Source organism: Rhipicephalus microplus, chromosome 8 (assembly GCF_043290135.1).
Source record: "Rhipicephalus microplus isolate Deutch F79 chromosome 8, USDA_Rmic, whole genome shotgun sequence".
Lineage (NCBI taxonomy): Eukaryota > Metazoa > Arthropoda > Arachnida > Ixodida > Ixodidae > Rhipicephalus > Rhipicephalus microplus.
In genome coordinates this window covers 103,721,932-103,782,879 of record NC_134707.1, presented here as the reverse complement: position 1 = coordinate 103,782,879, position 60,948 = coordinate 103,721,932, and the positions used below count along the sequence as shown (strand labels likewise).

Here is a 60,948-nt window from a genome sequence, read left to right as displayed (position 1 = left end):
AACCCATGATTGTATAAAATTACTATTACTTTCATTGGTAGCCAATTATTTTAATAAATTACTAAGGGTTAACGTTATTACAGAGTATAAAAGCGCACGTAGGAACCTCAATAAAGTGTATATTTATTGTTCAATCTCATGATAGTCTATACAGAATTAGAATCTGTTTTCAGATGCGAAAACATTGTGAAAAGAGAGCAACGGGCATCCTTAATGAGAAGTGGTCAGGAGGCTGCACCTTGAAGCATCTCTTGCAACAGCAGCAGTATCGACCATGGTGGCATTTTCTCATGAGCAACTCAACAGATGGTATTTCTGTTTGTGATTTTTGCCTTTTTCTTGTATTTTTATGTCACTGCGGAAGCGGTATATTGAACCACTGCAGGGAAATAGGTTTAATGATGCATAGCAAGCTGTGACTCAAACAATTGCTGTGACCGTCAGTCATCTCGTATTGTAAAAAACTGCTTCGTGATAGTGTGCAGCTGTTCATTCAAACGCGAACACTTGAAAAAAGACCTTGTTGAGAAATAGGCATCTTGTTTAAAGAAGATGCGTAGTTTTTAAACGAAAGTTCAAGCCTATATTTCCTGCGATCTTATTAAATGATATAGCTGTCTTCTGGGACCATAAAAATGTCCAAAGTAGCAGATCATCCTGAATAACGCTGTTCGGGTTGATAATGCCTAAATAAATTGTCAATCAAGCTATTCAGTGAATCATTAAGACAGGCTCATATGTTTTTAGTGTCAAGTAGTGGTGTCATTTCCAAAGAGAGACAACTCATGGTTCTTATACGGCTTGCGATACGCAACATGCAAAAATGTGTCGGTAAATACACCATAGACACTGTAAATATAATAGTTCATAAGGCAGGAAGCACAATAAGTTTATTGTGATAATCTTTATGAAAATATTTACTTATTGCGGTTATTGTGAATTCACGACGCTGGAAGCTGTTCACAAAATAAGAGTGAGTTTACCATCACTGGCTTGACAGTCCTCATAATTGAATTCTGTGGCGTTGTTACGGTTGCAATATGTCTCAAAATTTGTTTTGCAGAGTTCTTGTTCTTGAGGTTCACTTTTCAAGTACTTGTCGTTCACCCATAGTTCACAGGCGTCGTAGTAATCTGTGGGAATGCACTTGACGATTAGTCTCGCTCTCAAAAAGAAAATACAAAAAGTATTTTTCTGTGCCTCTCGATGTTTTTAATGCCTTGGGAGGTGGTGCGAACGCTGTATATTGTGTTCCATTATTTTGCCGTGTCCCTATAGCTCTCGGGTAATAAAGATTGAAATTATTGAACAAGCGTGCACGTACTATTGTTCAATAGTACGTGCATGCTGTTATTTTCTTGGTCAAATATATGCCTCCAAAACAATAATTGTATTAATAAATGCTAGGGCTTTCCTTTATCGCTTCGTAGTTGTAACGTGTCACTCTACAGGAAGCAACCAGGATCCATCACACTAGCCTGATTTTGATACCACTGGCGCTGTTCTTCGCAGTTCTTTGCAAATCGGCATTGATATATACGTGAGGTCCACGTTCGGCGGCTTAATCTTACGCGTACAGCCACTCTGTACAATAAACGCATCAGATACAATAAACTGATGGCAAGATGGCAAGATAGATTATTGTATCTTTCGAAATGATGACAAGATACAATAAATTTGCCATCAGCGCAACGAAACACATGCAAAGCTAGCTTCTTACAACAGTCTTTTCATAGGGCCACTAGCAAACATACGTCTACGATTTGCGAAAATTTTTGAGACGGCTTTCCATTAGGTTTTTTTTGAAGCCCTTTCGTTCACGAATTCTTTTTTCGCTCGCTATGGTTTAGCAACTTCCGGTTTCAGTAAATGTGCGTAAAATACAGACCAACCATGAGGTGCCACGTTGCTATAAGAATCACTGTAAAAAAATGGCAGCATATCCACGGAGTGAATGATTGATAGTGGGGCGAAGCATCCATTCATCCACTCGTTCTTGCTTCCGCCCATCCAAGCATGCGTCTGTGTGGCCACCCGTGTGTCCATCCGCCCGTCCGTGCGTGTTTTTGTTTGTGCGTCCGCACGTTCATCTGTGCGCCCGTCCCTGCTTTTGTCCATGCATCCGCTCCTGCATCCGTTCATGCGTCTATCCGTCCGTGCAGCCATCCGTGCGTCCGTCCATGCATCTGTCTGTGTGTTCGTTCGTCCCCGTATTCAGCACTCCAAGTACCACCATCTCGCATCTTTTCATCATATATTCCTCATATGGAAGCACCGCCATCCAGCGGAAATTCCAAGGACTGAACGAGAGGAGGCACACGCACACTTTCTTACGGCTTGCGCTTCGTGTCTACTTCCCCCCTTTAACCACCTCGAGTCATGGTATATACTAGTTCACTGTATTCATGGCACTGCGGCCCAACGCTCGCTAAACCTTTCTAAAACTAAGGAGATTATGCCCAGCGAGTATGACGTAGCAACCCTTTCTTGTCAGATAGTGCTCAATGTACATGCCAATGGCCGCTAAAAGGGATGAGACAGGATAATTCGTCTTTTAGTTAACGCGCGCGCTGCTAATGTTTTATTGTTCAACAACGCACAGAATTAATCTCTCACTGGCACCGCATTGGAGGTAATTGTAAGACTGGTTACACACTATGAATACTACTACGACTACGAGGGACAAACGGGTGCCGCTATAAGGAGCTTCGCCCCTAAAAGAGGAACCATCAGTTTTCAGTGTATCGCAACGTCCACGTCTCAGGCTCCAAATGTTTGGAACGTTGCGTTCGTCAGCTAAAATTCTTAACACTCGCTCTTTCAGGGTCATACTTAAGAGATACTTACGATCTGCACTTGACCAAAGTTGTTAAAAAAATGTTCAAATGTCCGGTTTGTCCTCGTGAAAGGGTTTCGGTGCACCACGCGACAAACTTCATTTTATTGCATGAAGCATGCCAGTGTTACGCTATTGAGCTATCAATTGCTATATTATGATTGTCCAACATTACGATGTTGGTGTTTATTAAGGGTCTCACATTTATCAATAGTTTGGAGTTTCCCTGTTCGTGAAGACAGACCTGTTGGTGCGTATATTAAAATCTTGGTGTGTATATTAAAAACAGACCTGTTGGTGTGTATATTAATAAAGTAGAAAAGGTGCCTCAGCTGACAGTAAATTGCACATGTAGCAGCCTGTCAGAAATCTCACATGTGACATTCACTATCCGAAGACTATTGTTTCATAAACGAGTATGTTCTACTGAAATTGTATTCACCATTGAACCACTAAAATACAGAACACTTTCATGATCAAACACGTCTCTGCCACTGAATGCCCTATAAAGAGCGGCCATCATAAAAATTCGCCCCGTATCTGCATATTAATCTGCAAATGTCGTCGAAAGACGAAATTCTTGCGTCTGGAGAGATTAAAAAAACGTTTATTTGATGTTCTGCGCAAAAAAATTGGTGAATAGTATTCTGAAGGCACTGCCTTAGAGTGCCTCGAGCGTGCAGTGGAGGCGAACGAGCGTATCAAGTCACGTCACACATGTGACATGAGCGCCGTCTGGCAGTTTTCTTGGAAAACGGAGCGCTTGGCCCTGAGACGGGCGTGTGCAGCCGTCTCAGAGGTGATATAGTGTAGTACGCAAGGCGATTAGTAGGTGCCACCACCGTGTCGTCGTAGAAAGGCGTTTGAAACACTTCCCTTTGAGTGCAAGCGTTGCATGGACAGCGCCGAGTGATAAACGCTACGGTCCTTAAAATAACTTAGGTTTACCTTTTCTAGTTAAACACGCACATACAGAATATATACGTGTTGTTATGGTGCCTCAGATATGCGTGATAATTGCTCTTTAATTGACAATCGGGCAAGTATGAACGCTGAATCTTGAGCAACATCGATGGGTACTGCGGATTGGATCGGCCGTTTCAATCAACTGGTGCCGTTTGAAATGATAAGTACCGTTAAATGCATGTACTTAGCCTAATGCTAAGTACCCGAGCGTTGTGATTTCCCGAGCGTTGTGATTTCTGCGTCGGTTGCTGCCGTACGCTTTCCGCATCAAAAGACCAGCTTTTCAAGTACTACTTACGCCAATATCCACGTTTCAGAGTGGTGGAGGTGCTGGGTAGATGCTTCAGCCATGTCTTGGATGGCAGGTAGTTTCTTTTTGTGGAGTTCTAGGTTGAGTTAGGACGTTAGGGACGTCAAGGTCTGTGGTTTGTGTTTGCCATGCAATCATGCCATACCATGCCAGTTTTGCAAATTGCCATGTGAACGAACCCACCGCAACAGCTGCAGGACCATGAAATGTGAATCATGACAGTCATGACATACATGTCACAATTTTTATGTTATAACTAGTCAAATATGTTCTTCTTACAGTCATGTTATGCCCTGCGAATATTGGTATCGATACCGTTATTTAAACGGCCAGGAGAGCTAAAATTCGTAGGGCGGATAGATAGATAGATAGGTAGATAGATAGATAGATAGATAGATAGATAGATAGAGAGAGAGATAGATAGATAGATAGATAGGATGGAAAGATAGATAGAAAGATAGATAGATAAATAGATAGATAGATAGATAGATAGATAGATAGATAGATAGATAGATAGATAGATAGATAGATAGATAGATAGATAGATAGATAGATAGATAGATAGATAGATAGATAGATAGATAGATAGATAGATAGAAGTACTGGCAGTTTGCTAAGGAATTCTCCTTATTAAATATCGAATGAAAGTGATTACTCACCTCCACCTGTCTCATTTTGCTTCTTTATAATTGCGCAGTACTCTGACGTATAATTAAATGTAACTCTATAACTTGTGGATCCACCTATTACAGAAATGCAAATAGAAAGTGAAATTTCTGTTGTTGGCCTGTTCCACAATGTTTCAATGCAAAGTTGCGATTCCTGGCAAATAGTTAGGAAAAAAAATAGTGGTGGTTATATGTCATTGGCCCCATTCTTTTTCTTCATTGTGTCGACTGAGTACAATACCACACGTCTCTCCACACAAAGTTGCTTATCTATCGAAAGTGAACTTTTGTAGTACGTTGTGGCTGTAGTGGTAAAAATTCGCATCAATCAGCTCAGTATGACAGTGTCAACTAGAATAAATATAATATAGATAAAATGAGCACCGACTACAATACGATTGTTCAAGACTTCTTCGCCAGATGTGGTGTCTTGCACGTAGTAGTTCGTTACCTTGCACGAAGAAAATCATAATAAAGACGTCAAATTGCAATATATGCGTGGTATATAAAATGTGTTGTTCCTATTCGATGCGCACCAGTAAGGTATGTCGACGGCATGCATCCGCAAGCAGCAATTTTGCTCAATATTCATTGCTACCTGGTGTCACTATCTTTGCTTTCGACATATAACTTGCCAGCGCCAGTCTATATTCAGTGACGAAACAATATGTTCTGAGTTCTTGATGGCGGTAGAGAGATTTTCGCGACAATACTCAAAGCCTCATAAATGTACTTCGTCTTTGATATCAATTATTTTTGTCAAAAGCAATCGCTAATGCTTTTAGCAGCTATACCTACTGCTTTACTTGGAGCTAATGGCGCCTTTCAACAGCTGTCCCGTGACTCTGCGTCGTTCAATTTTATTGCGTTTGGCTAGAGGAATCATTACTTTAGGTAGGACTTTCACCAACCCTTTTTCAGAAATGTCGTTTTTACGTTTTGCGTGTTCATCTACTCAGCCTTACTGCTTCATTTCCCATCGAACTTGCTTTTAGGGGTATGATCTACATCTTTCAAAACATTTCTTGAAGCTACGCTGCAATGGGTGCTAGGTGTCACAAATTTTTGAAAGTTGTCAGCCGTTTTCATCATTTTTTGGGAATTTGGCAGCCCAACGACTCATTGAATTGAAAAAAAAAGCCAAGGATTTGCCGCACGTACCGCAACGCTATGGTAAATGTTGAGTTGCCGTTAATATTATTGGTTTTCGGTTTCTTGTAGCATTTATTGTTCAATTTTTTCACTTGAAATTTAGGCAACCATCATGTATTGTAAGTACTTAAATCTTCCTATCGTTGTTAATGGGGCTAATGGGATGAATTATTACCAGGTTCAAGAATGCAGACCACTCGACCGTACAAGGCACAAGCTGTCGAATAGATGCGCTGAAGCAAGCGCATGGGCACTTTCAACGTGAGTACACATTTACGCCTAAACGCACAGCGTTTTACGTTACCTCTAACTCACATAATATTAGACGCGTTTGCAGCATGCCTAATTTTCCGTGCACCAGATGAACATGACGCTTGAGTCATTTCTCTTCAGATGTAGTGGGGCCAAATACTCATCAAGCTTATTTAAGGCACGCTGCCAGGCCAGTTGTTTGGGGTTAATCATTCATATGGGTGTAACGAAACATGCGTGAGTGTGACTTCCTTAGCTTTGTCAGATAAAAAAGATGTATCTAGAATCTTCACTGCGACGTTGGAGAGAGCACATTGTCGCTTTGAGTAATTACACGCGCATGAACTGTGCTGTATTTTTACATGATGGCTTCTACGTTTTATCGATCTACTGTTATTGTATAAATAGCAGGTGTGATCGCAAATAAATCATTAGTTGGAAGTTAGCCTTGTGTGCGTGTGTGTGTCTGTCGAAGTGTGTGGATTAAGCCTAATCAATGGAACCACAAGATCTTTTGAACCTAAAGCCACGGACACCATAAAAATCATGAATAAAATTAACAAAGAGCAGGGGCAAATTTAAGGGGCAAATTTGCCCCTTAAACATAGTTTTAATGTTTATTCCTTTTTGTCCTGAAGGATATGAGCCAATGTTTGTCCTGCAACTGCTCATCTCGCCTACCGTCTTGTGCAGTTTCCACTAAAAGAACTCTGGTTCATTCTGTTTCATAATTGTTTACACATCAAAGTTATGTAACTACCAGTGGCTCGTGTCTCATGTACTAAGCATGGTGCAGCAGTATACTATGTTATTATTACCGCAACACCTATGCCCTTTTTAATTATCATTTGCCAGCGCTGACATCCGAGGTCCCGCTTCTACTGTTCACGGTTCGATGTGACTGGTAGCAATCATGAATGCTGATAAAAACTTGAGTACAATCTTTTAAGTTGTCTTTTAAACCCGCTCAATCATAAGGTTTGTTTGTTTGTTTTTTTGTTGAAGAACACGGGCAAACTATATTCAATAAAGTGTTTGCCATTGCGTCTGTGGCTACTGACAGAATTATTTTTAATCACCACGGTTTTTTTTTCGCACCGAAAAATGGGCCAAACCCTCAAAGCCTAGAACATGTTTTTTTTCTGAAAGTTTTTTTTTCTGAATGTATTTCTGAAAGTGAGCAGACACTAAAATGCTAATTACAATAATTTTAGCCGTTCTTGCTATTCTTGCTGAATCCTGACGTCATAACATAAAACGTGCTTCTCGCCAAGTGCTCAAACAAGGTGACGTGATGTTTTGATGACCACTTCATATTCAAGTGGTCATTTTAATTGCTTTGGGGATGCCTAACGCCTGTTTTAGAAGTATTGCTCCATTTTATCAGAACTAGGCAGACAGCATCTTGGTGTCACCGTAGTGGTTCTATAGCATGACGTCAAGCTAGTGTTAATATGATTAGGTGTGACCTCGGCATAATGAATCATTGACCATTCAAATATATTAGCACCCTTTTCGCAGCTGCAACCTTGCTCAATGCGGTCTCTGCACATCTACCAATTTTATTGCGAACAATAAACCCACCTTGGAAAAACTGATGTTAGTACACTTTCCAGACAGACGCCCGAATTACTCCACTGAACCTGAACTCTAGTTATTTAGTGAGGCACAAAACTGGCAAGCAACCTCAATTGAATGTGTTACATCAGAAATGTTTTAAATTGTTATAGCTTACTTTCGTTAACAGCCGTGAAAGCTTGTGCTGGCCGACGTTTTGCTGCTGCATTGTAAACCATTTTATTCGACGTCCTGTGTCAGAAGAAACAGAATAAATAAACACTTTATTGTGCAAGCAACTTAGCCACCACAGTTATAATTAAGCAAGCGAGAATCATGAAGATCATAGTAGTTGACGGTTGAAAGTTTATTGAAATATCATCGTCAAATACAAATGACTTCGTTCGTAAGTGCTACAGAAGGAAGTCCCAAGGTAAATACCGTCAGGGGGACCTCTTATTGAAAATGGATTAGGGAAATACAGGGCAGATAAGTGACGATGAGAAGCATATTACGAAGCGTGAATTTCTAAGCAAAAACAGAAAAGCAAGAGCGCAAATAATTTTAAAGTTGCAAGGCCTAGAACATACAATATCGAAAAACGTGTAAATAATATACATACTGCAAAGAGTTACATCACTTGAAAAATGAAAAAAAAACGCAAAAAATACAACGCTGAAAACATTTAGCATGAAAGGTGAAAGGAATCTTCCCTCATTTTATTTAAAATGTAGGTATATTATGACAAATTATATTGATCAAGGGAAGCGAGTTTTATAGAAAAACACCTAAAAAAAGCGCTTTCTGTTTGCCATAGTTCGAGTGTACTACCAGCAACAGTAAGCTAAGATCAGAGGAGAATCTAGTCAAACTTGTGTTAGAAAACGGAGTGAGATGCTTTCTAGTTGAATGTCAAGATGACGTGCACGAAAAATGAGGGTACCCAGTTTCAATGGGATGGAATGATTGATGGAGATAAAGCCTAGATTACGGTGCACGGGCGTGGCAGACTCCCTTCAGTGACGGAAGGTGATAATTTTTATTGCTTTTTTCTGCAAGTGAGCAAACTTGGAGAGATGAATCATGTAAGTGTTTTGCCAGGAAGAACAACAATATGTTAAATGACTCTAAACGAAGGTGAAGTATGATGCACGAAGATTGCGCAGTGGAAAAAAACGGGCGAGTTTCAATTAAAACACAAACGCCAAAATAAATGTTGGAGTAAATTGCTGGGATGTGTTTAATAAACTTTAATTCAGAGCCAATCGAAGCACCAAGGAAAGTCGTCGTATCGCAGGGATGTATAACAGGCGAGTCAGATGTTAAAAATGGCATGAATGGTATTCTCTTAAGAAAGGAATAAAATAGCATGGATGTAGTTTTAAGTGCTATAATTAGTAGCTGATGGTTACGGCACCATTGTACGACATCAGCGGAGTCCCTATTTAATTCCTTTAGTAAGTTTACTAAATTTCTCTTTGGGGAAAAGATGGTGGTATCATCAGTATATATACTACATTTAAATATATTAAGACATTTGGGTAAATCAATAATGTACAACAAAAACAGCAAACCTCCAAGAATTGAACCTTCGGGGACACCCTGATTAATCGTGCTAGAGTTAGAACAGAAATCACTAACTATGACGCGCTAAGACCTATTCAAGAAATGCGATGAAGGCCTGGAACCAAAAATATCATCATCATCATCATCATTATCATCATCAGCCTTGCTACGTCCACTGCAGGATAAAGGCCTCTCCCATGTTCCGCCAGTTAACTCGGTCCTGTGCTTGCTGCTGCCAATTTATACTCGCAAACTTCTTCATCTCATCTGCCCACCTAACTTTCTGTCTCCGCCTAACCCTCTTGCCTTCTCTGGCAGTCAGTTGGTTACCCTTGATGACCAGTGATCGTCCTGTCTACGCGCTACATGCCCGGCCTATGTCCATGTCTTCTTATTAATTTCAACTATTATATCCTTAACCCTCATTCGTTCCCTAATCCACTCTGCTCTCTTCGTGTCTCTTAAGGTTACACCTACCATGTTTCTTTACATTGCTCGCTGTCTAAACCTCAATTTAAGCTGAACCCTCTTTGTAAGTCTCCATGTTTCTGCTTGTAGCTTAGTACCGGCAGGATACAGCTGTTATATGCCTTCCTCTTGAGGGATAACGGCAATCTACGTGTCATAATCTGAGAGTGCTTGCCAAATGTGTCCACCGCATTCTTATTCTCCTAGTTACTTCAATATCGTGGCTCGGCTCCACGGTTATTACTTGCCCTTAGTAGACATAGTCTTCTACAACTTCAAATGGACTATTACCTATCTCAAAGCGCTGCTCTCTTCAGAGGTTGTTGCACATTACTTTTGTTTTCTGCAGATTATTTTAAGACCCACATTTCTGCTCTCCTTGTATGACTCCGTAATCAGGAGTTGCAATTCGTCCCCTGAATTACTCAGCAATGAAATGTCATCAGCGAAGCGCAGGTTACTAATGTACTCTCCATGAACTCTTAACCCTAACTGTTCCCATTCTATGCCTCTGAAGACCACCTGTGAGCACGTGGTAAATTGCATTGGGGAGATTGTATCCCCTTGCCTTACACCCTTCTTTATTGGTATTCTGTAGCTTTTTTTATGAAGCACTATGGTAGCAGTTGATCCCTATAGATTTTTTCCAGGATGTTTATATATGCTTCATCGACGCCCTGATTCCGCAGTGTCTGCGCGACAGCTGATATTTTTACTGAATCAAACGCCTTCTCGTAATCCATGAAGGCTATGTATAGTGGTTGGTTATATTCTGAGCATTTCTCTATAAGCAGATTGATAGTTTGAATGTGGTCAATAGTTGAGTAGCCTGTTCGAAATTCCGCTTGTTCTTTTGGTTGATTGAATTCTAATGTTTTCTTAACTCTGTTAGCAATTATTTTTGTATGTAGCCTATATACCATGGAGAGCAAACTGATCGGCCTGTAATTCTTCAAGTCCTTGTCATCGCCTTTCTTATGTATTGAGATGATGTTAGCATTCTTCCAAGACTGTTGTACTCTTCCCGTCAGGAGACACCTCGTAAACAGGGTGGCTAGTTTTTCTAACAAAATCTGTCCTCAATCTTTCAGCAGATCTGATGTTACTCAATCCTCACAAGCAGCTTTGCCTCTTTGCATGCTCTCCAAGGCTTTTATGACTTCTTCTATTATCACTGGTTGGGTGTCATCTAGGTTACTGTTAGTTTTATAATATTAAAGTCGTGGTTGTCCCGGCTACTGTACAGATCTCTGTAAAACTATTCCACTATTTTTACTATACTATCTATATTGTTATTTATTTTGCCTTCTTTGTACCTTAGTGCATAGATCCGATTTTTCCCTATCCCAAGTTTCCTCCTCACTGCTTTGATACTTCCTCCGTTTTTCAGAGCATGTTCAATTCTCTCTATGGTATACCTTCTTACATAAAATACCTTAAGCCTATTAATGAACTTTGAAAGCTCTGAAAGTTTTATTTGGTATGTCGTACTTGAGACTTTCATGCTTTGACGCTTCATAATGAGATTCTTCGTTTCCTGGAAAAGCTTGCCAGTGTCTTGTCTAACTACCCTGCCTCCAACTTCCACTGCACACTCCGTAATGATACTCGTCAGATTATCGTTCATTGTATCTACGCTAAGGTTGGTTTCCTCACTAAGAGCCGAGTACGTGTTCTGAATCAAGACTCGGAATTCCTGTACTTTCCCTCTCCGTGCTAGCTCATTCATTGGCTTCTTGCGTATCAGTTTCTGTCATTCCTTCTGCAAAACTAGGCGAATTCGGGACTGTACCAATCTGTGGTCACTGCATCGTACCTTGCTATCCACTTCCACATCCTGCGCAATGCCTGGTAGTGCACTTATTATAAAGTCTATTTCGTTCCTAATTTCGTCATTAACGCTCCTCCATATCCACTTGCAGTTTCCTCGTTTTCGGTAGAAGGTATTGAAAATTTGTAAATTATTGGGTTCTGCAAATTCTACTAGTAACTTTCCTCTGGCATTTGTAGTACCGATGCCACGATCTCCTACTGCCTGGTCTCCAGCCTGCTTTTTCCGTACCTTTGCATTGCAGTCTGTCATCAGTATAGTATTCCGTATTTTACCTTACTCATTGCCGATTCCACGTCTTCAAAGAAGCTTTGAACTGGAGCGTCATCATGGCTGGATATAGGCGCGTAAGCCTGTATCATCCTCATCTTGTATCTCTTATTGAGTTTAATTACAATACCTACCAACCTTTCATTATTTCTATAGTATTCCTCTATGTCGCCAGCTATGTTTCTGTGAATTAGGAACCCCACTCCCTGTACTCTTCTGTCAGCCAAGCCCCGATAACAAAGAACGTGCCCATTCTTTAGCACCGTATAGGCCTAATCTGTCCTCCTAACTTCACTGAGGCCGATTATATCCCATTTAACAGCCTCTAGCTCTTCGAATAGTACAGCTAGACTTGCCTCACTAGATAAAGTTCTAGCGTCAAACGTTGCCAAATTCAGGTTTCAATGGCAGCACCCTCTTAGCACCCTCTGCTTTGTTGCACATCTGACCGCCGCCGTGGTCAGTTGCTCCACAGCTGCTGGGGACTGAGAGCCGAGAGTAGATTTACGTTTGCATGTAGGAGGTAGTGGCCAGATACTGCACCAGGGTGGCCAATCCTTTTCTGGTGAGAACCCCCCCTCCACCGAATATCATTAGAGTCTAAAACTGTCGAAAGAATTTCATGGTTAATACTTTCAAACTCTTTAGAAAGATGCACAAATACGTCCGCAGCAAACAGGCCAATATCAATAGAATATTTGAGGTAGTCAGTGAAATTTGTTAAGGCGAGTTCTGAAGACGCGTCTAAAACCAAACTGATAGAGTGTCAAAAGACTGGCTTTGTTTGTATAAGGTGGTTATTAAGCGATTTCTCTGTAACTTTGTTAAAGAAAGAAAGAATAGTGACCGGGCGGTAGTTATTGATCAAGTTCCGGTCACCTTTTTGAACACGGGAACCACTCTGTCTGTCTCTATTTTATGAGAGAAATCACCAGCCTTAAACATTCAATAATTACATGAGCTAGAGGACTGGAGATCTCGGAGACAATAATTTTTATTCTTGACGAGTGGATGTTATCTAGACCAGCGACTGCACATTTTAATTGCTTTATTACTTGGCCAACTTCGTGCGGGTAAACAGGCCTTAGATAGAAGGAATGCGGGCATTGAGGAAGAGAGGAAGCAGGGTAGGAAGTAGACACATTTGCCCTGGAAAAGTGCAAATAAAAGCATTGGCAATTTCAGAGGCATTTGTGATTACTCGTGTACCACGCAAACCCTTAGAGATCTCCGGCTCCGAAGCATGTTGGTTGAGAAGTTTGTTAAGTATCTTTCAGTTCTTGTGGATGCCATTTCCATTTTCAAGACTGGGGCTCTGGTAGTAGGTGTGCTTTTTGTATCTTAGCCACACAGAACGTGTGTTCGAGTACTAGCCACTGAAGAAGTGGTAAGTTAAAGGGCTGCACTCTACCTTTTTACGCAAGTTGTTTTTTTTTCTCAGTGCTGCGCAGAAGCCCATTAGTCATCCATGGCTGTCTAAGAACCAAGTATTCTTTCAAGTAAGATGATGCGGGGGTACAATTTTTATTGCGTCACTGATTTTATCACAGAGTTTATGGTGAGCAGTAGTAGCAGAAATGGCGCTTAAGACATCAGTCGAATCGGTCTGAGAAATGCTATTACGAAATTTGCCAATCGGAAATACATATTTGCTGACTGTATCCAGTTTTTTTACGCAAGTATCCAACACAAAAAACACAGGAGTATGGTCAGTAAACAAGAAATCTATGACACCGGCCATCTGATTTGCAGTGACATTTGTTAAAATGGGGTCAACGAGCGTGTTAGGCCCACCTGGTACACTACGTGTTGAAGAACTGATCTGGCCCTCAAGTCCATTACCTTGAAAGCATTTCACCTAACACAAGCATGAAGTGTCAGCAATATCTGCAATGTTTACATTATAGTCTTCCATGATGATTTTGTTCTTGTGCTCATCAATAATTCGACCGAGTATTTCACTAAGGGCAGAGCAGAGGTGAAAGTAAGGTGAAGAAAGCTTACGATAAATGCACCCCATGACAATATTTTTACCGTGAAGACAAGAACCTTCAGATTCTTGCCATACTGATTGACAGTTATTATTAGAAAGGGTGAGGTCATAGCGACGAGTGTACGTCATGGTATTGTGGACGAAAAAGCAAAAACGGCCATGTCGGCTGCCATTGTGGTGAGAAAACTCTGCCTCATAACCTGTCGGTACAAACAGTACGTCATCAGGTGAAGAGATATAATCGTATGGTGGTTTTGGTGCGTTAAACTCCACATATCAATCAGGTGAAGAGAGCCATGTTTTGGAAAGGCAAATAATCGTGAAATTACGACTAGCTAGTGACTATCCCGGCTGCGGCGGCTGCATTTCCGATGGAGGCGGAAATGTTGTAGGTCCGTGTGCTCAGATTTGGGTGCACGTTAAAGAACCCCAGGTGGTCTAAATTTCCGGAGCCCTCCACTACGGCGTCTCTCATAATCATATAGTGGTTTTGGGACGGTAAACCTCACATATCAATCAATGAATCAATCAATCAATCAACGACTAGCTAGTGTCAAGAAAATTCATGTGTTTTTTTTTTTTTTGCTCTGAGAAGTGTTCTGCATATTTTCTTTAGAATGGTTAGTTGGATTACACCCTTGTTGTGTGCGTTGAAGTCGTAGTTAAGACCTCGCCCTTAGCGAAGTTGTCAGCATTCGCGCATGTTATTATTTGGATAGCAGTTATAAGTACACTCCTCAGGGGATTTTTCCACCGGCGTCGCGTCACCATCATTCACCGTATATATATATATATATATATATATATATAAATCTTGCTATTAACTTTCACGAGCAACCAACCGAACATAAACAAGGTCCTACGAAAACACTTTAACATATTGGAACAGAGCGTGCGACTATCCAAAATTTTCACTTCTCCTCCTTGTGTTGTATACAGAAGGCCGAAAAATATGAAGGATCATTTATAAATTCAAAGATAGGTGTGAAACCTCAAATTGGGTGTCACCCTTACGGAAAAAGCAGATGCAGGGTATGCACACACATGCAGACAACGACAGTGGCGAAAAGCACCCACTCGGATTTTAAATACAGGATAAGAGGTGCACTAGACTGTAACTCAGACAACGTCATATACCTCCTGGAATGTGGGGTATGTAACAAGCAATACGTGGGCCAGACAGACACTCCGTTTAGAATTAGATTCAACAACCATCGGGCACATGTACGATCTCTGCCAGGCCTTCCACTTTCAAAACACTGCACATTAAAGGACCACAACTTTGATGACATCAATGACATCAGGGTTACACTACTAGAAAACAACTTTCGAACAATCAGAGAACGGGAACAACGGGAATCTTATTTTATCTACAAATTTAACACGATACGGAATAAATGAACACCCAGGCACTCTGTCTGCGTTACGACCGCTAAAAGACGAAAACGCTTCTCTCTAATCACTCCGGTTTCATTACGACAATAATATTACCCGCTAACAAAGCTTTTGGCCTATGCATCTGACAACATAAAAATGATTTGCCTCATCAAGCACAGCCAGAACGCACAGATAAGTGGTCCCGGATGTCGTACGGTCCCCCCCCTTTTTTCTTTTTCTTTTTTTTTATTTCTCTTCTTTAAGTTTCAACGCACATTTCGTTCCTTCACTGACAAGGAGCTGACAGCTAGGTGGTTTCGTTAACTTTTTCATACATGCGCGCATGTCTTCCCAGTGAGCCGCAACTGTGTGGTGACTGTCTCGGATGTCGTACAGTCTCCCCCCTCCCCTCCCCCTGTTCTTTTTTTCTTCCTTCTTTATTTTTAACGCACATTCTGTTCCTTCACTGACAAGGAGCCAATGCATATAATGAATATCGATGGCGGTGCCTCATTCACCGGCTTTTTCGCTCCTCCCGATGCCACCAGCACGCACTCAAAGCGCTTAAGCCCTCCCCATTAACTTGTCATACACTTCAAAGAGGAACGAGCCGCCAGCGGACTACACGGAAAGGTGAAATACAAGAACGGCGGCTCCCTGCCCACTTGGGGAAGAGTGGGTGCGGGGGAGGTATTGTTGACAATGATGACATTGCTTATCTACCTCTGCTTTACTCTGTTGAAATGCTGCTCCTTTCTAATTACGCCGTGTCGGTCTTGCTTCTTCTCCTAGATTTTCTATATTTTATTTATTGTTTGTCCTCCCGTTTCGCTGTTTCTTTTTTATTTATTTTTCTCTCTCTCTCTTTTGACCCCTTCCCTCCTGTCTCGACAGGATATAAGAAGACACGGATCATGTGTAAATAGTATTATGCCTTGAAAAAGACGGGGTTCCTGTCGAAACGTCGGCACAATAAACAGTTGCTATGTGAAAGCGCATCTACTTTCATATTTATATATATATATATATATACATATACATATATATATATATATATATATATATATATATATATATATATATAATGCAACGACCAAGGTTGCGTAAAAACACAGGATAATATTCGAGAAACGTTAGCCGCAACAAGCTGGTACAGGCAGGAACCCGGCAAGCACGAGCCACACACGGACGTCAACGCCTTCTTTCACGCTGGCACAGAGCTGGCGCCACTACGCTTCGGTACAATATATATATATATATATATATATATATATATATATATATATATATATATATATATATATATATATATATATATATATATGTATATATATTAAAATGCAAGAAAGAAAAACAATCCGGAAAAAGACTCCAGCGCACGGAACTAAACGTCCGACCTCTTGCTTGTCAGTGGGTGGCATTAGCAACTGAGCCACGAAGGAGTATCTATTTGAACGTTGAAACGGCAAGCTGTTCATTTCTACCACTTACCGCTGGCAGGGGTGACCACAGTGGACATATCGTGTTTTCACCATTGCCAGCGAGACGGTGCAATAAATGCGCGTAGCCAGATAGTCACGACGCGGTGTCGTGCTCTGATGCGTTCATCTTGAATGGGAGGGGGGGAGGGGGCCAAGACACTCCTGCGTTCATGCGCCTATCGGACAGTAGGGAGAGTTTTACGCCTTGGGCTTCCACCGCAACGATTATGTTGTAATTAGTGGACAGACAAATGTCGCTGTATTCCCTCCTATGTTTCCGTTTACCATGAAAAGGGCGCGCTTTTTGGACAAAGTGAAGTAATATTTCAGACACCTATTCGCGTTCATCTTAACCTGTACGTGCATTTTGTGCGTCATTTGTGCGTGTGCAAGACGCCCGCTTCAATCTGCTTGCCACTTTTTGCGTGACAATTCAATTTGTTGCTATTGCATTCATTGCTTCACCTTCGCGGCAAAGCTGTGACTTTTTTGCGTTCCTTTATTGCGTTTCTGCGCGCCAGCTAAGCTTGTATTTTTCATTTGCCCTACACTACTGTTTTCGGGCAAGAACACTCTGGCTTTCTAACGCGCAAATTTTGAATACCTTGCTGTGAATATATCGCAATCGTTCAATCTGTTTGCTGCAGTCACCATTTATTAAATAAATGTGTCGTGTTGATTTTACTAGTTCAAGGCAGATAAAAATACAGCTGTATTGTATGCCTCTTCACAAGTGTAGACACAGATGCTTCCCTTTATACTCGATCAATTTTAAGCTTTCATTGTACCGGTCATTATGAGCGGTGCATTAAACGCGATATATAATGCAAGATTGTTATTTGATATATTTCTTGTAGGTACTATGCAGCTGTCATTCACAAGCAAGAGAGCTGGAGAATCAAGCCCAACTGGTGCAATTCTTTAAAAACCTGTTGTAGATTTACCGTTTGTTCTCTTTATGAATTCAGCATAAACTTCTGTTTGCTATCAACAAGTTTTAGGAATTATTCCTGCATCTTGCCCATATGCAAAAGTGTGAGAAACATGCATCATTTACGCACGCAAAAATTTTGTGTCAAACTGCACATAGAGCAGAAAACCTGGGAAACATATTCGCAAAGCCATTGCAAATGTTGGCAATAACCAGAGCTAAAAGTTCAAAACAATATGGATGGCGCAGCCAACAAAAAAAATCTAGTGACACATATTAGAGCTGGTAATATTAATACAACGTTGGCGATGCGTAAGCCAAATAATGCTAGCTAAACCCATTTTTGACATTATTGGTGATATTTTGGACCAACAATAATGTGTGCAGCGATCTTCGCAAATATTGGCCATTCATTTCAATATTGTACGAATGCGTATTTAGGGTTAGCTTTACCGCAAAAGTGACCGTAGAACCACTATTTCTGCTACTGTTTTCCAACTTTCGGGCGAGATTCGACCAATGCAAATGTGCTGCCTGGGCCTTTTCTGCACTCTAGTGGGATCGCTGGTTAATTTCTTTGTCTAAACAGAGTTTTGTGGGGAGAGGGGGCTGTGATACGACAGTATATAGAAAACTGGAGCTCGTGTAACTAACAAAGACGACTTCTGGTGCGTAAGTGCTTCTTTGTTCCTTTTTTTAGAAAAAATATATGCATACTTTTTTGTACAGTATTATTTTATGAGAAGCATGACGCAGTGGTGTTGTGTTTGTGGAGTGGTTGTGTCCACTGTCCTGTGTCTTCTCCGTTTTCCTAATAAAGATTTAGCGGCAAGCCTTTTTTCGTTCGTTATGGTTATGATTGTGTCTAACAAAGAAAACGGACCCCAATATTTACGCTTCTTTCGCACATTCTTAGTTTCTTGTCAGATTCCTGCTGTTTTACTTTCAAGCAGCAAGGGTAATTAATTATCCGCTCGCTCAAACATGGCAGTGCCCAATTTATGAACCCACCGTAATGTAGATGTGCAATAATAGTTTCTATTACACTCACGTTTTGTGAATTCCCAGTGAAATAATTTCATTACATATCAGTATAACAGCGTCAGTTCAGTTACGGCAACTCACCACTCTTCAGAAGTGAACACTGTCACCATCACCTTAGTCAGAAGTCGAGCGCTACGATTCCATGTCTTTAGATATTCTTTAATGCATTTTATGCCAGGATACTCCATCGTTGATAAGTTCAAATAGATTACCTTGGAGTGCATAAACTGGAGAAAGTAACTTACTTAGTGCAGCAACTCATATAGTTATAATGGGTGAACACTGAACTTGAAATCAAAGTACTGTATCTTGTCATCTATAGTGCAGTATCTAACTTACGCAGGCGTTTGCATTTAGTGACGTGCTTATCCGCCTTCGGAAACAGGTAGCGTGACTATTGGGTTGGTTGCTATCGCATTTTTGAAAAAGAAAATACACTTTCTCAGTGCGCAGACAGAGTTTCAGAAAAAAGGCAGATGGGACAGTGCGCACAATTTCATGGCACACATGGCATGAATATACACAGTCAATAGGGCGAGGAGCTGACAAACAGAAAAAAAATAATGGCGGATGCGCCAGAACATTTTAAATACTTGTTAAAATAGCATTTACCTGAAAAGAGTCATTTTCCAACAGAATAAAAGACGCGCCACATACACACAGAGTTCCGTTCCTGCTTTGCGAATCAGAAACCCTCCATGACTTTCACATGCCCTCTTGTCCCTGTATCTGACCATTGCTTCGCATTCATCAAACATCAAAATGTTCCCACAATTGGCATAGTTTCTTTCCAGGTGATCGTCCACTGATTTGCGCATCAGATTCGCATGTTTCCTAAAGCGATCGTTCGGACAGCTCCCCCTCTAACCGATGTAGTATCAACAACGTCATAAAAAATGAGGTGCCTGGAATTCCTTCTACGAACATTTTTGCGCACTTTTTCTCACAGCGAACACTTGAAGATCGTTCACACTTCACTGTTTTACATAGAGAGCCTTGCTTGTTTTTGGCCGTGAAAACAACCTTTACCACAGTTCTTACAACAATTCTTTTAAGGCAGTGCGAAACTTCGTGCACATAAAGAATGGCAGAAACTTTCGGCTTTGGCTCGTCCTGAAATTTGTGCTGTGTATTCTTCCCTTGCCTCAATTCATTTAGAAGTGACTGTGCTATGCGTGGCAGCTACTGCTCAGGAAAGCATGCTTTCTCAAGTCTGTTAACATTGTTGCCAAAACATCCGTCAACCTGGTGATGACCTGATTTTGACGATGATGCCATCATGTAGGCTTTCGCAATTCTTCTTTTAACAAGCTAGGTGCATGCTGAACTAAAGCTCAAGGTCTGAAATTTCAAGTTTGTTATTCTCAGAGAACACCATCGTCAGCTGCAGATTGTCATTGTCATGCACTCAGTAAAAATGGCTTAAAATCTCATTCTCGTTGTACCGTGTGTCACGCTGTTCATGCCGCCCACCGACAAAAGGCCAAAACATGTAATTCCAAAAAAGGAAAACTTGGAGTATGCTTGCCCTTCGCCTTCAGATGTAGAACGCGATAACATAAGCGGTCTCTGTTCGCGTGCGTTCTTAATTGCTAGCCTATATTCAATGCTGAATGTATACCGAAACAGTGCTGTAAGGAACAGAGAAATAGAGAGAGAGAGCGAATGGAACTGAGGCTGGGAGGTTAACAAGATATCAGCATCCTGTCCACTACACATCAACAAAACCTTTTCCTGGGCCGGCCGTTCTAATCTCTATATCTTCTTCCTCTGCTTCGCTCTCGCTTATCGCACACACAAACCTCGCTGTCGTTCTTCGCAATCACAGTCGGACATGACCTTGCGTAGGGGGGTCTCTGACAGTGTTTCTGGGGAACAGCACTAGCTGTTTCGAAGTGACTGGGCGCGGCCACGCCGTGACTTGGTCTGGAAATATCACCGTGGTCGGTCGCATTGTCTCTGTAGAACCTGGGTCTTGGCTTATACCTCGGCCGATGGTGACTCTGGGGGACGACAATGATTGTGCTGTGGTCATCTACGACCTCGGCCACGCTGCGGTTTTGCAGGCAAAATGGTTTCATTTTCGTATAATGGACGGAATAGGCAGTCTTACGGTAGTCGAAGTTGCCTGACAATGCGTATGTGCGGAAACTTTTCTCGGTGGTTAGTTTTTACGACGCTGCAACATGATTTGTACTTTGGGCATAATTTACCCTGGTAGACGATACTGGGTGCCACAGTGGTCATCGCAAACCTGGTAGAAACTGATGTTGCGCCAGAAAATACTTGCACAGACAAAATGCCTGTGAGCGCGGACCGACTGTGGGACATGATTGTGATTCGACGTGGCTTCACTTGCCTTGCTGTCATTGCTTTTTCTTCCTTTGTGGTCATACTGCGCCTATATGCGTGAACGCAATGATTCTTCGATACTACCTCGACGTCATCACAGTTCTTTGATGGAACCTGATTGCTTCGGCCGAGCTGGTCTCTGTCCTAATATTCGGTGGTAATTTCTATGCTGGCAAAAACGGCTTCGGGGTTGTCGGCGCAGCTGCCGGGTGGTTATGTTATGCGCGTTATCACACGGAAAATTGCGTGTAATGTAGATTGTATTACCGATGCCGGCTATCTCCGCCTGCGGCACCTCGATGGAGCTAGCACCCTCGGGCAATGACTGCTGTGGCGTCCGAAGTTGTGGCAGCGACTGGTGCGAGAGGGTCTCCCTGCTACCCGGGGGCCGGTCTGGTTGTGATGGTTAGAGGTCCATACAAATATGAAAACTCACTCGGTATTCGGTAATTGACAGTGATGGTGCCGTACTTGAGTCGAGTACCGACGAGTCCGAAACCTCATATGTTGAGCTGCAATGCACAACTGCAGCCTTGAAGTGAGACCCTTCTTGTGGGGCATTATCGGTAGCGGTCACGTTGTACTAGGTGGTGGCAAAGATATCGGGGGGTGCCCTTCCAAAAACAGGGATGAGCTTGAAGGTCTGCTCCGCCCAGCACTGCTGCTGTACGCCTTCATTCCGGTGCCTCACCGCAGCACCTGCCCGAAGGTGGTCTAGCACCACGAGCCGTTTCTCATGCTCCGTCCAGGCCTCTTGCACTGCTAACGCATCCACAGTTGTCATCGAGCGCTCGGTATTGTTCTGGAAACTGTAGAATTCCGGTAATTCACAGACGACCAGCAATGTTAAGAAGGTAGGCGAAAATGCACAGGTCACCAACGCGAAGCATCCCAGCTGGTCTGAGAGCTGCATGAGGATGCACCTGAGATTTCTGCGCTGCATGGGAGAGCACACCTCAAAGCCTTGTGAGATCGCTGCATCTAACATGACGTTGCTGGCGCTCAGGGCCGGCAGGATTGCAGGAAATAGCACACAGCTCGGTGCTGTTACGGCGCTGACCATGATAAAAAGTGGTGCGATGGTACGCCGCAGCTGCGCTGTGCTGTTCGAAAATCTGTCTGTGGGGCTGGCGGCAAGGTTAGAGAAGTGGAATGTGGAGGTTGTATTGACGGTGACAGGTCACCTGTCAGTGGGAGCTTGAACAGCACCCATTGGCGTAACTTCGCACCACCAAGACAGCGAGTGGCCTTGCTGCCCGGAAACGCTGCTCACACTTCTGACGGAAAAAAAGTGCACCTGTATACCGGCCCGTTGTAACTGCTGTGAAACGCCTACTGTAAGCTCATCGGTGAAGTAGGATTCTTTTTTTGCGTGTTGATGAGGGTTCTCTTTTGTGTGTACAGGGCAACGCTTGACCCTGCGACGTGAAACATGCGGTTGAATAAAAATCGTAATAGTTTTGTAATCAACTAAGTATATAAACACATCAGGGGTAAAATATGCACAAGCAAGTCTGACAGAACAAAAATGATAGTTGACCTCTGTCAAAAAATACGTGTTCATAAGTACGAAATTGCGAACAAAACGGCGTTCAATAAACATTCATACTTCAAGATACAACACAAGGATAGAATAAATATGAGAGAAAAAATGCCAATAAAAATGTCAAAGGAACACTAAAATAATGCAATTACTTGGTATATGCTTTTAAAAAGTAATTATTTTAGAAAACACTGGGATAATGTTTTTTTATATTTGAACTGAAATCTACAACCATGACGCTATTGTTTTCAAATTTTCATATTTTTGCGACAATCAACGACATTCTCTGAATGAAACTTTCTGAAACAGCGTATGTTAGGACTGTGGAAAGCACAAATGACAATGTATTTAATTTTGCTGCGTAGGATGCAGTAGACGTGGTCAAAATCTTCCACGTCAAGGTGTTTGGTTTGGGAATCTCAAGGTGGCGTCTCCACCCACATTTCTTTTTCGCGTATTTAGTCGCTTGCCAAGCATCTTCTTACGGTAAGGGTAGTGTTTTCTAGATTGTCGAACCTTAAATCCTAATACACGAAAATAGTTTTCCATTTAGTGTCATTTAGGTAATAATGCATAGAGATTGAAAGAATGCGAACGTACATGAATAATAAATGCAACAAATGAGGTGGCGTTTGGTAATACTATTCATTTATGCTTGTGTGCTATGTAAGTATTAATTCTTCATAGCAACCACTCGCTTCCTAACTCACCGCTTTATGACGCCTGGAATATTTTAATGGTTCTGCCTTGCAACACTGCATCTATGAGTAACTACTGGCACTAAGCAACAACTTCTAGAATGGTCATGGTGCTGCACTGGACCAGCCACTAGCCACACAGGAGTACTGGATTCATTATTGAACTCACCAATGACTATTTTTCGAATTTACTTGCGCCTATCTTGAATTTCCGCTCTACGACAACGCTCAGTGTTGTTCACAAGGATTGCCTACAATGCTCTCACATGAATTTTCGTGAAACGATATCCTCAACAATATAGCCTTGTTAGGTGGTAACTATTACCAGAACGTGTATGTCCACATTGTAATTGTAATTGCATTGTAATTGCAATTGCATTTTTACATTGTACTTACACTGTAAAAAAGCGTAATTTCTCGGACAAACACAACCAGTGTAACGAACAGGCAATCAAGCTAATGATAGGCTAGGTGACGGTGTTCCTCGCTAAATCACTCTCCCATGAAGATCATAAAGCAAACTAAAAGCAATTATACTAATAAAAGTGCGCCATTTCTACATGTGGAATTTTAACCTACAGCGCTACGCATACACGTGCGATGTCGTACCTTAATTTGTAGCTAAGAGATTGTAGGTTTTAACGCTATTGAAACAAAAAGTGCTTTTTTGGCCACTCTGTTTCCTTCTGTGTGGGTCGTAGTCACTGCACCGAAAACGGAAAAGGCATTGTTTTGTATACATTCCATAGCTTAACTGTTCATTGCTTTCATTTCTCGTATTCTCAAATTGGGAGAATGTATTGTGGCTTTGTGCGAGAATATCTCGCTAATTCTAAGGACATTCTGAGACTTCGTGACAACATTGTTTGTAGACTTTGTCATATACATGGACCAGGAATTACATATGTGAGTCGACACGAGCTGTTTTTGTGTGTACCAGCTCATTTAGGGCTTATATAGGCGAATATAGTATTTTGCAGTTCGCACAGTAACAATTCGTTAGAGGGGATTTCGTGGGACTATTCGTCTGTTCATAATAACTAAAGCTCCGAAGAAAACAATGAACTATTAACGTTATTTTGTATTGTTATTTTGTCTTGTAAACGCAAGTAATTCACCTATTTTATTCATTTAATAGCAAATTCAAGCGGCAATTTCAATCACACTGCCAGATTGCTCGCAATGGGCCCGCGGCGCAAGACTCCTGTGACTTAAGTAACCTGGAAGCTGCTATGCACTCTTTCTTAGTTTCATACCCCCACATTCAACGCTGGTTTGCAGGCGTGCAAAAAGCTTCTTTCACAAGATAAATGACGCGCATCGCCTGTCGTGCATCGCGATGTTGCGAGTGAGTTTTATGTCAGAATTTAGACCACGGTTGAAATGCTCTTTGCCTTTGACAGTTTACATCACTTCAGTCTTTTCTGACATTGCGCGTTACATCAACTGCAAACAAAGTTACTGAGCATCGCTACTGCTATGAATGAAACAGTGATGCCTAACTATTTGCTATAGCAGTCATGTGGCTAAGGCACTTGGCTTCTGACCCGCAGGTCGCTGGATTGTATACCAGTCGTTGCGGCCACATTTTCGACGGAGGCGAAAATGCTCGAGGTCCGTGTACTTAGATTTAGGTATACGTCAAAGAACACAAGGAGGTGAAAGTTTTCGGGGCCCTTTTCATTGGCATCTCTCATAACCATATTGTTGTTTTGAAACGTTAAAATATAACAATCATTAGTCTTGGTCATGATGAATGACGCTATGCGAGGCAGCCATTCAAGCATTTCTTGAGGTACGCGTGCAACGTGGGCATATCGAGTTCAATGAATACCCAGGGCGCAACCGCGAAGGAAATCACAATGGAAGATTGGATATCTCAAAAATGTTTGCGGAAATGAATCTTCTGCTTGTTGCAACCACCCCTGGTGAAACCGCAGTCGTGATTGGGTGCTGTCATCGAGAGTTATCACGCAGTTTACGGGCACCGCCAAAAAAGGGCAACTTAGAACATTGGCCCCGTATCTGCATGTTGCACCGCAAATGTCGTACCTTTAGGGTACCGTAAAGAGTAAATAAACAGGCAAATGTACAGACAGACAGACAGACCAAAATGTTTGCGTCGAAGGTCCCCAAGAAAGACTATCGTCTTTATTAACTGTCCCGCAGCCGCTCAAGCCTTGATCCCTGGCAACACAATGGTAGATAACAACTGCCCCGTTCTCATTGTCCGTTGCCGGAGAAGTATCACAGGCAGTAATGACCACCGATAGGCACCAAGAGTTCTGCTTTATCTGTCGTTACCATACGTTTCGGTGAGATGGCTACCACTGCCGTTCGGCACTCACGAAGCCACGGGCCGTAAACAAGGTACGTGCAAGCTCCGTGAGACATATATGCAAACATAATTATTTTATAACGCAGGATTAAGACATTTCCTCCTGTTTATCATGTGCTGATTAACGTTTGCACGTGATATGTCTATGCTTCATAACAATTAGGTCCCATTTTTGTAATCCTCATATAAAGAATTACCGCTAACCGCAAATAAATATTAACATGGCAGCACCCGTGGCAACTCGAACACCTGCATGGATGCTGAAATGAGCCATTTCTTGGAGCCAACATAAGTTACGCTCTGTCATTTTTGTTGTAGTTGAGCATATATACCAACTCGTATGTGCCTTCGGATGAGGACTAAAAGCCTCGTGCTCTGATTGTGTGAGAACCTGTGTCACCTTTCCCAGCCTTGCCGTACGGCCCTTTTGCGTTTTGACTCTGTTGTGACTTCTCTGGTTCATCGCATTTGGCGGAGGACGCTGAAATCACCACGCAGACTTAGAGTTCTACTATCGCAGGTTGGCTGAGAGACGACCACATGACATGACAGAGTTAGCCACTACCTAGCTCGCCCCAGCAAAACCAGCACCACCGGCTGCCTCGTTTCCCTGCCCCGGCGCTACCACCAACAAGTGGTAACACGACTCAAAGCTCGTCTACGTTATTTGCTATTTGGCTGACGTCGCTAAGCTTCGGTGCACCAGCCGCGAAACCGCTATCACCGAATGGTTCACCTTCATGACCCTCGTTACCGAAGACTCGGCCGACCAGTTGTCCGCAAGCTTCACACTGAGCGGTGTCTACGCCACCGAGCACAGCAGCCTGGCGTGACGCTTCCCAGTAACATTGAGGATGTGCTCGACCTCTGCAGGCGTGTTAACCCATCTATGCTTGAGGAAGAGAAGGTCGAACACATTCTCAAGGGTATCTAAGACAACACATTCAAACCTTTGCTGGTGAAAAGCCCGACCACTGTGGCAGTCGTCGTCAGCCTGAGCCAGAACATTGATGTATTGCGCCATCAGCGTTCTCTCACCCGGCAGTGTGTCCCACCTCCAGGTTAGATCTCGGTCGTCGCAGTCGCAAATGGCAACGTTCACCGAGAAACTCAATCCAACCAGATTACGAAATTATCAGAGAGGATGTCACCCGATAGCAACGCGCCCTCCGCAAGCCTGCCTTTGAAACTGCAACAGGCTATACGTGACGAAATTCGCGATTCCCTCCCAGCAGTTCCGGGCCCTTACCCGTGCACTTCCATCTCATCTCTCGACTACCAGCTACACACCACCTGTGCCAAATTCTGCTCTCAGCTGTGGTCACGCGGCCACAGCCGCATTTATAGGCTCCTTATCTGCAACACATCATCCCGCCTCGCTTCCAGTTTACAGGCCCACACTTCGCTTTTCCGTCCATTTGATGCGTGGTGCCCCCATGACATCTGCCCTATCTGCCTTTCGTGTGGCATCGCTAGCCATATTGCACGCGTCTGCCGCCGCTGTCCAACACCTGCGTACGCCTCCTTTGGAACTCCTACCTAAGCGCCGCAACATGCCATTACATCTGCATCTGAACACAGGCACTCCGACTCGGATCACCGCTGATCAAGTGCTCGTTTCTCATTCACTCATTTGCGATGGCCATTGCCTAAGCGTCATCGACCACCTTCTGAGAAAGGAAACTAGTCACTGCATTCCATAGGCAAGAACTGCTACTTGTGCGCAATTCTAAGGCGTCCATTTTCACATCATTTTTGCCGTGCAACGTTATTGATGTCGATGTTGAGAGATTCGCCACACTAGATCAGCTGTCTTTTTAGTAAGCCTGCAAAATATAACACCCTGAGAATTGCATAACGATTTTTAAGAAAAATGCAATGCAGTTCCGATTACACATTGCTGTTCAAGTGTCTTCGCAAACACTGCTGTTCAAGCCCCAGTTTCGTAATTTCCCGAAAGCAAATATATACTGCAGTTTAGACCTTAAAAGGCATACAGCGCACGAAAAGGACGTCATGAACTCAATGTGGGGTGAATTGGCATTGATGGTTACAACCCCACTTTTTTTTTTCGCCGAGCACTCTGCTCACCTATGCATTCGCGCAGACGCAAGGCGGATGCTGAGCTGGCGATATGACATGTTGAATACATCATGAGCATTGTTTGTCCTTACAATTGGTCAAAAGACTCTGTAGGTTACGCAGTGCTGAAAGTAACTTTTTTGGTTGAGCGTACTTTTGTTTATTGTTTAGTGAAACTTCGTGATTAGCAATGTCATGTTGTGCCCTGACGGGAAAGGAACTGCATGTGATATCATTTCGAAAATGCAGAGATCGATTCCAGCAGAAGTTGTGTACGCGTACACATATATTGCTGTTTACTCTGTAGCGAATTCGAGGCCGTATGATTGATGCTTATATCGTCCTCTTGTCTTCTGCACTCCACTGCAGCATAATAAAAAAATGCAGCTCTCCCTGAGCGGGCTGGTCTTTCACTTGTGGAATAGATTTGTGCTAGGTGCTTTGCGCTCAAGCAGGGAAAATATTCTCACGCAATGTGAACATTAAGCATACTAAGACGTAACGCTTGCTACAGCAGCGACGCCAGAGTTTCTAACGTAATTTTCTACTATCTCAATGTTTTGAAATGAAGAACTAGCGATACAAATGCGTAGATTTATGAGAAACTCGATTATCGGAACCACTCTAGAGCTACTTGACGTCAGAAAAGTGAGTAATAACAATTATATGGAGCATTGGCGCAAGCATAGCGCACATTTTGTGCGACAGGATTGTCCGTTGTTTGCTCTTACATATTTAAAGCCATCATCAGAAATTAAACTTATCCTGTCGGTAAATCAGAGTAAGGCCTAAAAAGTGTTATATTTGTAATATCCTGTTGAGTGTAAGGACAGTTGTAACCCAGTTGATACATGGCTCGAGCAGCTTTAAAATGCTCTGCAGACGTTCTCGACTAACTTGTCCAATAGTTGCCTCAATTATATTCAATAATAACACGCTCATAGCTGTGAATATCATTGCGAGTACAGCGACCTAGTCCTACGCAGAGCCCGTAACATTATAAACACCGACGAAGGTTTTGCAGTGTCCTTCACGCTAATGTGGGATGACCCATTCGATTGTCTTACCACAATCGGCCATGACCATACTGCGTTGCGTGGAGTAGATTGTGCTGAACCGGCATCCTAAAACAACAGAAAAATCAGTCAGTTGCGCAGTGATTAGCGAAATCGTGAAATCATAGTAATTCACCACAGCCCAACGTCAGTTTTTTGGCGGATGTTTGCCTCTATATTGCAGCACATTTGTAACCATGTGACCCAAAGGCATAAAAAGGGTATATTGTGCTTACGCCAATATAATATACGAGACGGTGAAGAACGTTCATGACATTTTTGCGTGTTCAGCGCTGGTTGTGAAAATGGCTTACATTTATACGGGCTCTCTTTGAGGTTTTATGGACAGTGATTTCTTTCACATTTATTGGCTGTCCATGCTAGCTTTCATGAGGATGACAATAGTAACAGCGCGAAAACAGAACCATGACACAGATCATTTGTGTCGTCGTTCTGTTCTCGTGCTATAGCTATCGTCATGTCATACCAACTAGCCTAAGCTGCCACACTTCAGGAAGATGTTGAACAATGCAAGTATTTCGTGATTATTTACTGCACATAAATGCGATTTATCAGAAATAGCCAGGCCTTATCAGAAATAGCCAAGTTTTATCAGAAACAGCTAGGCCAGCGCGGATCACAAGGCGCAGCTACAGCCAAAGTGGGAAGAATGGCCTCTTCTAGACCACGGTGTACATGCTAATAAAATATTTAGGGCATTTTATCCCGAAGCCACGTTATGACTATGAGAGATGTCGTAGTAGAAGGCTTCGGAAATTTCAACCACCTGGGGTTCTTTATCGCGCAATGACATCACACAGCGCAAGAACATCTTCCATTTTGCCTCCTTCGTGAAGTAACCACCACATTCAAGTTCATGATTGATATGTGGGGTTTAACGTCCCAAAACCACCACATGATTATGAGAGACGCCGTAGTGGAGGGCTCCAGTAATTTCGAACACCAGGATTTTAGCGTGCACCCAAATTTGAGCACACGGGTCTACAACATTTCTGCCTCCATCAAAGACGCAGCCGCCGTAGCCGGGATTCGATCCCGCGACCTGCGGGTCAGCAGCCGAGTACCTTAGCTACTAGACCACCGTGGCGGGGCTACTAAATCCAAGTTCGAACCGGCTACCTTCACGTCAACAGTGGGAGAAAGCCGGTAATTATGCTCCGCGACGGATAGTTGTAGAGGCTCTTAAAGCCAACTAAATCAAGTACAAATAAAACGTATCCACTACACCATAATGCAGTGTGATTTTAATGATGTCGAGAAGCACCTCTTATGCCTTATTTATTATTCTTTGGAAAAGTGATGACGATGATATGTGATGTATATTGTCCCAAAACCACTGTAGTATTATGAGAGATGCCGTAGTAGAGGGCTCCGGAAATTTCGACCTCCTGGGGTTCTTTATCATGCACCCAAACCTGAGCCCACGGGCCTACAGCATTTTCGCCTGCACCAGAAATGCAACAGCCACAGCCGGGATTCGATCCTGCAACACTCAGGCCAGCAGTACATTAGCCACTAGACCACCGTGGCGCCGCTTTTCGAAGAAGTGTGCTGCCCGCTACACCTTTGTGAAGGGCTTCTAAAACTCTTCACGGTGGCCTCATGGAAAAGGCACTGGGCTGCTGATCTACAGGTCGCGAAATCGGCTCTCGACCGCGGCGGCCCCATTTTCGATTGAGGCGAAAATGCTTCAGGCCAGTATACTTAGATTGAGGCGCACGTTGAAAAACCCCAGATGGTTGAAATTTCCGGAGCCGTCCATAAGATGGCTTTTTACGTTAAACTCTAACGATTATTATTAGTGTTTAAGCTGTGTCTCGTTTTGATGAATACTTAATGCTGGACCAAGTATAAGGAGTTAGATTCAATAACGAGTCAACAGGTAGCGCGAGGCCTATTTGAATATGAATATAAATCTATCACGACGTAATACATCTGTTCACACGATTATTTCCTTGACATCACGTTATTATACAATACTTTTGCGAAGCATTTTCAAGCATGAAAGAGGGCCTTTGGTAGAATACCGAACTTCAACGTAAAAGGCTAGTTCGAATGCCATGTGATTTCGGCTATCTCTTCTGATTTCATTAGTTTTTTTTTTTATTGCAATAGCGGTAACGGACGCTGGTTGCGACGGGCGACTACGGCGCCAAAATTGGCTGTTGTTGTGAAGTCATGACAGTTGTCGCGCCCGAATCCCAAGTTGCGTGGAGTGCACTGCACAGTGCAAGTGGCATGTGAAGAGTGGCCCTCAGAGCAGATATTGATTTTATCCAGTATTCCATGACCAGCCTTAATGTCAAGTAGGCAAGCACCCATCGTGATTTGCGTGGTCTTTTATGTCTACAGTCGAGGTACTCGCGATACATCTGCGAGACATCATCTGCACTTTGTTGATGCTGTATCCGACGAATCACGGCGAGAATTAACAGTTTAGCAGTGCGTAGTGGGTGACAAGCAAAAAACCATGTAGTGGTCACGAAATTATCATTGTCTGATGGTTGGTCACTTTTTTTTTACACTTCTGCCACGCTGGCTCACTCGTTTCCGTGCCGATTCCTCACCCGGCTTGGCACCTCTGTTGGTGCTTTTTGCAGAGCAGCTTCAAGTGTTCGGGTCTCTCTTTGGTAGAATACTCGACTGCCACCAGATATTTCGGGTTCAAGCTCCATCCGATCGATGATATATTTTCTTATTTCTACTTATTTCGCACGATTGCTGTTAAGGACACAATTGACGGCGGACAAATGCACTACTGCTATTGTAATTTTTGAGCAGTTTTCGTCTCTAAGAGCAGCAGAATTGGTAGGCGTATTACCCCGAAAGGATCATGAACATGTTTTACTTGAAGGCACACAAGCGTGAAAGCATATATACACTGTGCCCTACACTATGTCAGACGAAATTTTGAACAGAGCACCCAACACGCGGAAATAATGTCGTCTTTGACGTCTCTTGCAGTGTGCGATATTCTGATAAGATATTCTCAAGATGATAGCACTAAGGGGACGGGGAAGTGCTGGAACAGTAGTTGTAGTCAGCGAAATGAGTTCTTTCCCTCGCGTTTCAACTGTCCAGGGCTTAGTAATACCCAGTAGGAATACACCCTCAAAAAACAGTCTTTCAGAGTCAAACATGCCGCGTCGGTATCCACAGCAGCTCAACGGAAAGCAGGGTAAATAAAAGGCTGTCCTGGGGCTCCTCGTACCGCTGCTGCTCATAATCTTGTGATTATGAGCAGCATAATCTTGTGATGCTATAAGACGCTGACAGACAAATTTTGGGGCTGTGTGGTCTATATAGTGATAGCTTCACGGCGTTATTCAGTCGATGAATCAAGGTCTCCGGTGAAAATGTTCTGCGAAAGTGAGTTTTCGTTGCGGAAAAATAAAAAAATAACGCGATAAAAAGCACTGGTGTTGTGTCTCGTGGAGTTAAAAGCTAGTATAAAAAACGAATAATGCTACGTCTCTGTTTTCATGACCATAGGAGACATACATAGAGCGCATACCAGCTAGCATGATTGAATTGTTAAGTAACTTCATTATATGATGGATGGCACACTGTCTTAAACATAATATTTATCACGCATCAGCAAAGTGGGTTTTCAAAATATGCGAACAAAAGCGTCCACAATCTGTGCGGCGTTAGGGGGGGGGGGGCACCACGGTTGACGAAAACTTCTTACGGGAGGAAGAAAACACCTAATATTTGCAGCACCACAGGTTAGTAGCTTCTGTGCAATCGCATGGCAGGTGGTGTAAATTGTCGAAACCTTTACCCTCTTGATACCAAAAATAGATATGGGAATGATGTCAGGAACTGAAGGCAACCGGAAGAAAAAGGTGGAAAAGTTTGTCAAGTAACTGCATAAGTTTTCGTGGATCACCTAAAGTTCGGTGACGTTCGCGCTGGTCGTACATCACTCAGCTGCACACAGAGTGATAAGAACGGGGCCAGTAATCTCGACATTTCCAATGGTCGCACATTCGAGGGACATCGTGATTACCGGAAGTGTGTCTCTCCCATAACTGGCCGATGAGACTAACGCCTAGGTGGCAAGGTGCTATCATGAGCCATCCGCGTTAATTTCTGTCGCCGCTGTGATGGTACGTTGGGCTGTCTTTAAGCATTAATAACGGACGAGTGGACTGATTGAGCTTCGTAGATTGTATCTTCTCGAAATTGTGATATAAAAAAGGATCTGCGCACAGTTAATTGCTAGTACTGCACAATACAGAGATTGACAGCGCACATGGTGGCTCTTCATGAAAAACCTCGGGAGAGCTCACTGATGACGGGACCAACTATCAGCACGAAGCTCTAAGCGGCCAGATAGGAGATCGCCACGCACTTGTATTCCTTAAGCCGTAGTGCACAGCGACAAAAGACGCCTAATGGCATCCTTTCAGGACCTGAGCTGAAAGAATGCGCCATCTACTGTTTATGACCAAAGAAGAAGGAAGAAAGTTTAAGTGGAAAGACAGGGAGGTTAGCCAGTTCTTAGACTGGCTGGCTACCCTGTGCTGGGGAAAGGGGTGAGGGGAATAAAAAATGTTGAAAGAAATGTTGTGAAGACAGGGAGAAATTACAAAAAAATGAAAATTGCGGCAGAGGAAAGGCAACATCAAAGAGTATAAGACACAAAGTCTGTCTCTGAGGCCAGTTGTCCGCAAAAAGCGCAGCAAAGCTTTCAAAGCCTTCTGGGCTGAGGATGGGCTCGGCCATTGACCCAGAATCCTTCGTTCCGACAAAGGCCGATCGTCTAGTCTATCCAGAGCTGCAGTGACCAAGAAATTTTCACGTGCAAGTATGGCTAAAATGTGCCTCCCAGCCAAACAATAGCAAGGCACTCCCTTTCGGTGAATGAGTAATTCCTTTTGGCACCCGATAGGAGACTGTTGACATTGGCTATAATGCAGGCTCCCCCTGCCTGATGCTGGACCAGGATAGAACCCTTTTCGTGATGGTCGTAATCCGTGTGAAACCGTTCAAGTGGGTCGTTTGTTCGGGGTGAACCCCTCAAGGGCTCCAACAGTAGATGTTGTTGTCAAAGTAATGAGCGCAGAAATATTGTGGCCTACACAGCGCCCAAGAAGAAGGGCATATTTGTCTTCATTAGGTGCATGAGGGCCTGTGCAGTGTTTACAAATGTCTTCGCAGGGCACTTAAAGTGTGAGCACAGCCCGCGAAAGGTACGGCATCCTATGTGCAAAAATACACTATCAGATTCTGCTTAGGTACTATTTAACCAGGGTCGGTGCGTACACCAAAACAAGTTGACAAGGTGGCCAGCCATCATGAGTTACTGCTATGTAAAACGGGACTCTGATGCATTGCGAATAACAGAGAAAGTGGAAGATTATTAGGGCGGATTGGAAGGTTGGTGAAAAATTCTATATTATTATCAAGGAAACTCGGGTAGATTTACTTGTTAGAGTGACAGAGAACAGTGTTGATCATCCGCTCGCAGGTGGCCGGAGGGTTGCATAGCCAGAAGGATATAAACTTAAGTTGGTCGAAAACGTGCGGAAGCACAAAAGAGTTCTTTTCAATGGCCAGCTTGAACTGAGAAATTTATTTATTTCCGTGAAGTTGACTCAAAGTCTCATCTATGCGTGGTAGCTCGTATAACACGGTTTTGGAGATCTTGTACAAATACCAGCAGTTTATACAGAATCTCCAACTGTTCTTACAGAACAAATACAGGGGTACGTGTATGGGCTACACGGTTGTTCAGTTATGCTCCAATGAGCATCTTGTCCACGTTTCTCTTAATTCTATTCTTATATGAGGCGAAGAGACCTGAGATGCATTTTTTGTGGTATTGTGGCGCTGCTCAGTGCATTTTCGCCCCAGCAGAAGATCAGAGAAAGTCAAATACACGCCAAAATGTTTCAAGAAGGGAAATGAGTGTGTCAGCTTTGCGAAAATATGGGCATTGCGTAGTTATTTTTACAGTTCAAAAGGGTGACTTAGTAGCGAGTGCGAAAGACGTTTTTAGTTGAAGCGACAAAGACGATAAAGATCATGGGCGGACAAAGCTGAAATGGCGCCCCGCCGCGGTGGTCTAGTGTCTAAGATACTCGGCTGCTGATCCGCAGATCACGGGATCAAATGCCGGCTGCGGCGGCTGCATTTCCGAAGGAAGCGTAAATGTTGTAGGCTCGTCTGCTCAGACTTTGGTACACGTTATAGAGCCACAGGGGGTCTAAATTTCCTGATCCCTCCACTACGGCGTCTCTGATAATCATATGGTGGTTTTAGGACGTTAAACCCCACTTCTCAATCAAAACGGGAATGGCGCTGTCGTCTCAGGGCTGCAGCATGACGAGATCGAGGCAACGTGATAGCACCCCTGCATATCAGCTTAAATTACCCCAGTATGCACAGAAATGCAACCATGACTTTTACTTACCTTTACAGTAGAGCTAGAGTGTAAGTGTGCGTTTGTAGAATTTATCTTAATGGGGAGATTACATTCGCTATTACTTGCAAGTTGTGGGCACGTTACAGGGCTGCAGGTCATTGTTCGTGATCATGAACAAAGACGCTCCGCATAACTGCATGGTTTTTTTTTGTTCCTAGGAGCACTCGAAGTTCGAAAACGCTGGCAGACATATCTTGATGTGTTCTGTTTCCTTAAGCAAAGAGGCCCTGACGCTACTGCTTTTGATGATATTAGGAAATGACCGTTGCGTCTAAGTAAGGTGTCGATAGCGTTGAAGCATTCGTACGTTAATCGTTGAATAGCTTCGCCTGGTGCTATTATATGATTCGGTCACACTCCAATGTGTTATTTCGACTGTTCTTCTGAAATAACGCTGACATAAAGTCATTTATAAAGCAGCTTCGAGCATTTGTCTGGGCTCTGTAATTGAAATGCCTCATGTCTTGTCGTATTCATGCGTTATACTTCGTCTGATTGCGTGCCTTTCACTCCTTCATTTCACCAGGGCTTGTAGCAAACAGACGGCGTCAACGACTCCTGATTTTCCACAATATGGACATGTGAACAATATCTTGTAAAGTATAGTAACGACTCAATCGCCTATGTTATGTGTCTAAGCATGTGGATACGTACCATAAAAAATAACTGCTGCATGCACAAATTTTAGTGTAGCAGTTTGCTATAGTTACTGCAATCAGACGAGCACTTACATCTGCAGACTCATGCCTCTTCGCTTTGCCAATTTCTTCCACCGATCTGATCGGTATGTCCTAGTCTCGATAAAACAACTGTGTCACAAAAAAGGCTACTAACATAGACTGTTGCAGAATGCCGCCCTATGACCATCAGTAAAAATGTACACTTCACTTTGATGTGGTATACATGCTCATAACATCTTCCCTGCTCTTTGTTCCTATTTTTTTCACAATCTCGTGATACGCACCCTACCAACTTTAAAATAACAGTGTTTGTAGTTAAAAGCCTGTTTTTCGAGAGCAATGACGATAATAAATTAGAGATTGTACGCTCTACATTGAAAGTGGCAAGGTTGGTGGATGTTTCAAGTGTTATATTTCACAGCCATATACGCTAACAAATACACATCGTATTGCCGTCGCTAATGTCATTACTTCACATTCAAGTTGGTTGAATACAGTTGGTAGAAGTTTTACGCCACGTAGTTTTCATAAGGAAGCAGTTCGGGTCAGTGGTACACGCCAAGATAGTCTTGGCACTGCGAACTTGTTACGCTTACAATAAGTTCGTGTCTATAGCGGTCACCGTTTTGTAGCACACGGCTCCTACTTTGCATTCCAATCCTTTTATTCTTTTCTTCTTTTTTCACCTATTTTTTTGCTTCCCCTTTCCCCAACCTTCGCGAAGAGAACACTTTGTAACATTGCAGCGTAACTTGAAATTAAGTGAGGGCTGCACTCTTCCACTTTGTAGATTTTGTATTTGAGGCGGAAAATACTAACAGGGCCACACGCCACCACAATGAGGTGACGTCACTACTGATTGCCTTAAAGCTAACACGCCAAGGACGACAAGGTGCCTTCGACGAAGATAGGTCCTCCTATCAAAAGATACGTCAGCCTGTTTTAGGCACTTCCACTGTTCGCCCTGATTACCCCACTACATGTGTCCCACTATCGGCTCACATCTTGATTTTCGATTAAAAATCGTAGTCATAACGCTGTCTTTTTACTTACACAAATTATTGATACTGCTATGCTAAATGTAATGTTAAATTTTCCATTATAATATTCAATTACTGAGAAATAGCACCAAAATGTTCTTTAAGAACATAAAATCCATAACTTACCTGTTGTTCAACTGCCAGAAGTGAAGGTATAGCTACAGCAACTAGAAAAAATACCCAGAACCAAATGGTGTTGAAAGCCATCGGTGGCATGCAAGCAATAATGCACGTACAACTATTTCAACGTGAAACTTTGAGTGCGAAAAGGTGTAAGCGAGCCTGCATATATTCTATTCAACACAACCTTCTCGGCAGGAAGTTAGAGTTCAATGGCACTATGAAAGGAAAGACGTAAAATAAAATAAATACAAATTTTTCAAGAGTTATCGAAGAAATTTTCGCGAATCTGGAAACACGTGTCGAGGTCCAGTTCATTACTACTTTGCCCTTTATGTGCACAAAAGTCACAATTTGATAATCTTCATAGTTGATTTCAGCAGCTATTTTAGCGGAATTGTGAGGGGACAGATATTACTTTGCACATGCTCTCACTCTTTGTAAAACTGCAATATCAAGAGCACAGACTATAGAGTTCACATGGGCTTTCACATGAGCGCTCAAAAAGCAATAATTCGCTCATTTTACGGACGAAGCTCATTAAGGCGTGGGTCTGTCCGTTTTTTGCATTTATGAAGTAGTACAAGCAAACGGTGGCGCATACGCGCTCTAGAGCGGGTACGAGCCAAGGGAATGCGAGATCGGAGATGGCCGTACTTGTGTTCTCTAGATGTACGCACAGACGGACGTACGGACAGACAAAATAGCAGACGGACGAACGGGTGGATAGACGTGAATACGTACGAATGGATGAACGCACGAACAGACAGAAAGACAGACAGAAGGACGGACGGAACCACGGGCGGACGCATGGACAGACGGATGGACGCGTAGATGGACGCACGAACCCATGGATGGGTGCACGAATGGTCGCGTGGCCGGACGGAAGCGCGCACGGGTAGACTGACGCTTTGCCCCACATATCATCATTCACTCCGTGGATATTATGTGATTTTTTACTTCTTTAAGAGAATGGTTCTAGTTAAATCGTATAATTTCATGAGGAGAGTATACAGCCATGTCTTAGCGACAATATTACTGGAGCGGCTTCAAGATGCTTTCTATTCGCTATCGTCAGTACAGAAAAACGGTTGCAAGTCACTCAAGGCCATGCAATCTGATCTAAACTATGCTGGTTTAATGAAGAACTCAATATGTATCATTTGACACACAAAGTGGCGCCTAACAAAAGCCTGGTTCCACCAGTGTGACTTGTTGATCGAAAACGTCACAGCGTTTCAGAAGGTCGTGCGGGGCGTGAACGCATGCACAAATCAATCGACCTCACACTTCGCTGATTGAAATCGTCGAAAGAGCTTCTGAGCGTCGGAGCAATGAGCTTCTGTTTTGTTTCATCAAAAGAGCAACATAGTCACACAGTTAGGACCTGCATGTAAGTTTCATAGGCACTTATTAAAGGTTATATGGAAAGACTTGGTGACGGAAAGCAATTTTTCTCTTTTATTGGTCTGTGTTGGTCTGTTGTTGGTCTAAGTACTCAATTGACGGTGCAGAAGAATCTTTGGCAAACACATTGCTTCAGATGTTTCGGTGAACCCCAAGGCATACAACATATAAAATTGTGACCTGCGTGAGTGTGTACATGCTCTACAGGATAAGTGCATCACGATGCCAATTTATGTGGCCAATTTGATCTATCAAGCTTCATGAAGTGCGAAGAGAGCCCTCTGCACGAAATGATGTAAACACAACAGGGTGGAGTGCCTGTAGAAAGAATATCTAAAGTGTGCAAATTTCTTGTGTGAGACGTGCCTTCCAGCAAGCTTTTGGTTACATGTATACATGGTACATGCCAGAGTGCTGGGGACCAGCTGCAGTACATGCCATGCTGTTGCGGCCCCGAAACGGCACTCCAAAGACTGTGATTACCTCCTTAAGTACAGTGCTGCCGGTAGAAGATTTGTGTGACATTCCAAATTTGAACCAGAAAGTGTTTTATGCAATGGTTTACATATATCTGACTTAGTTTCGTCACAGAAACTACGCCGGTGAAATGCGCACGAATAGATGCAGATGACAAAGCAATAATTCTGATGTGGCTGTTCATGTATTTCCAAATTCTGCGGCGTTGCCGCGGCGGTTTAGTAGCTAAGGTACTCGACTACTCACCCATGAGTCCCGGGATGAAATTCCGGTTGTTGCGGCTGCATTTTTAATAGAAGCGAAAATGCTGAAGGTCCGTATGCTCAGATTGAGAAGTAAAACGAGCAACCCCAGGTGGCCGAAATTACCGGAGCCCTCCAATATGGCGTCTCCCATAATCATATGGTGGTTATGGAACGTTAAACAACGCATATCAATCAATCTAAGTTCTGCGTAAGTACAGCTGTAATTCTGTCCAACCTGAAGAACCACTTATCATATAAAACCATATATTTCAGTTTGTAGTGGTGCAACTGCCAAGTTTGCCAACAATAACGTCAATTTCTGAATGACAGACAAAGAGGTATGCACGTAACGCTCGCTCCGCACGACTACAACCTTCTTGAGGAAATTCGCGAACTTGATCTGCCACTTTAGGCCCCACTTTTTCGACTTCCTTTATTTCACGCCAGGCGATATTCGTGCTATTTGACGGCAGTTGCGTCAGGTATTTTTACCCTTGGCACGTAGCAATGAACGCTCCGGTTGGAGTACAATCACGCCTTTGGTCAGGTGGTGGTGCCCTCTCTGAGTGGCGCAAGTATCAGCTGTGTGTTTTCAGGTGTTTTAGGTATTTCAAGTCATTTGAAATTAGCTATTGTTATTTCTCTCATTTATATTATGTTTGACCTGGTCCGGTTATGTTAACACATTTCAGAGAAATTATACTTTTTGAAGGTGTTTATTGTTCAATTGTGAGCGTGTTCATGCCACGCAATATCTACGAATGGATGACAAGCCATAACGAGCTACACACTTAAACCCGAAGGAAATAATATTGTTCCCGCGCATGACTTGGGAGCACATAGCATAACTCATTGGCCTGCGATGGGGGTTTCCACGAGCATTACGCATTCAGCTACCGTCCGCAAAAACATGCATAGAAATTTACAAACGCGCCTAGTGATACTCACACATTGATCTCATCAGTAGACACATACTTGGCAAGGATGATGCATACATACCACCACCACCACCACCTCCACCACCACCACTACCACCAACATCATCATCATCATCATCATCATCATCTTTGTAGTCGCCATCATCATCATCATCATCATCATAATCATTATCAGCCTGACTACTTCCACTGCAGGACAAAGGTCTCTCCCATGATCCGCCAGTCAACTCCTTCCTGCGCTTGCTGTCGCCACTGTATACCCGCCAACTTTCTAATCTATTCTGTCCACCTAACCTTCTGTCTCCCCCTAACCCGCTTGTTAGTTAGTAACTCCAGTTTGTAACTTTCAATCCAGTTGGTAACTTTTATTGACCAGTGGTTAACCTGCCTAAGCGCTACATGAACAGCCAATGTCCATTTCTTCTCATTTATTTCAAATATGATAGCCTGAACCTCGGTGTGTTCTTTCATCCACTCTGCTCTCTTCTTGTCTCTTGAAGAGGTCATGACACCCAATTTTCAATCATAATCTTTGTTCAGTGGGTTGATTCTTGTACGTTCAAAAACATTCAGGCGAAGTTTGAGCGAATTTGGTCACGCCGTTATTTCTAATCCAATGTTTTTATGAACAAGCACGTAGCCTGAAAGTTGGGCAACACTGGCGCGATGGCAAGCCGTGACGTCAATAACCGCTTGCTGTGCGAGCTGCAGCTCAGTCTGCACACTGGAGGACAGTCGTGCGCCATGGTCAGCTCCACTTGCAATTGAACGTTTTCTGCGTTGTTCAACTTGCCACCGGAACTAAATTACTTACAGGGATCATTTAGGGATCATCAGCAATGCCACCGTGGCACCCATGTAGCACTGGTACTTGCACCAAGCAATTTCGGTGGTCAAAAAGTGTCCTGTGAATGTGCAATGCATATGCCATTTGCCACTACCGATAAATATTGAAACTCCTGGCAGGCAAAGCCAAGGTTGGGCGTCACACTTGCTATTTTTTTTACCGGAACCGAATGCAATTGACTGAGTTCAAGCAAATATCAGCCAAAGTGTATTCTGTGATTGACCCAAGCACCGCACTGAGATGCCAATCGATTCAGCGTTTACGTATGCCGCACGCAACTATCGACGGAAAAACAACGGTCCCGACGTGCAGCGTGTCTACAACCACATATTTACTATGTTCAGCACCGAAAGTCGTGCATGCGCGTATGCTACCCAACGAAAATCTCCATTTTTTGCGAATTCCAGGGGGCTAAATATTACTTGAAGTTGAAGTAAAGGTTTACTTTAGGCAGAAAGAAAAGCGGTACAATAAAAGAAGGAGATGTACGAATTGCCTTTCTGCATAGGAGATTGGCGAAAAAGCATAAAAGCCTGATGAAGCGCTTGCCCCTGTAAACCCAAAACCCTCAAAAATAACACAACGCTCAGTGTAAAATTGAACATAAATGTGTTGGTACATGAAAATCACATCTGTGCTAGGAGAATAAAAAAGCATGAGAGAATGCTCGCGAATGCAGCATCTACGGTCCTCCATATCCCAAGCTTGCTTTTAAACCTGACGTGCTTGAATTAAAGCTATTTATCGTTGCGGAAAGCCGCCTGCAACGTTTTACACAACGGTGACGTCGTTAGAATCTTGGTTCACACCGTCTTCCGCGCTTTCTTTGTGGCTTGAGCTCGTGGGGACGGAGTCGAAGACGGAATGCGCAACGTATACGAAGTCGCCGCCGCATCTGGTGATGGTACCGGTAGCACACGGCAACGCTTGCAACCTACTGACACGTGCGAACCACGCAGCAAGCAACACTCGCAACACTGACCACGTGCGGAAGGTGCTGTTTGGAAGCAGACGACACTGCTCCTACGGCTTGTGACGTCATGCACGTCATAACAAATGGTGGTCACCAGCGGTGGGCAGAGTTTACAGCCGATCACTTATACTTGTTATTTTGGTCTGAAATTATCTCTTACAGTCCAGTTTTTACACGTGTACAAGCAAATTGAACCCTCTCCCTTCGTTTTTCGCTGAAAACCGTCAGTTGTTGGGGGACCATGTCATGACCCCTTTAAGGTTTGACCTATAACTTTTCTTTCCATCACTTTCTGCGTCATCCTCAATTTAAGCTGAACCCTCTTTGGAAGACTCCAGGGTTCTGCTTCATAGGTAAGTACCGGCAAGATGCAGCTGTTATATACCTACTTTTGGAGGGATAGTGGCAGTCTAGCAGTCATGATTTGAGAGTGTTTGTCGAATGTCGCCGTATAAGACTGTTGAAATGAATTACTGCGTTGGCGCATTAACGCGAGCCGACCGGAAGCGTTGCGATAGGCTCAGCGAAGCCGAGGCTTATGGCACAACGTGACAAGGGTCGTGATTTGGTTTAGCCACTACACAGTAACGTTCATTGCTATTTTCGCAGCGAAGCTTTTTATGCTCGCATCACGGTTGTTGTCGCCGTCGTCGTATGTCTCCGTCAGCCTTCCGTTTGTACCACACATAGGGAAATCATAAAACGCATAAATTTAAAAAATAGACCATATACTGTCTGTTCATCTGCCCATTAATTTGTCTTCTATATTTACATCTGTCCATGCGTGCATCCGTCTGCTCACCTATACGTGTATTTCTCGTTACTTCTACCCGTGCATCTCTTGGTGATTTAGCACCACCCTGAATCCCTCCGTTCGTCCTTTTATGCATCTGCACATCTGTTAATGCTGCCATGCGTCCATCCATGTTTCCGTTCATGCATTTGTCCATCCATCCAACCGTGCAAATGTCCATTTTATCCGTTCATCCTTTGTACTAGTCGGTAATTTCAATGTTGACAACATGGACCTCAGAAGCTAGCCTAGCTTCATCATCAGCATTTAATTAATGAATCAGCTGCCAATTATTCGCATTCTTCAGGCGTGTGGCGCATTGTCACTAAAATATTTTAGCTTCCGCATGCGCAGTGTTTGTTCACCGTGTATTATATTCCGATCTTACTGTTGTAGTTTTTTGTTGCGCACCATCGCATTAGGATTTTAATTTGGCCCACTACTTTAAGTACAGTGCCGCTGAGCAAACGTTTTGTTGGACCAAGGTCACAGCAACGCTAAATTGTGTACGGGTGAATGTACCCCGGGGAACGCTTTTTATAGTGCAAAGTGAAGCGGCTTCGTGATTTTACAGCTCAAGCTACGAAATCGACTTCGGTCGTTCGCTTAGCATTACGTGGTAGGTTGAATACTGACAAGTCCACAACTTGTTCTTTTTCTTCAAATAACAATGCTTTGTATAGGCACATATGAGGTGATCATGTTGTTATGTGCTTTTCCATGTTCTTTCTGCACAGAATATTACCATATCCTTCGTAAAGCTCTTGGACACCACAAGGGTATAATAATTAACATTAGGACTAGACTTTAAGATGAAGATGTTCCACCAAGCATCAAAATGGTTGCATTTACCTCAAACTGGAATGTAGCCATTAAAGACCAATACACATTCCGTGAACTCTCATACGCTCATGCACAATAAACATCAAGAATCTTCAGTGAAGACGTGCTTGACGTCTACGTCAGACCGAGTGCGACGACACTTGGGTCATTTAGGTTTAGATAAGCTATATCGTCTGCTAATTCGGCCAAGATTGCCCAAAAAGGCTCCTGTAAAGTTTCAAGAGTCGTAATTAGACATGTGAACACACAAACTGTTACATTTTCACGACTGCAAACGAATTTGTTATTCGAATTTAACTAGTCAACATTGTCTTCTTGCAAAGGTCGGTGAAATAGTTCCCTTTATTCTGCTGGTTGCCTCTAATCTCACCTTAATCAAACATTTCTTTTACGCTGAATTCTGCCTGTGTCTGTTTCCTGTGAAAAAATAAACCGTGGGAAGCTTAATAATATATTATGAGTGCCTGCTCACACGCCAGTATAAAGTGCTTTCAAGCGTTTTATAGTTCATAAACAGCTTTCATTGTCATCAGGATTACCAAGAGAATGAACGAAGCAGTAGCTACACAGAGGAATGCGTTGCTTAAGAAACGTTTGGCTGGTACTCTCAGGAAGTACAGCAGGACCAAAAAACTACGATTTAAAATGAATTGGTGATTTGAAAACGTAGTTGGAGTTGGCGACTCAGTTGGCGACCCATTAGAACTGTCTTTAGAGATATTCTTGACGCTTGTGCTCTCACCATACTGAGTGTTCTGAGAAGGTGCCTCGATGTGGGTGATGATTGCAATAACTACTGGCGTCAGCGGCGTACCACGCTACCTCCATAAGCATTAGGTGTTAGAGCTCTAACAGCATAAGCGCTTACACTTTCAACAGTGTGACAGAACCATACCAACGCCTTGCAGAACAATCATTAAAGAGTAATAAGAGACGTTGATCAATACGAATGCATCGGGTTAGTTATTAGTAGTTTTGCAATGAATAAAAGGTGTGAAAGAAGACAATTTTCAGCTGCAGGCATCGAGCCTGATACCCTCGAGTAGCATGTTCGATGCTCTACCGGCTGAACTACAGTGGCTGTTATCACCCCTTCCACCCTATGGACCATATATGTGCTTTTATTATGACAGTGTTGGTGAATGACACTGTTGGTGAATAAGAGTGAATGTGCAACTCTTTTGTTCTCTGTGTTCGCGTTACTTCGCACGTGCTTTTTTGACGACCAAGCAGCTCCGCAATAACCTCTCGTGTACTAGCTGTAGGCATTTTCTGCAAAGAGGAGACCCTCGTTTGAACGAAGGAAGAGGAAAATAAATGCTTTGTCTCTTTCCTGGACACAATAACAATCAGATCTAACATACGTGCCACGGGAACTGTTGGCTACGTTTTAGTGCTAGAGCAAAGCCTGAAATTATAGGGTAGGTCATCCTCTTCAGTTCCTCCACCATATAAACGCCGTTCACCATCTCCACGGCGTCGATCCTTGCCCACGATGCGGCCCATATGCTCACAGGCAACCAGAAAAGTCTTCGAAGACTGCGAGGCAAGTGCTGCGACGCTGTTTACTTGTCAAAGCCCTTAGAAAAGCCCACTGAGCGTTTTAGACGTTTTTGTGTATGTTCACGCATTGGCACTTGTTGATACTGGAGCCGGCGTATCTGCCATGTACGCAGAACTTTGTCGATTATGCTCACATCACCTACCATACCGCCTACTCATTCGCCCCACAACAGTGCGCACAGGCCACCTCATCATTCAGGACGCAATGTACGTCGTCAAATTCATCATAATTCTCGCATGCACTGGCGACGTATTCTTACGATGGCTTTGCTCTACCGCCATGATGTCGCCATTCGTTGCGCACCAGCTGAAATAGAGCTCCCATCAATCTCCTATTTGACGCTGGTCGGCATTCTGTACGCTGCAAGCAAGAAACTCTACAAACACGACACCAATGTACCTGCCAACTCATCGAAGATAATGTCGGTCTACTGCACAAGTCTTCCCGACACCGCTGCACTCATCTCGCTATCTGACTTTGTTTTCATGAAGAAAGATTTGCTTGTTCTTTTACCGACCGTGCGATTAACTCACGGCAGCATCTCTGTACTTTATTAACTCATCCCCGTACAGTGTTACGTGGATGTGGGGAGAATGTCTTGGCAGCATGGAACCCTTTGATGATGCACACCTCATGGATGAACTCTATGGCACGCACTTCTCAAGTTCCAGTTTGCCCATGGCTCCTTTTAAATGTGCTTCATCATACAATGATGTATTTTGTTTTTCCATTCTCGGCAACTTTACGTCGGTCCAGCGTTCCCAGCTTCTGCATTGGTTAGAAGAATTTGGCTCTTCTTTCGGTGTCGCTTAACCTCCCTAAGCCGCACATCTTCCGTTATGCATCGCATTGACCGAGGCACCCAACCACCTTTGCGGCAACGTCCACATCACGTATCTCCAAGAGAACATCGTGTGATCAACGACCAAGTCGACAAGCCCCACCATGGTGGTCTAGCGGCTAAGGTACTCTGCTGCCGACCGGCAGGTCGCGGGATTAAATCCCGGCTGCAGCGGCTGCATTTCTGGTGGAGGCGGAAATGTAGGCCCATGTGCTCAGATTGGGGTGCACATTGAAGAACCTCAGGTGGACGAAATTTTCGGAGCCCGGCATTACGGCGTCTCTCATAACCTTACGATATGGTGGTTTCGGGATGTTAAAACCCATATACATATCTATCAAATCAGCGACATGCTTTGAAAAAACCTAATTCGACCCTCTAACAGCCCCCGGGCGCCTTCTGCTATTCTCATTGCGAAAAACGGTGTTGTGTGGTTTGGTGTGAACTACCCACGCCTCGACGAATCACTCGTAAGAACGTGTGGGGGTGACTGTGGGTGTAGGTTAGCAAGACTAGGCGCGAGAACACTCGAGGACAAGGAGAGACATTTATGTACACGAAGGCGGATGCGGAAATACACACCATAAAAACACACACACGTGTATACGCGTTCGCGGGCTTATGTGGGAGAGAATTTATTATCAAGTTCCCGCACACACGCCGCACCCATGGAGCGGGAGTGTCGTGGTCGACCAGGGTTCTCTCGTCGTCATGAAGTTTGCGCGCGTCGCGGTTCCCGAGTCCGTACGGGAACGTTGCCCAGCCTACATTCCTAAAGAAAGGTTGTGGTACCTACTAAGTTCAGTTTACTAAGTACTTGTGACATACGTAACTAACCGGTTCGTAGGTGAAGTTAGTAACAGGGTGGCTAGTAACCATAACTACGTCCACCATTACTAACGCAGTTAGTAATGGTTATAACGTAAGTATTGACGGCTCCTAGCAACAAAAAATGTACTAGACGCGCTCATTTTGCCTCAATAATCACCTGTTTTATTACGTTCGCGTTCGACTAAGCGTCAACATTTTGATATATCACTGAGTAATTACGCAAAAAAAGAGAGATAGATAGAGAGGAAAGGCAGGGAGGTTAACCAGGCTTGGCTCGGTTGACTACCCTACACTTGGGGGGGGGCAAGGAGAATATTAGAACGGAAAGAGATAGAAAAGAAGAGGAGTAAGAAATAGAAGCTCGAATAGTAGGCTCGAGACTACACAGCACGGTCTCGCACAGTTCTTTCACAAGCGGTCGTGAAGTCTGGTGGTCTTTAAAAAGTACAAGAGGGCTTTCGTGGCTTTGCGTGTATTGGAAGCCGTCGGCCAAGGTCCCAGGATCTTCTCGTCTGTAAGCGGCCGTGAATCCAGCTGACAGAGCTTAGCTTCCCTAATACATCGTTCGGTCTGGTATGCTGGGCAATGACATAGAATGTGCTCAAGCGTTTCCTCGCAGGCGCAGATGTTGCATGCTGAAGTACTCGCCATTCCAAGGAGACGAAAGTACGAATTCGTAAGTGCCACACCCAACCTCATGCGACACAGTAAAGTTTCAGCGCATCGTGGGAGCCAGGATGGCAAAGGAAGTTGCAACTTTGGGTCGATCGAATACAGGTGCGTGTTGGAGAAACCCTGCGTATTCCATTGTAGGAGAGATATACGGCGAGAAAGTGATTGTTGTAGCCTTGCAGCGTCCGTTCTCAAGAGTGGTATGGGCGTGTGCTGGTCTTGGTCATGAGCCGATCGAGCAGCTTCATCCGCGCGGTCATTGCCGACGATTCCGCAATGACTCGGCAACCACTGAAATACAATATCGTGACCTTCCTTGAGCGCTTTGTGGTAGTCTTGTCTTATCTGATATACTGTATGTTTGTGTAACCCGTGCTGCATAACAAACCGTAGTACCTGTAAGGCTGACCTGGAGTTGCAAAAGATGGCCCATTGGTTAGGTTGCTGCCGAAGAATGTACTTTACTGCACCTTGAAGTGCTGCGAGCTCTGCTGCTGTCGACGTCGTGGTATGAAAAAACTTGTACTGAAGCAACACATTTTCAGATGGAACAACCACTGCTCCTGTAGAGCTGTTAGAATTAGTGGAGCCATCGGTGTAAACATGTATGTGGTCGAAGTACCTTTCGTCCAACAGACGCAAAGTCAATTGATTCAGGGCTAGCGTTGACATGCGTGCCTTCCTAAACATTCCAAGAACTGATAAGCGCACGTCAGGTTGATGAAGACTCCATGGCGCAGCTGCTGGATGCATCGCAAGTTTGAAGCCAGACGGTAGTATGTCTTGATGTTTTGTCACAATACCGCAGTACAAAGAATGGGGCCTCCGAGCTGTCAAACACGCTAAATGATGTGACGGTAGCCGTGATAATTGCCGAATGTGCGCTCTCAGCGTCTCGACAATGATATGCGTTGTCACCGGTTGTTCTTGTGCAATAACAATAGTTGACACTGTCGATGAGCATGTTGGGCTTGTACGCTTTGCAGTGCCCGGATGTTAGTCTTGCACGTGTTGAACAGGACAGGAAGGCTGTACCGGAGAGTTCCGAGAAAGAGGGCTGTGTAAAGCTGCAACATGGAGTGCACAGATGGGCCCCATGATTGTCCGGCGACGAACTTGAATACATTTTGAATGCCAATGAGCTTTTTCTTCATGTATGTGACAGGCGGGCTCCAGGTTAGGTCACGATCTACGATGACACCTAAGAATCTATGAGTGCTCCTATATGGGATTAATCTGCCATCGATGCACAATGAGTAGAAAGACATTGGTTTGCGTGTGAACGCCACCGCTGCGCATTTTTCTGTGGCGATAGTCAAACCTTGCTGGCGAAGGTATGTCGATGTCATTGTGGCCGCTTTCTGTATTCTTTTGCCAAGTTCAGCTGCTTCCAGAGTATTGAGAGCAACCTCGTGGATCACGTTGTCATAGGCACCCTTCACGTCTAAGACCAGAGCTACCGACAGCCGCTTCTGAGCTTTCTGACGCTGAACAGAGGTCACTAAGTCAATAATGCTATCAACTGAGGACCGACCTCGTCGAAAACCAGCCATAGCATCAGGATAGATGTGATAATGTTCCAGGTACCTTCCATGCGTGTAAGCAGCATCCTCTCCGTGACCTGGCCAACGCAGCTTGCTAGTGCTATAGGAAGGTATGATGCGAAATTGAATGGAGACTTTCCGGGCTTCAGCAAAGGCACCAGGCGACTACACTTCCAGTCATCAGGCACCATTCCATCATGCCAAGACTTAATGAAAATGTCCAGGAGACAGCGCTGTGCCTTCGGGACTAGGTGAGGTAGGGCAGTATAGGTCACTCCATCCGGACCTGGGGACGATGAGCGTCTGCATGTGTTCAATGCCGCATGAAGTTCTTCCATGGTGAATGCCACCTCCATTTGCTGATCTCGTGTGACTTGAACATCCTGTGGCAATAGATCGATCGGTATAGAGATGTCGCCGGCGATCTTTGCACAAAATTCACCAGAAATATCAAGCTGTGTGTGACGTTGATGTAGCGCCAGAGCGGCGAAGGAATGAAGCTGTTGTGGAGGCGAGTGAATACCTCGAAAAGTCCTCCATACGGGAGACAAGCGCTTTGGAGGGTCTAGGGAGTCACAAACATTCTTCCACCGTTGTTCATGAAGTTTGTGCATACGACGCTGGATTTTTTCCTGAATGCGTCTGGATTCTCTCAGGTCAGAGATAGATTTCGTGCGTCTGTATCGTCTTTCGGCACGTCGGCGGACCACTCGAAGTTGTTCCAACTCTTGGTCGAGTGCCGTGCGTCTCGATTCTTTTGAACATATCTTCGTGTAAGTCTCCATTGCACAACTAATCACTTCTTCAATAGATTCCGGCGGTTCGTGCATGCACTTGCTCTCCACTGATATCTGAAACTCTTCCCAGTCAATAAGTCTTGAATGTCCAGGGGAAGGAGAATCGTCCAGACCTCTGACTGTCATGTACGTGGAAATATGGTCGCTGCCATGTGTTTCAATATCTGTGAACCATTGGACTTTCGTGACAATGCTATGCGACACTAATGTCAAGTCCAGGCAACTTCTGTACGTTACTCTTCGGAGATAAGTAGGGCTGCTGTCGTTCAGCACCTGAAGCCCGTGCTCTGATGCGAGGTCAACTAGGTTCGTGCCTTTTGGATTTGTCCTGATGCTTTTCCACAATGGATAATGGGCGTTGAAGTCGCCCATCAATATCCAAGGTGCTGGAGTCGTTGCAAATATACCATTTATTATCTGTTGATCTAGTCGACGTGACGGCGCTATATATGTGCCTATCAGCGTAAACGACAGCTTCTTTTTTTTAACATATAGACACACTAAGTGATTTCCATTGTCAGACTCTACTCTTTAGAGAACGTAAGTGAGTTCTTTACGGATGTACACAGCAACTTGACTTCGCTCAATGCACGATGAAGAAATGAACGATTCATAGCCCGCCAGTCGAGGTATTTTTCAGAAATGCGGTTCACAAATGATGATGATGGGAAACTTATTTTGGAAAATGAATTGTCTGAACTCAGGCATTCTTGACTGTAGACCTCTTGCGTTCCACTGAATATTGAAGCCCGCTTGACTTTTTCTCGGAAAGGCTGATGTGGTCTATGGTGTGCCATCTTGTTACTGAAGTCCGGCAAGAACTGGTTCTAGTGTGTCCAAGATTTGCAGCGCGCATTTAGCGGCAAGGATCTGCAGACTATCCATGAGTGCGAATAACACTCATGTTCATGAGTGTTCATGAGTGCGAATAACACTCATGAACAACCTCAATACAGAAAAAACTTGTACCTCTTGGGCGGACAGACTGCCTGCTGGGGGCATATCCGTTGCTGATAGTCGATATTTTGGTTCCGTAGACACGTGTACCCGCGGTAAAGCGGGCCAGTCAGAGCCGGATGTACTCTGTTGCGCCACAGTGTCTTCCGGCACCTGTGGACGTACCCCACCTGGTGGCGGGAGCGGGGGAGGTCTCTGTGGTCGTGGCGGTGGTGGTGGTGGCGGTGGTGCCGTAAGTGAAGGCACCTTCGGTACAGGACTGCTTTTTCTTTTCTTCGAGCACCGCCGTCGACGGTAACGCCATCGTTGAACAAACGTTACCGCTTTCTTCGTGAGGATCCGTCTTTAACCATTTGTCTCAGAATGCTCCTCTCTTTCTTCCGTACTAAGCAGTCTTTGGACGAGGTTTCATGGTTCTCGTTATAGTTGCTGCATTTCAGCAGAGTTCCATGGCAAGCATCTGCTTTGTGGGGTCCGGCACAACGTGGGCATGCTTGCTTGTTGTTGCACACAGCACTAACATGACCCAGTTTTAGACAGTTGTGGCACTGTAGTCGTCTTTGGATGTATGGTCGGACAACGTGACGAAAATGACCAACCTTTACATGTGATGGGATGCAATAACCTCTGAAGGTCACCTTGATGCAACGGGATTTGCCAAGCCGGCATATTTGCAATATGTCCGTTGCCCCAGTAGCTGGCTTTTTCAAAACAGGAAGGTCTGCGTTCGGTATGGAAACATTAACGTCATAAATGACGCCTGTCGTCGTGTCACTATCCTGCGGAATGTAAGTTCTGAGATAGACACCTCCAAGCTCTGTGACAGTTCGCAGGGTATGTAGCGCAGCCGGGTGCTCAACGTCTATGGCCAAGATATTTTTCCGTGGGTTGAGTCTAATATCCTTTATCTCAATACGCACAATAGCTTCGAGACGCGCTGATATCACTTGACTGTTCATGTTCTTCAGGTTGATCGAAGAGTCGACAGGAACAAAAAGTATGGTATGGCGTTCAGAACTGCACGCCGCCTTCACGGTAGAGACGCTAGCTGGCGAAGACGCGCCGACCATTCTCCTTTTAGCTTTACGCTTCATTGCAGGGATGAAATTGTCGTCGCGGTCTTCACTACTCGCCGTGTACAGTTCAGTGCTGTCACTGGTACTGTCGTCCTTCCGGCTGTTGCGCTTCCTTGAGGTTGACGTCAAAGGTGACGCCAAGTCCGGATTGCGTACGGTGGGGTCTGGATCCATCGCTGCCCGCAGGAGAGCGATGATCCTCAGATAAATTGTAAATGCACACAAAAAACACCAAACGAAATAGGAAGCGTTCAGCAGAAATACGAATCGTCGTCGTCCTCAAGCTTACGCAAAGAATGTCATCAAGGATACCAGCACACATACACAAGTCAACGCAAGAAGTGCTGTTCCTAAGCAGTTTCAGGAGTATTTATAGCCCTAACTTTGGCGAATGCAGCTGGTGCCGGTGGACAGCTATGCTGTAGGATGTATAATTTCAGTTAGGCGCCTTTATTTGTAAAACGTGAACACGCGCATATTGCCGTACTTCTTCAGTTCATGATCATCATCACGATGTCTCCAGCGCACTTCAAATCGGCTTCGCATACCGATAACAAACAAAAGATTGGTCCGCACATCAATGACAAATAGACAATCGGCTGACACACAGTTACCAGGTCAATGTTTTACCATAACGTGTATGAACTGCAGCTAAAAGAAAATGCGGTAGACGGCCTGCAAAGAGCAGAATTCCTTTCATCTCTCGATTTATGGTCAGCGTACTGGCAAGTATGTTTGACTGAAGACGCTTGACTGAATTTCTCCTTTCTCACACGCGACAGCCTGTACGAATTCAACGTAATTCTGTTCGGGCTGTTTAATGCTCCCGCCAACTCTGACCGCATCATCGATATCGTTCTGCGCAACCTAAACTAGCGCACGTACCTGTGCTACCTCGACGACGTCCTCGTTTTCGCTTCTGACCTCTCCATGCATCTTTAACGCCTGTGGCATCTTTTGATGCGTTTGAGAGATCCCTGTCTTTCACTGAATCTAAAGAAGTGCCAATTAGCAACACAGCAGCTGAGAATGCTTGGGTACGTCGTCACAAACAAGGGTTCCTAGAATATATCGTGGCGTATCCAAGCTGCACGTTCGCAAAAGCCGAGACCAGTTACACTGTCACGGAGAGAGAGTGCCTGGCAATCATGTGTTCCTTACGAAGTTGCGACCTCTTTCGTATGGTCGCCCATTTGATGTGTTCACCACCCTATTGAAAATCCTGGATTTGTGGATGCTGGAACCGTTGGTGGATATGGTGGAAATATTAGTGAATATGGCGGAAACTGTAGTGGGCATAATGGCTGATGGCGCCCCGCCGTGGTGGTGTAGGGGCTAAGGTACTCGGCTGCTGACCCGCAGGTCGCTGGTTCATATACCGGCTGCGGCGGCTGCATTTCCGATGGAGGCAGAAATTCTGTAGGCCCGTGTGCTCAGATTTGGGTGCACGTTAAAGAACCACAGGTGGTCGAAATTTCCGGAGCACTCCACTACGACGTCTCTCATAATCATATGGTGGTTTTGCGACGTTAAACCCCACATATCAATCAATCAATAAATCAATCAATCAATCAATAATGGCTGATGGCGGCGAGAGTGGAAAAAATGGTGGCTGATGGTGGTGGTGGTGGCGAGTCAATGGTGGTGACGGTGTAAATTGCCGGCTTATTGGGGCGAGGAAAAACTTGTTTGGTGGAAGGCCTGGTAAGCAGGGTGGATGACGATGGCATGATGAAAAGCACATGAGAGTATACACGTGAAATCGCTTATTTGTAGTGTTTCATTCCTTAATGCGCAGAGTTATACGTTTACAGTCAAAAGAAAACAACGCTGCTCATTATGCTTTCTAGTACGTTTTTTTTTATTCCTGTGGCATCAACAACGCTTCAATTTTTGTGGAACATAGAATATGCGGCCGGTATTATGTTCCCATTTCGCGCACGTACTTACATCAGTTTGACATCCGCGATGTGTTTCTTTGTTGTGTTGTTTCGAAGACTAGAGTTGTCAATGTGAACATGACAATAAATATTTTACATCGGCGAGCAGTTGTCGACAAATAAATGGGCTCTAGTTTGCAATTGTCCCTTTCATTGTTAGAGCAGAACACAGCGGTCACTTGATGTCGCCACGCTAGAAACGCAGGTCTGGCCATTTTTGCACACTCTATTGTTTCAGCCGTACCTTTAGGTTAACAAAGTGCGTGCGAATGTGCATATAAACTTTCACTTTCGGCATGCGTCGAGATGAGCCCCAGCGATTTTGACTTTCACCCTTGTGTTATACCACCATGATTTCCACTAAAGGTTAGTCATACCGACCGAGCCCGTACAAGTGTTATTGGCGCTTCTGGGTTTCAGAATACACAATTTTGACATGTAAAAATGTCAATACGGCACAGCTGTGGCATCATTTACCCTAAATAAAGCCTTTTTTACTGTGTACGGTGTCCGCGCAAGAAGCGACAAATATTGATGCGACACGCTTGCAGCACTTCCACCAAAGGTACTCCTCGCCTCACAGACTGCCGCCGGTCGCACTCGCCGGCGCTTCACTGGCTCTTATGCAAGAACATAGACACTTCAATTAGTATGCTTACTGAACTAATATGATAGCGTAATGTTTCTGGTGCACTGCATTCGTTTTGGACAAGCCGTTATGTAGCTGTTATGTAGAGCAACAGCGGTGCGCTGGCGCGACTGCGGTGTGCGTTGCGCGAAAAACATCAAACTCAATTGTGTGGGCTTATCTATCAAATGAGCATAGAAGCGTCATAAAGCCTGAACTGATATCGTCCTTTGGAAGGAGCGAGAAACGGATAATAAACTCGGAAGTAAAGGCCAATGAACTCTACCTGCTCCTAAGTCCACTGAACTGTTTTTTTCCTTGCGGTTGTATATTGTAACAAAAACATAGTGCTGTTGCCATTATCGCAGTGGCAATCGTTACAGGTAGCAGTTGTTCGTGTTTATCAAATGTGCAAATCTTCGTAGCAGGTGCAGATCCCGTCCCACCTAAGTAAACGACAAACAAAACTGAAGTTAAACAGTGACTTTTTGGGTAGACTACTTCTTCAACACCCGTGCCCTCATCTGTCAATGTGGCGTAGTGGTTGGTGTACTTAGCTCAAAATTCGAAGGTCCTAGGTTCGATTTCATGCTGGCGCGTGTTTTTTACGGGTCCTTGCTACATTCATTTATATACAATTATTTTTAGTATTTCTTTAGCGGCAGCTCATCCCGGTGGTTCTGAGGCTGCTTCGCGCTCCAGCATTGCCGGCTGGAGCGCGCCATCCACCATCCGCTCCACCATAGCCACCATACACCATGTGCCACCATTTCCACCGCCATAAACCACCAAAATGGTGGATGGTGGAATTTACCGTTCCTATGGTGGAGGTTCTTTCAATAGGGCGACCATCACGTACTCTGCTGGTTGTCGTCATTGAAGGATCCTCCAGGCATTCTTGCCCATTGTGCACATTCCCCTTAAAGACTACGACAGCCGCGCGGTGTACCGTGACGGGCGCCAGCATGCTGACGCCAACGCCATGTCACGCTCTCCCTTGCCTAGCGACAATACCCACACACCAGCGTCTCCCCTTGCCGTTTCTTCCACGGACATTCGTACCATCGCTACCAAAGAGCACAAGGATCAATGAATTGCCATACTGATAGAGTTGCTTACTGATTCATCGGCAAGACCACCTACTAGCAGTTTCGCTGCCAAGAAAACCGTTTCGCCACTGACGACAACGTCCTCTACCAACGCAAATACAACGATGACAGCTGCCAGTGGCTACTAGTCATACCCCTCTCGTTGCGCTCTGAGTTATGCAAGATGTTCTATTGTGATCCACAATGTGTGCTTTCTATGGTATTGAAGACATACTACTGTAATCACGAACACTACTTTTAGCGTGGGATCTACCGCTAGGTGCCGAAATTTGTTCGCTTCTACAGAGATTGTCAGCGCCGCGAAAGGTCAACGAAGCAGTCGCTGGCAGGTCTCCAACCTCTGCTTTGCCCTGACAGACCTCTTGGGCGCGTTCGTATTGATTTCTATAGGCCCCTTCTACTAACGTCGGCTGATAACCGCTGAATCATCGGCGTACGCGGTACGCCGAAATCACCGCCCTCCCCGCAGAAACTGCGTACGATTAGACCTCCTTTCTCCTCAAACAATTCATACTGCATCTCGAATAAACCCAGGAGCAACCCAATAATGGAGGTCGTGGCTTCCTGTCCGAAGTCCTGGACGCCATTCTGAAAGAGTACAATGTTGTTCACTGCAAAGCTGCTGCTTACCACTCACTCGCACACGAATGATCTAACCGAACGTTTGAACCATACGCTCGGTGATAGGCTCTCTATATACGACGCTGCCAGTCACACTAATTGGGACGCCTATTAGCTGTTCGTCGCCTACACCTATGATGCCACCCCTTTGAGCATTTCTGGTTTTTTACTTTCCTAATCTTTATATGAAAGGCACCCGCCACCCACCATCGACACTACGCTCCCTTACAGGCCGCGTCTATTCGTATATGCGCCTACTTCTGCACAGCCAGGCTTTCTGAAGAGTGACGAGAGCTTGAAAGGACCCTTACTACACATGATAACACGAAGAGCGGTAGAAGAGCATTCCCACTGATACCAGTACTTCTGCGCTCACGTTTTTTACTGAAGCGCTTCTCTGGCTCTCGATTCTGCTACTACAACTGACCTCTCTTCAAAACTGCTGACCAAACACGACGGCCCCTACGATATCGTCGAACGCACTTCTCTACCCGATGGTACGCATCGAACCACTTTCGGATATGCGCCATCGAAGACGCAAAATTGTGAATGTGTGGAGCGTGTCGAGGCTTACCGTGACTCGCTCAAAGTAACCAGCTGTTACGTCGCGAAGCGGCTCCCCCTTCATACCCGGGGTATTTGTAGCGAAGCCTGAAACTCTACAGCCGACCATCCCCTACAGAGCCTACTGTTGGGCCACCCTCTTGGAAGAAGAGCCGCTCGTGCAGAGAGTCGATACTCGCCTTGAATGTCGCTGTCGTGCATTGTCACTGAGTGGCCGCCGATAAACATCTTAACAAAGCTAGTTTCAATGTAAATAGGAAGAGGGAATTGTGGACGGAAACATAGTGTGACTCTTCTAATGCAAGTTGATCTTCGATGAACAAGAGATTTTTGTGACATCAAAGTGAAGCTTGAAAGCTCTCTGTGGAGATCTTCTGTACTTCCTATTTGTATCCTGGTCGCTTCTCGTGTCCAAGCACCTCACTTCAGTCCACCCGTTGTTATTTACCTTCAGTATTAAAGACCACAGACGAAAGTTAACAAAAAATGCGAGCCCTTTCTTCCAGGGCGTCTTCCTTGCGCTTCAGTCCCACACGATTCAATGTTGCGCATACTCTACATTTAGCTCCAACGTTCAGTAACGTGTAGTTCATAAGCGAGCATGGGAAAGCGAAGCAAAGGCGCGTAGCAGGAAAAGAAGGATGGGAGAGGGTATGGCGTAACATATGCTTAGGGAGAGTAGCATATTGTCACGGGGTCGTGACGTGGCCGAAGACAGGAGACTTCGTGTTGAGATATAACTGTTTATTTTGGCGAACCTGTGCCCAGTAAACGGAAAGTCCGATTACAGCAGCAGTCTTGCACAGATAGCAGTCTCGGACTGATAGCGGCGAACGGAGCGTCGGCCTTCGTTCAACAACTGACAAGCAGCGAAGCGCGTCGGCATTTATATTCTTGCCATCGAATGTTCTAGCGTTATCGCTGGCGGTGGCGTAGGTTCCAGAAATATCTGTACCGTTCGCACAGTGGGCGTGATCTTATCGAAATGATCTACTACAGTCCGGAACCTTCTCGAAAACTGCAGGCACGGTTTGCGCTGAGAATTGTGTGGTTTTGGGGACGATAACGAAAACTAGGGAAATTAAACGTGGCATTGCCCCCCTCTGAAAAAAGGCATCGCCCCGATGCTTTAACTAAAGATGAAGGTACAACTATAATGCAAGAAAGTACAATGAATAAGTTACGATGAAACAATAATACAAAAACACTGTTTCAGTTTGTTAACGCGCATGAAACGGCTTGACGCGTGCGACATGCGCGACTTCAGGTCGCGATCGGCGTCGTTAAGAGTTCGTGATGCCGTTGGGGACAACCTCGTAATCAAGTGGGCCGAGACGTCGAACCACCCTGTACGGTCTGAAGTAGCGTAGCAGAATCTTTTCACTTAGTGCACGTCGGCGTATCGGCATCCACACCCAAACACGTTCTCCGGGCTGGTATTCCACGAAGCGTTGTCGAAGGTTGTAACGGTGGCTGTCTGTCGTCTGTTGATTCTTGATACGGAGACGCGCAAGTTCTCGGGCTTCTTCGGCACGTTGAAGGTACTCGCTCACATCGAGGGTTTCTTCGTCGGTGACGTTGGGTAACATGGCATCGAGCGTCGTTGCCTGGCTCCTTCCGTAGACCAATTTTTATGGAGATATCTGCGTCGTCTTCTGCACCGCCGTGTTGTATGCGAAGGTCACATACGGAAGAATGGCGTCCCACGTCTTGTGTTCGACATCGACGTACATTGACAGCATGTCGGCGATCGTCTTGTTAAGCCGCTCGGCGAGGCCTTTGGTCTGTGGGTGGTACGCTGTCGTCCGGCGGTGGTTTGTTTGGCTGTATGCCAAGATCGCTTGAGTTAAGTCGGCAGTGAATGCCGTTCCTCTGTCGGTGATAAGAACCTCCGGGGCGCCGTGACGTAGGACGATAATTTCGACGAAGAACTTAGCTACCTCGGATGCCCTGCCTTTTGGCAGGGCTTTTGTCTCGGCGTAGCGGGCGAGGTAGTCGGTAGCTACCACGATCCACTTGTTTCCGAAAGCCGACGTCGGGAACGGCCCTAGTAGGTCCATACCAATCTGCTGGAAAGGTCAGCAAGGTGGATCAATTGGCTGCAGAAGTCCCGCTGGCCTTGTCGGCGGTGTCTTGCATCGCTGACAGTCCCGGCATGTCCTCACATAACGAGTGACATCGGTGGTAAGACGTGGCCAGTAGTACCTTTCTTGTATCCTCGCGAGCGTGCGAGAAACACCGAGGTGCCCTGCCGTCGGATCGTCGTGCAGGGCCTGCAGGAGTTCTGGTCACAGAGCTGAAGACACCACAAGGAGGTACTTAGCTCGAAGCGGTGAAAAGTTTTTCTTTTGTAGAAGACCGTTTCGTAGGAAGAACGACGCAAGTGCGCGCTTGAATACCTTTGGGACTTCGGTGGTCCTGCCTTCGAGGTATTCTATTAGGAATTTAGGTTCCGGGTCGGCCCGCTGTCGTTCAGCGAAGTCGTCTGCAGTTATCGTTCCCAAGAAGTAGTCGTCATCCGGGTCGTGGGGTAGCGGTTGGTCGACAGGCGCACGAGAGAGACAGTCGGCGTCGGAGTGTTTTTTGCCGGACTTGTAAATAACAGTAATGTCATATTCTTGAAGTCTCAGGCTCCATCGTCTCAGGCTCCAGGCGACCTGAAGGGTCCTTCAAGGTGGCTAGCCAATACAAGGCGTGGTGGTCGCTCACAACTTTGAAGGGCCTGCCGTAGAGGTAGGGGCGAAATTTCGACGTAGCCCAGATGATGGTGAGGCACTCCTTCTCTGTTGTGGAATAATTTGCTTCTGCTTTGGATAGCGATCGGCTGGCGTAACTAATAACCCTTTCACGTCCGTCAGCCCTCTGCACAGGAACGGCGCCAAGACCTACGCTGCTTGCGTCAGTATGTATTTCTGTCTCGGCGAATTCGTCGAAATGGGCAAGTAACGGAGGCGTCTGTAGACGATGTTTAAGCTCCTGGAAAGCGTGTTCCTGTGGCGTTTCCCACTTGAATTCCACGTCGACTTTGGTAAGGTTAGTGAGAGGATCGGCGATGCGGGCGAAGTTTTTCACGAACCGCCTATAAAAGGCGCACAGGCCCAGAAATCGGCGCACGGCCTTTTTGTCAGTGGGCGGCGGGAAGTCGGCGATGGCGGCTGTTTTCCGTGGAACGGGACGAACTCCAGACTTGCTGATAACGTGCCCCAGAAACAAGAGCTCCTCATACGCAAATCTGCACTTTTCTGGCTTCAGTGTGAGTTCGGACGTCTTGATGGCTTGAAGTACAGCTTCAAGGCGCCGAAGATGCTCGTCAAAACTCGAAAAAAACACGACGACGTCGTCCAAGTACACAAGGCAAGTCTGCCACTTCAATCCTGCCAGTACTGTATCCATAACGCGTTGAAAAGTTGCAGGCGCTGAGCAAAGGCGGAAGGGCATCACCTCAAACTCGAAGAGGCCGTCCGGTGTAATAAACGCCGTCTTCTCTCGGTCTCTTTTGTCGACTTCGATTTGCCAATAGCCAGTCTTGAGGTCCATTAACGAAAAGTACTTGGCGTTATGGAGCCGATCAAGTGCGTCGTCTATTCGTGGGAGAGGATACACGTCGTTTCTTTTGATTTTGTTCAGGCGGCGATAATCGACGCAGAAACGTAGGGTCCCATCCTTTTTCTTCACTAACACCACGAGGGATGCCCATGGGCTCTTGGACGGCTGGATAATGTCATCCCGCAGCATTTCATCAACTTGTCTCTTCATGGCCTCACGTTCTCGCGTCGAAACCCTGTACGGACTCTGACGGAGTGGTCTGGCATTTTCTTCGGTTATGATGCGATGTTTCGTGATTGGGGTCTGCCGAATTTTCGATGACGACGAAAAGCAATCTTCGTATTGCAGGAGCAGGGCCTTGAGCTGTTTTTGCTTATCGTTCGGAAGTCTGGGATTGACGTCGAAAGCTATGGGAGGGGCTTGACTCTTCTGAGCAGGTTCCGCAGAATCGGCGAGGGCGAAAGCACTGGTGGCTTCGACGATTTCTTCGATGTATGCGACCGTTGTTCCTTTGTTCACATGTTTGTACTCATTGCTGAAATTCGTGAGCATAACCGTTGCTTTGCCTACCCGCAGCTTTGAGATTCCTCTTGCGACGCAAATATTTCGGGTGACCAACAGATGCTCACTGCCTTCAACGACGCCTTCCACGTCAGGTGATTTAGGAGCGC

General features: G+C 44.7%; 1 protein-coding gene across 1 annotated transcript; it reads right to left on the bottom strand.

Annotated features, from left to right (window-relative positions):
- Positions 1-872: 872 nt before the first annotated feature.
- LOC119184563 (uncharacterized) lies at positions 873-37,214 on the bottom strand. Its single transcript, XM_037433968.2, has 6 exons — positions 37,071-37,214; positions 28,783-28,839; positions 18,784-18,929; positions 7,920-7,993; positions 4,772-4,855; positions 873-1,133 (listed from the first exon to the last, which is right to left on the bottom strand). Exons 1-6 carry the CDS (start codon positions 37,158-37,160, stop codon positions 961-963), a joined length of 624 nt encoding a protein of 207 aa, XP_037289865.2. The 5' UTR covers positions 37,161-37,214; the 3' UTR covers positions 873-960.
- Positions 37,215-60,948: the final 23,734 nt, after the last annotated feature.

What these genes read in the sequence shown, in the direction of transcription:
- LOC119184563 (XM_037433968.2), bottom strand. Translation starts at nt 37,160, where the DNA reads ATGCCACCGATGGCTTTCAACACCATTTGGTTCTGGGTATTTTTTCTA. An exon ending in TTCTGGCAGTTGAACAACAG is followed by an intron (nt 28,840 to 37,070) that starts GTAAGTTATGGA and finishes CTGTTGTTTTAG; the next exon opens with GATGCCGGTTCAGCACAATC. An exon ending in GTGTTCACTTCTGAAGAGTG is followed by an intron (nt 7,994 to 18,783) that starts GTGAGTTGCCGT and finishes CTTCTGACACAG; the next exon opens with GACGTCGAATAAAATGGTTT.